Source organism: Microtus pennsylvanicus, chromosome 17 (genome assembly GCF_037038515.1).
Source record: "Microtus pennsylvanicus isolate mMicPen1 chromosome 17, mMicPen1.hap1, whole genome shotgun sequence".
Classification (NCBI taxonomy): domain Eukaryota; kingdom Metazoa; phylum Chordata; class Mammalia; order Rodentia; family Cricetidae; genus Microtus; species Microtus pennsylvanicus.
The window spans coordinates 32,119,608-32,191,508 of record NC_134595.1 but is presented as its reverse complement, the minus strand read 5'-3'; the positions used below and the strand labels follow the sequence as shown (position 1 = coordinate 32,191,508).

At 46.1% G+C, this 71,901-nt stretch overlaps 1 protein-coding gene across 2 annotated transcripts; it reads left to right on the top strand.

Moving 5' to 3' along the window:
• The first annotated feature begins 15,238 nt into the window (after window positions 1-15,238).
• Spp2 (secreted phosphoprotein 2) lies at window positions 15,239-35,569 on the top strand. Of its 2 annotated transcripts, none has more exons than XM_075951615.1 (8): window positions 15,239-15,435; window positions 15,528-15,652; window positions 19,414-19,533; window positions 20,641-20,748; window positions 26,103-26,157; window positions 27,290-27,318; window positions 28,260-28,355; window positions 35,458-35,569. In XM_075951615.1, exons 1-7 carry the CDS (start codon window positions 15,369-15,371, stop codon window positions 28,326-28,328), a joined length of 573 nt encoding a protein of 190 aa, XP_075807730.1. In that variant the 5' UTR covers window positions 15,239-15,368; the 3' UTR covers window positions 28,329-28,355; window positions 35,458-35,569. The 2 variants fall into 2 exon arrangements, with proteins under 2 accessions (XP_075807730.1, XP_075807729.1); XM_075951614.1 differs by having other exon boundaries at window positions 15,243-15,435; window positions 27,268-27,318.
• Window positions 35,570-71,901: the final 36,332 nt, after the last annotated feature.

Sequence of the window (71,901 nt, the reverse complement as noted above, 5' to 3'; positions counted from 1 at the left end):
GGGAAGGAGGAAGGTCCTTGGGGCTAGCCTGTTTTCCAAAGAATGGGCTCCTGGATACATCATTTCCCTTTCTTCTTGAAAAAGAAAGCAAGCTTTTGATGATCCTTTGCATGTCATTTGAAAACTGAATAAATGTTCTAGTTTTCAACTTGCCTAGTCTATATTTTTGGGTTAATGGAGCAAAAGCTAAGCTAATAATGTCCTTATTGGTTCTCTGAGACTTCACCTAGAGGGGATGACTTGGATCTTGCTCAGTGAACCTCACATAGCTCACAGGGTCAAACCCCCAGACAAACACAACTAGTGTCGCAAAGCCAACCTCTTGGTTGTGGTGGCCTGCTCACACCTCTCCCCAGCCCATTTTGAAACGCCTGTGCTGCCAGAGAGTGAAGCCGTGAAACTTATTCTGAGTTCACCATCTTCTTGTTTTCACAGGTGAAATCAGTCATCTGCATTGGGAGGCTCACGGGACACTGATGGACTGTGCTGCTATTGACCTCTGAAGGAGAACTTTTCAGGTTCCTGGGCCGATGACTCATTGTCATCCTCGAGGGCAGACATCAGGGACCAAAGTGTGTGGAGGACTTTGGATGTGAAGAGGCTTGTAAAGGATCATGTGTTCTTCCGTGCGCGTGCCTGCACTTTCTTCACCTTAGAGCCTCGTGCTGGCATTGAGTGTTGACGTGTTTGCTTACCTTCTTTGTCCCTTCAAGTTCCCCATCTTTGTTCCGTGCATCTCCCATGACGGCGATCCTGGCCCTGATGTTACACCTGCACCGCTGTTATTTTCTGCTTTCCTCTTTCCTGCACTGTATGATGAACTCGACATATTGTTAAAAGGTCCTACCCAGACTCCCATCAGGCCATCCTCTAAAATGCCCTAGGGCAACTTCTCCTTTCTCACGCGTCAAAAAGGGCCACCATAGCAGTGACTTCCTCTTGGGTTCACCAGGACTTGGGCTGAAGAGATCATCTATTCTTACCAGTGTGAAAAGTCACCCAAGGGGATCCCCTGAGAGGATTCTTGCTTGTGTTGTTTTCGCTGGGTGTGCCCCTCCTCCACTCTTAGTATTTCCCCATTAAAAATAGCAGGTGGATATTACAGGGAATTAGACGGCGTAGGTGCACATAAGCAATCTCCCATTCCCTCCTGTAACCATTGCCCACACTTCTGTGTGTTTGCTCAAGGCTAGCTTTTTTCTGTGCATGCTATACTTCACTTTTAGAAATCTTAACCATCATCTACATATACAGTTTTATAGAGGCCTTCTCTACAGTGATTTTATCAAAGATGTTTCACAGTCTTCACAAGCAGTATCAGTAAGTCGGTAATATTCAAACCTCTAGCAATTTCTTTAATGTAGGTCATTGATAGCTGCTTCCATTTGGCTATCGAAATGAACATTTTTGAGCATGAGTCTCTCCTTTCTGAATTAAGACCATCAAGAAACCTTGTATCTAGGATACTAGCTTCTTTGGAATATCTGTTGATTATCAAACCACTTACAAGGCTTTTTTTTAAAAATCAGTGTATAGCAAAATAGGAATTATTAACTTACGTATAAGGCATAAAGTATGTGGAGCTCTCTATTAAGACATGGTATTATATTTAACTTCCAGTGGTTATCTCAATGAGCACTCTACTCCTAGCCTTCTTGAACCGTGGTCCCTGTGCTTCACAGAGATGTTCTGGGAGAGCAGAAGGCCCTTTAGTATTTGTAGTTAGCTTTTCAGCTTCTCCTAGACTCACTCAGCAACTGAAGAGCGACCCTCAGCAGGAAGTCATTAAATGAGTATTTAGATAGAAGAATGACAGAAGCATTAATCCAGATAGATGTATTTATTTCTGTTTGGTCTGGCTGGCTATTCACAATGTTAGCAGAGATTGGAGGAATAAAGGATGCTGTTACTTAAACCCACTCCGGCCTTCCAGGGCTCTCACTCACCAGAGTTTCAGAAGCAGGGAGTAGATGGGGCAAATTTACTTGTGAGAATGGCCAATGGATGGAAAGCTGAACATTTCTCTGTTGGTGAGAGCATTTCATATCCATTTCGCCCCGATGAACAAAGTGCTTGCCTTGGCAGAAAACAACACGAGAAAGGGTCCATGCTCTCCATAGGGATTTGCAAAAAATAAAATCTATGACAACACACAGACTGTGTGGACATTAGGTCCCAGGCCCTTACCTGCAACTCAAGCAACAAATTGGAATAAAAGAAGTAAATAAAATTTAAAACGCCCTGTAAGACCAATTAGCCTAACCTATCTGCCATTCCCCACTTAGTGAATGTGTCCGCGTGCTCATAGTTCCATGCCATGTCTCAATTGGCTTAAGAAAGCAGTCTTTGCACACATTATGCTTCTGTTGACCCTAAAAAAGAATTAGACAATGCTTAGAGTCGTCTCTCATTCCGTGTGGAACTATCAAGCCTCCCAAGTGGGGTCTCCAATGGTTACTCTGCACGATGCGTGCTCATGCGACATCATTATCTCTACTGTATCTCATGAAAATATCACGTGTTGGCTATTTGTCAAATCAAAGGTGCTAGCTACATCCTTCGGTCTGGTACTAACTGTCTGTAGACCTGTGCACAACTCCAGAGCATCCTGCAACATGGCTTCGAGCAGTGTGTGGGAGCATTAAACCTTGGAGGAATTGTCCTGATCATGTGTGTGTCTCATTCTGGTGAGAGTGAAAAATAAAAGTCATTCCCCGAGTTACATTCATTCCTAAAGGGCTTGGGTACAGAGTCCCAGGGCTGATAACTGGAGCACTCTGGGTGCCAACAGAAGCAAGTGTGTTGTGGCTGCACTTGCCATCAGGAGATTTAGGTCCTGTGGTCCACAGTTTAGTATGTGTATTAACTGCTTCTCCATCGCTGTGATAAAGCGCAATGATCAAAAGCAACTTGTAGAGGAGTTTATTTGGGCTATGTTTCTAGAAGGATAAGAGTCCATCATGGCTGTGGGCAGCGGGCGTGGAGGCAGGAGCAGAAAGCCGAGAGCTCACATCTTGAACCATACACACAAATCAGAGAGAACAAGCTAAAAGTGGCGAGAGAATTTCAATCTCAGAGCTGGCCTATACCTTCTTCAGCAGCACCACACCTCCTGAACCTCCCCCAAATAACATCACCAGCTGGGGATCAACTGATCAAAACCACCAGTAGGTTTTGCTTAGGCACCCATCTGTAACCTAAGGGTCTCCAGCTTCACTGAACCAGAGGTACTCCATTGTGTTACCGGTGGTTTATGAGGCTATAAGGGTTTAGATGCAGGCTTGCCAGCAAACCGACAGATTACCCTGGGCTAACATGGAGTCTTTCACCCACAAAAGAGCCACCTGTACCCAATATGGGACTAGGGCTGCTTGATAAAATTATGTCGCTGCCAGTGTTTCTGAGTCCTCCTGCTCCAAGGGCACAAGTTTCTCTCCAGGAGGAGTCAGGGAAATGCATCCTACCACCTCCTGCTTCTTGGTGGTCCACAGGAGACTGAGCATGTGGTTGTCATGGAGATGGTTGCTGCCTAAAGCCTCTGTCTTAAAAGCAAGCTGCTCAGAACTCAGGCCCTCGGTCTGTGCTGGAACTGGGCATCCTTCTTCACCCTCTGCTCCAAGCATAAGGACATGGGACTTTATTCTTCCAAAGACAAACGTTTCAGTGTCTGGTGGCCTACCCCAGTTTTCTGAGCAGACACCTCTGAACTTCAGCTAGTTGGGATCCTGCTGGGCTACGTGCAAAATGTCCACATGGACAGCGCCAGTGCATTTGATCAGGTTGTGCTTTCCCCTACAGAAGTCTTGTTTGTCAAGTTCCCCTCGCTCCTCATACATGGATGTGTTTTTAAATGTCTCCTGTGAACATTTCCTTGGAAAGAGAATGACTTAAAATAATTGGGAGGAATTGGCAGGCTCTGCTTTCTACCATTTTATAACCTTAGGTAGGAGAAGTGAATCTCAGACAGAGTCAACACTACCAAAAGGTGGAATACTAACTAAATGCAAAATGGAGGAGAAGTGGACCTGGGAAGAGAGGAAAGGGGGAAACATGGAGGAGTGGGGAGAGGGTAGGCTACAGTCAGAATGTACAGTATAAGAGAAGAATAAAGAGAAAAACATTCTACACGCTCACTTGGCCCATTGTTTTCAAGTAAAATCTACGACTACTAATAGCAACCACAACAATAATACTAATCAATGTTTCCTAATCGCTTGCGCCTCAGTGAGGAGATATTCCTGTCCCTGTTGACTGTGGTCCTCTCCCAGCCTCTGCTTTTATCCTCCCTTCTTTTAACTTCAGTGCTGGCTAATGTTTTTTACATGAGTGGGGAATAGAACAGCAATCATTCTTCTAGATGGATAAAAAGTCTTCAGCCTTACCGCTTTTAGCCCCTGATATGTCTCCTTATAGAGGCAAAACCACTGCCCAGTGCAATATACCTGGGACTTTCTTGATTTTCTTGAGATGACTATTCTTGGTTGCCAGCTTGATTATATCTAGAATGAACTCAGTAATGGCTGGGCACACCCGTGAGGGATCTTGGCTTAATGATTTGAAGTGAGAAGGTCCATTTCTAATACAGATCGTTGAGGTGGGACCACACACATTTAATTCATATCTTTCCAACTGGGAAAATCCCACATGCTACTGAAAGCCTATATAAAGGACATGAAAGAAGGAAGCCTTCTCTTGTTGCTTGCTTCTTCTAAGTCTTGCTGGAAAGTGCATCCCTTCACTGGTATTAGAGCCTACTTCTTCAGGATTCTGGTGTATACTGAAGACTAGTCGAGACATCTAGTCTTATGGCCTGAACAACTGCTGGACTCTTGAAACTTCCATTCATAAGCAACCATTGTTGGATTAGCTGTACCACAGCCTGTAAGTCATTCTAATAAATCTCATATATATGTATGAGACTTGTGTGTGTGTGTGTGTGTGTGTGTATTCATTCTCTAAGTTGTTACTCTAGAGAACCCTGACTAAAACACTCTGAGACTGCAATTCCCCAGCATCCTTTTGGAAATGAAAAATGGACATCCTAGGCAGCCTGCTGTCAGTTTCCAGATGCGTTTGGCAATGCCTACACGTTTTATTCTGAGTGATCACCCTTACTGACCTGGAAATGATGAGACTCTGGAGTTTGTGGAATGGGGACAGGAGAGGAAGGGGACTTCAGTGTCCCAATGGCCTACCCTAAGGGAGAACCCTGGGGCAATAGTACACAACAACAGCCCGTGTTCTCTGCAGAGCCCCTGCCCTTTGTGTCCCCCAGGTCAAAGTCTAGCTGAGCTCCTGGCTCTGACACTTGCTGTCCTTTGGGATCTCAGGAGGTTGCAAAGCTCTCGCTCCAGCTGTGGACTATTTCCAAGTCAGGAAATAATTTCTCTCTGGCTCATGAGAGTCTCTGCCTTCCAGCTCTGAAATCTTGGATTCAATTTTTTTTTTTTTTTTTTGGTTAGGTTTTCTCTTCTGATCCTTCTGTATTAAGTGGCACAGTTCTTCAGCCTACTAGAAGCCAGGAGGCTTTCATTACCAGAGCTGAAGTGCACATGGCTTGAACTTGGAGAGGGAGGTAAGTTCATTTCCATCAGTTTGATTGAGCACCCACTGCGTGCCTTAGATGGGTCCAGATTAATTCCCTGATATTTCCTGGTCTCCAGGATGTAAGGTCCCTTCAGTTGGGTTGGATTGTGATATCTCCTGGGGTTTGAGCTGCCTCATTAGAAAAAGGAGGCCTTGAACAAAATAATCACTCAGGCTGTCCCCTCTCTGGGACACTACAGTCTCATCTCTAAATGGAGGGAAAGGAGGAAGCCTTTGGTGAAAACATCCATACTTTCTTTCTTCCTGGTCATTGAGTCTTTCTGAGTTATTTTTGTAAACGAGGCAGATGTTAGATGAGAGAGACAGGAAATCCTTCTCCTCCCACCCGTCCCCCTTCAGTCTGAGAACAGGCATTCTTGCTCCACTATTCAGCCATCTTTGGGGGTGAGGGTGAAGTCACTGCTGATGGGAAGATGATGGGATGGGTAGATGTTGTCGGCCAGGAGGGCAGAGGGGGAAGGAGGCCAGGCTGGCTGGATCTGGAGTTGAATAGATGGGTTTGAGAGGGGAGTGGGTGGAAGGACTTGACCCCGCTCTCAGTGTGTGCGTGTAATCTCCGATCCTTAGCTCCAGCCTCGATTTCCACGTGAACTCTGGCTGGGCTTACCCAGATGCTTATCTGGACTGTTTAGATTGCAATGCTTTGACCAACTGGCTGGCTCTATGGAGACATCATCACTGTGTTCTCGTTCTCTCTCTCTCTCTCTCTCTCTCTCTCTCTCTCTCTCTCTCTCTCTCTCTCTCTCCCTCCCTCCCTCCCTCCCTCCCTCCCTCCCTCCCTCCCCCCCCTCTCTCTCTGTGCCCTCCAGGGTGTACTTGACGATGCTTTTAAAATCCAAGCACCTCTCTTTTTTCTCTGCTGCAATCACTCTTGCCCACCTTGAACTGTTATCTTAGCTTGAACTGAGCAGCAGCAACTTCATCCCCACCCCCGAAGATGGATAAATACCGGAGTAAGGGTCCCTGCTCTCAGACAGCAGGGGAAAGGCGGGAGGAGAAGGGTTCCCAGGCTCTCTCTTTATAAAAGTAACACCGAGTCTCAGGTAGGAGCCTCTGAAATGCCCCTGGTGCTTATTCCCTTCCCTTCTAACGTCTCTGTAGTCGAGACCAATCAAAATCTGACCAAACAGTGTTCATGTTTAAAACCCTTTAATAATTTCCTGTTGAATGGTCAGGGTTGTCGTCAAGAGTCGGTGGCTTGGCATGTTCCTGCTCACTTTCCCATCCTTATCTGATACAGGGCCCTGCCTCATCCTGAATGACAAGGCTCTCAGTTTCTCACTAGACACTATTGACAGGGCTTGGGATGCTATTGCTGACTACCCTAGAGCAACAGACATACGTCAGAACTCCCTTAGGCAAACGGCGTGACTCTATCTAGGACTCGGGATGTTATTAAAAATTACTCGAGATTGCGGTAGTTTTCAATCTTTTTAATGCTACGACCCTTTAATACAGTCCCTCATGTTGTGGTGACCTCTGGCCACACAATTATTTTCATTGCTACTTCATAACTGTAATTTTGCTACTGCCGAGAATCAAAATGCAAATATCTGTGTTTTCCAATGGCCTTAAGTGACCCCCAGGAATGGGTTGTTTGTCCTTCAAAGAAGATGTGGCCAACAGGTTGAGAACCACTGCTCTAGAACACTAGATATACAGCAGAACTACCTTAGGCAAACTGCAGGACTCTAGGGCTCAGGATGCTATTAGTGATTACTCTTGAACAATAGCGAGGCATTACCTTGGGCAAACTGTGTGACTCTGTCTCTGGGGTGACATACTTGTTTCTGCCCCATAACTCCTACTTCCTCTAGTATGTCTGGGACTCTCTTGCTCTGCTTTTGTTCCCTCTCATTCATTTTGAATCGTCCTTTAGCTCATATATCAACACTTGCTTTTCCAAAGAGACTTTCCTAGCTATCTCAAGTCCACCCATGGTATACCTTTCTAGAATCTTCTAGGAAACATTCCTCTAGTGTGACTGACTGTGCCTTGGAGGGCCTCCATTGCTGCTGTTGTTTTCCCTGCATTTATGAAACCCACTGACTGATAATCACTCCCCTGTATTTCAGGTACTCAGCAGTCAGGAACGAGGGGATGCCTTGCTCACGTGTGTCTCCAGCTCGAAGCTGGTACCGAGTCAGTGAGGACATCAGATAATCATTGGGAGATGGTTATTCGCTGGTTCCTGGTATGAGAGGCTCATTGACTGCAAAGTTTCTGTTTAACTGATCAAAGATGTAAATGGTGGTTTCCCTGTCCTGCTCTATCCCACAGCCGTTTCTAAAGAATCACCCAGCCGGGCGGTGGTGGCGCACGCCTTTAATCCCAGCACTCGGGAGGCAGAGGCAGGCGGATCTCTGTGAGTTCGAGACCAGCCTGGTCTACAAGAGCTAGTTCCAGGACAGGCTCCAAAACCACAGAGAAACCCTGTCTCGAAAAACCAAAAAAAAATAAATAAAGAAAGAAAGAATCACCCAGAGGCTTAATATTAATTACAAAATTTTGGCCTATAGTTCAGGCTTATTACTAACTGGCTCTTACATTCTAACCCATTTCTATTCATCTATGCATTGCCACGTGACTGTGGCGTTAAATGTGTTCTAATATATCTTGGTTCTCCAGCTGCTGACTGCCATCTCTCCCGATTCTGCCTCTCCTCATCTGAGTTCTCAGTTTGATTGTTTCACCTAACCTAATCCTGCCGGGCTATTTGCCAAACAGCTTTTATTGTTATCCAATGAGAAGAATACATATTCACAGAGTGCTTAGAAAGATCTCCCACAGCACAAGAATTCTTGATAATGAATATAGCTTTGGAAGACATAAATGATACCTTGTCAGAAAAATGAATAGCCCACTAGTTTTCCTATTTAATAATGATAACACCTTCTGGAGAAGGAAAGGCCAGTGTGCTGGATAAATGCTTTGGTCTCTGCGAGATCAGTGTTCAGTAAAACAATTGTCTGTATACCTGGGTAAAGTGTGGAGCTTTGCATGTTATTCATGTTTAATGCAAAACCTGCAGAAACTCCAGCTGTGAGGGGACCACCTGTCCTTCATCTTGGAGGGTGTGTCTTCTAGCATCCATGCCACAGGCATGAGAGGCCTCAAACCCATCTCAGGTCTTCACATGAATTAATTGGGTTTAATTATTCTGTATTGTTTGGAGTTCAGTAAGAAGGTGCACAGAAGTGAACCACGTGGGCACTTTGAGGGCAGGCCCCAGATGGTTTTCATGCCAGACAAGAGCCCCATTCCTGGACCACCTCTGTGATAATCTGAAGCAAGCAACAGCCTCTCCACACCTCCCCTCCTTTCCTCCTCCCTCTCTTATCTCATGTAGGTCAGGATGCCCTCACATACACTGTGTAGCTAAATAGGGCTTTGAATTCCCATCCCTTTGCCTCTATCCCCTGAGTCATAGGATCACAGGAGTACACTATCATAATTGGTTAATGTGGGGCTGGGAATTAGACCCAGAGTTTTCTACATGCCTTCTGTGACCATCTTTCTTTATTCTCTGTCTGCCTGCCTGTCTGTCTGTCTATCTGATTCTCTTGCTGTGTGTGTTCTTTTTTCTCCATTTCTGGTTTTATCATTTTTCTTCCTCTGTCTTTACACTCTATTCCTTTTAAGATGTCTACGCTAATTTCTCCCATGATGTTAGCTGACTTTTACAGAGGACGCATTTTCAAACAGAAATACCCCCAAGGTTTAGAAAAGTATAGTAGAAAAAGAGACATAATATTTAGATGTGTACCGGTGCATCTCATGTGACACTGAGCAGGTCAGGAGACCCCAGTGTCATTATCTGAATTCATTTATTCATTCATTCAAAATTCATTTACTTAATTACTGGTAATAAATCATGTCATTGCTGCCTCCAACGGACTCACAGTCTGAGGAGGATGACAATTTCAAGGTTCTCACAGAGGGAACAAATCGTGACAGCAGAGATGGTTGCTGTGGCCATGTCAGGGGCAGGCAGAGGAGCAGGGGAGGGTCAGAGCAGCTGTACATCGGATCTGGAGTCTGAGCTGAACAGAGCAAGAGGCAGATCTGACCTGAAGAAGGCAAGGTGAGAAGTTTTAGTGAATACAAGGAGAAAGCTCTTTGTGGCTCCTGTTGAGGTTTTCCTCATCTTTGCCCACATGACCGGCTCTGCTTCTGTGCTCAGGTCTCCCACATCTGGAATGGTAAACCCAGGGAGCTATGCTTTATCCTCAGGTTCCCCACATCTGGAATGGTGGACCTAGGGAAGAGTCTCTACCATTAATACTCACACCGAGAGCAGACAATGTAAGAGTTGACAAGAGGATCCAAGTACCTGCCTCTCCGAGAATCCTCCTTGTTGGCCCCAAGGAGACCACATAGGACTTCCCTGTAAGGCAACTGGGATGATGGGAGTGCTCAGTACAGCCCTTGACCCATAGGAGCCAGGTGGCTGCATTTAGACTAAGGGAGTAAGACTGGGTTCAGAGATAACACTTGTAAGTTCAGTATTTGGAAAGCTGAGGCAGGAGGATTGTGAGTTTGAGGCCAGCATTGTAGATACAGTATGTTCCAGAATGAGCCCTCTGATTGATTATTTAATAAAAAATAATTAGGTCTGGAACCACATATACACAGCAAAAACTGGACTCAGCAAGTCACACTTACATATTTGTGCACACAGATACATTATGTAACAATAATAATCAAAGAAAAAGGCTATCAGTTTGAGAGTGAAGGAATTATGGGAGGATCTGGAGGGAGAAAGGGAAGCAGAAAGTGATGGAATTATATTTTAATTAAAATGTGTACGAAACAACTGAAACTAAAAAAAATTAGCTTTCTGAAACTTCACTACCCACATTTGATTTCTGATGGTTTCGCTCAACAACCTGAATTTGACAAAAACCTCAAAATAAAATAAGGAGGTAACTTTGAGGCCACCAACTATTGAAGACTGAGTACCATCAGTGTAGAGAGCTGGATTGTTGCGGATCAAGGCCATATTATCTTGGGCTACCTTTAGCCTCTTAATTGTCATAGACTGCCCATCTCCATGTCCCAATGAACACCCTTGTGCCTGTCAGGTAAGTCATTTCAGGATGTTAACAGATGAGCCACTACCACCAATTCAAGAGCTCAGCATCTCTTCAAACAGCATCCGAGGCCCAGAGCAGATTCCTCTGCTTCACTATAACCTTGTCAACCCTATGTCTCCACTAAGGCATTTTTTAAAAATCCTTTGATTTATGTCTTTCTTTTGTTCTGTAACTATAAAAACTTCACGACACGTTTACATGTTGGAATGTGTTACCTGGGCGACTTGAATGGCTGTTTCTGGGAAATGGCCATTCGTATTTGTCCCCAGAAGAAACTGTTTCTTATTCTCTTTGAGATGAGAGTTGGGTTCTGCAACAAGATGTGTGGCCTTTTGATGCACTGAGGCGTTGACCTGGTGCCGGACACGGTTACTGAAAGTGTCTAGGCTGCAGAGTGTCTTCCGATGGAAATCATTCAGTCTCTCACTCCCTCTGCCTGACACAGTGTGCTGGCATGCTTGCTGACAGTGAAGATGGAACCAGACTGCGGACTTATTTTATCCTTCAGTCTGCAGCTACATGAAAGATCATGGAACGGAAGGGTCGGCGAGCCATCTCACCACATCCTTTTCCCTTCTCCCCCAAAGTATTAGCAGCAGATGTAGGGTGGGTAGATTCCGTATTGGAGGCTGGAGTTAGTACGCACACGTTACCAGCTAAGCACCAGGACTGTGAATGGTGTGTTTGTTTTGACTTAACCCTCCTCCATCCCAGATGCCCCTGGAGGAGTACAAATTGATATTAGTGCACATTAACCAGACTCAGCAATTTGGGAAAGTGCCGGAGCCCACACATCCAAACAAAGAATGGGGAGGATTGAGAGGAGTGATAACGAGAGCTAGACATCACAAGTCTCGGAGACATAACTTGATCAGAGGGCTGAGGTTGAGCTCTGGGATGCCTAGCTGCCTCTGTTACTCCAGCCTTCTGACTCTCCTTATATAATCCACCGGCTGATGAGCTGGAAGACAGGATTGTTTTTAGGGTGTTAATCCACTGCCTTCTCAGGTCTGAAACACAGCTGAAAGATTGAATTTCTGTTTCTGCTCATTGGCATTTGTGATGGCAGAGCTATCGGATTCCGTATGCCAGTTGCAGAATGACGCATCATACTATTGGACATTTTAAAGAGAAAGAGATCATCTATAGTGAATATCTGGGGTATTTATCCTGGTCTTGAGACATCCAGCTTGGTTTTTTTTCTTTTTCACAGCTGTATTTGAGGTGATCTCATGAGAATTCAGAGCTCATTTTATACGTGCCTTTCTTATATGTCTCTCTCCCTCTTTCAGTGCTTATACTTAAATTCCATATTTAAGTCAAACGTTTGTTTTTATAAAAGAAATATTTGACCTCTTTTATAAAACTAAGAATACGGGGCTATTTTTGTTTTGTTTTGTTTTTTGTTTTTGTTTTTCGGGAAAGGGTTTCTCTGTGTAGCCCTGGCTGTCCTGGAACTTGTTCTATAGAGCAGACTGGCCTAGAACTCAGAGATCCACCTGCTTCTGCCTCCTGAGCGCTGGTATGAAAGGTGTGTGCCAGCACCGTCTGGCAGATATGGAGCTTATAAAAAGTAGTAATCCTTGCCTACCACATGTTAGCTGAGAGCTGAAGGCATCTCTCATGACTTTTGAAAGTAAACCTTCTGGCTTGTTTTACCCCCCCTGCTCTTTATTTTCATATTTCAAAATGGTAGGCTTCTCCTGCTGTTTCTTGAATCTTCAGATCTTTGGTGTCTGACTGTAAAGAATGGACTCTTGGCTCTTTTCTGACCCAACCCCAACCTTACCTCTGTTCAGCTAAATTCCTCCCACTCTTCATCCTCCCAGGAAAGCTGCATTGCAGTTTTCTCATCACAGCCATAGAGGTGTGGTCTGTGTGATCCTGACCACACTGTACACAGAACAGCACATGCCCTTCCTTGCTTGGTTGTCACCGGTGCTCTGTGACTCACATTTGGTCATCTACTGTCCTAGTCCTCATTCTGCTGCTGTGCAGAGACACCACGACCACAGTCACTCTCAGAAAAGAAAGCAGTCAACTGGTGCTTGCTTACAGTTTCAGACATGGCAAGGACAGCGCACCCAGATCCAGGCAGACATGGTGCTAAGAAGTGCTTGCAAGTTCTACATCTGAATCCACAGGCAGCAGAAAGAGAGAGACTAGAGAAACAACACCACTGGAAAACAGCAAGCGGACAAGCCTCCAGCTAGCCCATCTAAAGGATTCAGAAACGAATGAAAGCCAGATGTGTAGATGATTGATGGGGATGAGCAAGGATGCCCGGCCACCAATCACGAGGAAGATGCAAATTGAAGGCAGAGGGAAGTTTCCCGTCACCTTTGTTAGGATGCCCATTATCCGGAGAAGGGAAAAGAACAAGCATTGGTTAAGATTTGGGGACCCTAGACCCTCCGAACGTGATTCCCAGGGAGGTAAAAATGACGCAACTGCTGTGTAAACAAACAGCAGGAAGTTTTCTCAAATTCTTAATTTTCTTAAGAGCTGAATCGCCCATGGTCCATCAGAACATGGTGGCAGGGACATCATGGAGGCACGAAGTTGTCCCTGTCAAGGGGGCCGGAAGCCAAGAGAGCTAAAGAGAAAGAGGAAGGAAATGTTCCTTGGGGGTTCACCTCCTGTGAGGTACTTCCTTTGTGTAGGCCCCACCGCTTGAACCAATAGCATGGCCAACTGAGGTAGCCTGTAACACAAGAATCCCTCTGTGTGTGTGTGTGTGTGTGTGTGTGTACGTGTGCGTGTGTGTGTGTGTGTGTTGGGGTTCGTATTCAAGCCATACACGCACTCACATGAACAAAGTGCCCTGGCTGAGCATCTCTGCTCTGTATTAGCATTTCTCAGACTTGAGTATAGACCTGAACCACACAGGAGGTCCTATGGGGTGGAGTGTTGGGTCTGTCAAATGAAGGGGGGGCTGGTCCTGTATCTGGAGTCTGCTGGCTGCTTCTGAGTGGGTCTGAAAGATGTACGTTGTCAGCAAACTCCTAGGTGGTTCTAAAGCTCTGGGCTTTGCTGCAGCAGCATGGTGACCCTCCCGACCGCACCGCTGACATTTCCCCAAACACAGAAATACCAAGATGAGGCCAGCCAGCAGAATCTTGGCCGTGGAGCTCAGTTTAGAAACCATGATGCCATAAGAAATTAGAAGGCAGCTGAGAAGTTCGTGGTTTGGGGTTCAGTTGAAGATTCCATTTTTACATTTGTTCTGAATTTAGTGATCCACCCTCTCCTCCCCGTTTTATCCCCCCCCCCCCGTGAAAGTCATATGACAGCAGAGATGAGAAAAAGGAGATGACCTTGTGGAAAAAAACAGAGGGTAATCTTCATTTACGACGCAGCCACCCGCCCACTGGTCCAGGCTCAGTGTGTTTCCAGGTACTCCAGCTAAATGGTCTGTGATCGCTTTATATGATTTCCTAGGGACGGTGTGCAGAACGCTCTGTGGTGCTTCACTGGCTGCCACCTGACTTTGAATCCCTTGGACCAAGTATCTGGGGTTGGAAGAACAGAAAATTGCAGGGATGAATGTGGCCCACATTCCTGCAGATTGGAGGCAGGACAAGAAATCACCGTAGCATGAGCGTGTCTGGATGGCTTACATTTAATCTTCTGGGTTTACAAGACATGATGGAATTCTGCAGGGCATTTTAAAATCATCGCTTTTTCGCTCTCCTCAGAGCCCGTCCTGCACGCCTGGTGCTAACACTTAATTATAGCCAAGAGAATCTGAGAAGCCCAGTGCTCCCTCCTCACCCCAGCAAGCATCAAGCAAAATCAATAGCCCTGTGCTGGCAGCGCGGTGCTCTTGTCTCCTTCATCTCCTTCGCTCATCTGCGATTGCTTTTATTACTGCAGTTCATTTAATGAGACCAGAGTGTTTGGAGCCAGATGGTGACGTTAGTTCAATCTGGAAGACTCTAATGGAATTGAGTTCAAACCAGGTTAAAAGTAATGGAATTACAGATTTCGGCGGTCATTGTCTCATAGCGGCACGCTCTGGGTCCTTGTTAGACGCCAGAAGTCAGTGCCTGCTTCAGATGAAAGACCTGAAAGGCAGTTCAGGGAGACCTGGTGTGTTCATCCGCTTGCTTGTTCAACACGTACTTCTATGCTCTGTGTCACCCGCACGGCTGTTGTGGTTTCTGAATCATGGCCCCTGTCATGTACTGGAGGTGGCAGGCAGACCTAAGCAGTCAGGCAAAATCACCCTGTGTGTACGGTCTCTAGGAAGGGAGGAACCCGACACTGAGGGTGTAAGGTTTTGAGGACCAGTTAAGGAATAAATACACGACAGCTTTAAATTCACCATTTTGTTGAGGCTACAGTTTTACCCCCTCCCCTCAGAGAATGAAACGCAAAGAGAGAAAACAAATATCCCACACAGAGACCTAAGCTTCTCTGGATGTCTCCTGGTGTGGGCTAAAGTCCCTTGGAAAGGTCCAAACTTCAAAAGCAGCCTCAACCTGGAACTTTTCCATAGGAAAAGTCAGCAGTAAATATTGACACCAGAGTCAGTCATCTCTGCTGAAGTTCTGGGCTGCTCCGGCCAGCCGGGGCAGCCAGGTCATAGGTGACAAGGATAAGAACTGTCATCCTGAAGCTGTAGAGCGGCCATCTCCCCGGCTCTGGGTCACAGCTCTCAGGATGGAGCAGGCAATGCTGCAGATGCTTGTTCTGTTGGCGCTGGGAACGCACTACCAGTGTGCCTCAGGTGAAGGACACACTTAGCCACTTGCTTGAGGTGATCGCCGACCTCTCCGAGTTCCACCACCTCTTACTGTGGCCTGTGTTCTTGCTGTCCAGGTTTCCCCGTGTACGACTTCGACCCTTCCTCCCTGCAGGAAGCTCTCAAGGCCTCGGTGGCGAAGGTGAACTCGCAGTCCCTGAGTCCTTACCTGTTTCAGGCGACCCGGAACTCCTTGAAAAGAGTAAGTGAATGGGGACACCTTCCCGGCCTTCTCCACCATTCCTGCCTTGTCTTTGCTTACTTTGTTGAATCAGTTGGGTTTTTATTTTTTATGTTGACAAAGATCACAGCCGGTCCTTTTTCATGCTGACTGCTTCAAAGAAGAGATTTTAATTACAGTTTTTGCCCTGGGGTTCTCAAAGCTTCTTGGGACATCTGATTCTTCCTTCTGTGTTTTCCCCCTGACCTTGGCTTCTCTCTGCCCGTGTCCTGGTTTGGGGTGAAGAGTCCTGAAGCTCCTGGCTCCTAGGAAGCATTCTAGGGATGCTGTTGGCCTCCCGTGTTTATAGAGAAGAAGCACTGGCCCCGGAGACCAAGAAACCCACCCGACTTTGTCAGCTTCATAGTGCTGTTTCCTGGTCACCAGAGAACTGGGTAGAGCGACATTATCTTGGGCTTTATGGGACTCAGTGGAACAAAAAACGAGGGGGAAATGGAGCAGTATCATAGAGAAGCCCCTCTCCTTCCTGGCCCTTGAGGATTTTACTCTTTTTTATCACCTTAATGGGTCTCAGAAGAAGGTAGGGACATAAAGGCACTCCAAGCAATTGATGTTCATGCCAAAGATGAGGAAGAAATAGAGCAGCCAGCCTCATGGAGACAAGAGTGGGCCCACGTGGCCACGTGGTCAGGCAGCTACTACCACCACATAGAGGCCACAATACCATCACAGTCTCTATGGCTTTCTCTCTTCTCCACGCTATTCTAGATCCACGATCTTTGTCATTTAGCTGTTCCGCTGCTGTTCAACAGAAGTACACTTTGCTTTCCCAGCTTGCCTTCATGTAAAAAAAAGTCCCTTTGCCCCCTTCCACCTTCTGACACTGGTTCCTTGTTTTCTTTTCCAAACACAAAGCAAATTCGTTGAGTAGCTTCAGTTGTCTCTTCTAACTGGGTATGGTCATGAAGATGTGGGCTGAGCTATCGTGAGGCACCAACCCCAGGATCTGACTGTCAAGGTTGGCACTGAACACTGTTATGGGGCAGCACTTACTTAGAGTGTAGGCAGCTACCAGGCAAAGGCCAGGCTGCTTCTGGAAGAAAGCTATATCAAAAGGCAGCTGCCTCTGTCTCCGACCCTGCTTTTGCTGGCACCCAGGCCATGTTTCATTGGCACTGGATGTAATTCTCTTAGAGTGTTGTAGAACCCATTCCCTCTTGTCAAACTTGCAGATCAACAATTTAAATTCACTTTATACTTAAATTCAGTTAGGGCTCACTACAGAACAAAGCTATTTATTAGACAGGAGCAGTGGACAGATCCAGAGAGAACTAAGTGGGGACACCATGGGCAGGTAGCCAGTGAGACATGCCCAAGCCAGAATATTACTGACACATGACCATCTTGCTATAGACACGTAAGCTTATGTGGATCCTAACAGATACTTAACACATCTTGTTGTCCCAGGGTGTTGCTCTTCCACCTTGTGCCTGTTGCTGTTCCTTTGTTCTCCCTATCACCTGCGTATATTAGTCAAGCCACACTCTCCATCACCTCTCCTTGAGCTCTGCATTCCACGATGTCACAGGAAATACCCACAGGACCACCGAAGTTTCTGTCAAACGACAGAACAGAGATGGCCTTTACCTTGCCCTCAGCATCATGTTCCTCCTCTGTGAGGGAGACCTCTACGGGCTCCCTGCTAGTCAGATGGCCTTTCCTCTCTGCACCCCCTTACAACTGCATCAGGAAACTAGGGTGTCTGACGGAAGGCACAGCCTACAGCCAAGGGCCAAAGGCTTGCAGTCAAATGGGAGGACAGCTAATTAGTATAAAGACAGGGTTTGTAGTTCGAAGAGAAGCAGAGTACAAGGTCCTGGAAACCCAGCCCCCAAGCCTGGTTGTGGCAAGAATTAAAAACTGTGTTCGAGAGAGAATCCTAAGGGTATGGCCAAGTGGATGTTGGCGACAGAAATCACTGCGGGTGGACGGAGGAGCCCGGGTTGCGTCTTTAGTCTGTAAAGACTTCCCACGGCTGACAGAACTACAATTTGACATTGCCCATTTCTCCAGCATCGCTTGCCTTCATTCTTTAGAATCAATTTCCCGAATTATCTTTCTTCTTCTTCTTCTTCTTCTTCTTCTTCTTCTTCTTCTTCTTCTTCTTCTTCTTCTTCTTCTTCTTCTTCTTCTTCTTCTTCGTCGTCGTCGTCGTCGTCGTCGTCGTCGTCGTCGTCGTCGTCGTCGTCGTCGTCGTAGTAGTAGTACAGATTTCTGGAGTGGTACCCACTCTGGAATCACAGCTGCCTGACATCTTTACTACCTTGCCTCAGGTGCCCAGCGTATGGGGAGGGGTTTAATATATCACAGCATCTTCTGTCCTCAGACGACCCAGGTTCTTCAGGAAGTTTGAAAGGTGCCCTGGTAATCTTGGTGGCAAGATTAGAAAACAATATAGATTTAGTCATAGGTTAGAAGTGCTCATCCAGGAGATAGCCTGGGGCTCATTGACTTATTTTTGGAATTGGCGGACATGCCTGGTGCCTCCATTAAGAAAATGTCACTTTGATCCAAGTGGTGGTGGCGCACACCTTTAATCCCAGCACTAAGGAGGCAGAGGCAGGCAGATCTCTATGAGTTCGAGGCTAGCCTGGTCTACAAGAGCTAGTTATAGGACAGACTCCAAAGCTACAGAGAAACCCTGTCTCAAACCCCCCCCCCCAAAAAGGAAAGAAACAAAAGATAAAAAGGAAAAAAAATCACCTCAAATTTAGTTTTTTGCTGTGTTCTAGACTGAACTAGGAAAGACTAGATCATGGCTCCTAAGGGGGATTAAGAGTGAGGTTCCCAAGAGCTTTGGGGCACAATACTTTCACTGACACATTTAATATGTAACCTTATTTTTGTGAGTGCTTTGAGCTTATTGTTTTCTATTATAACATACACTGTAGATTCATTAACATTGAACCCACTCCCCAGGAACCTGGAATTCCCACCCAAAGAAGTCTTGCTGAACGCATGTGTTTTCTACACAAAGCACACCACAATCTCTTACTCTTGATGCCGTAGTCTCTCACACTAGCTTGGGGACTGAGATGACCCAAAGAAAGCACCAAAATGCCAGTCACAAGTTTCCCAACAGAATGCTAGCACTGTGTTCACAGTGTACAGGCCGGAACAAGAAGGCAGAGGTTGAACAAAAGCTAGGTGAGTAACTTAGGAGTGGCAAAGAATATTTGGTGACTTGGTGAGTTCACAAGCATCGGCTTTTGTAGAGAAGGAATTGCCAATGTAAATCTTTAGAAGCAATGTTGGCCTTGGAGTGAGGGCATACATTCTATATCTTCCCTCCCTCCCTCCCTCCCTCCCTCCCTCCCTCCCTCCCTCCCTCCCTCCCTCTCTCCTTCCCTCCCTCCCTCCCTCCCTCCCTCTCTTCGTCTCTCCCTCGCCTCTATTTACTATTGTTTTAGGACAAGATCTCTCTCTATAGGTTAGGTTGATCTCAAGCTTGAAACCTCCTGCCTCAGCCTTCTGAGTGCTGGGATTTGAGGGGTACCCGCCACACTCAGCTTCGTTGGTTCCACGGTTGTCAATGTTGCGTGGCTTTTCTCTATGGGTTTCAGTGTGAATGCCTGCCATGACACAGATGCTAAGATATCACATAGCTTTTCCAATGAGTACGTGATTCTGTCAATGTTTTCTCACTGGGCCGAAAGAATCATACCAACACCACGAATCTCAGAAACATGCCTATTGCAAATCCATGCTTTGCTTTTGTGAAGGTCAACGTCCTGGATGAAGACACCGTGGTCATGAACTTGGAGTTCAGTGTTCAGGAAACGACATGCCCGAGAGATTCTGGCGATCCCTCCTCCTGTACCTTCCGAAGGGGTTACTATGTGGTAAGTGACCCAGGAAGTAATGTGAGGGAGACCCTCACTACTTCCATGACTAGGAGTGGGTCAGAGGTCACCAAAGGAGCTTGGTCACTGCCTGTCTGGCACTCAGCCACACACTGGGTCGCCACAGCATTTCCTGCCACGGACTGTGTGCTCCGTGCTTTAGGGAGTGTGCTCTTGAGTCTGGAACCTGCAGTCTTCGCGATATTGGTCAGTTCTTTAACCATTACTGCCCCAGTGTCCTATTCTCTAAGGTCCAGATGTAATCTCCAGTATGTATTATATCCTCACACGGTGAGGATGCTTTGTATCAGACGGCATAGTGATGCTAAGAGCAGAGAGAAGTCCCAGCACATCTGAAACTCTGCTGGACATGGATGTGAGACCGTGAGCCTCACTTTGGTGCGCTGTCCATGACTGAGTGTTGCCCACAGTGTGTCTCCCCTTCTCATTCAGCTCACATGACCTATTTATGTCTACGTTCCCTGTAACCAGAATCGTCAGCTGTTGTGTGGTGAAACCCCCTCTGATCAGAATGAAACCATCACTCCAGACCCAAAATATTTCAGTCAAATGAGTGACTTCTTGAGATCTCTTTATAGAGAGGGAATGATTTCATTATTTATCTCATGAAACTTCAATGCGATTCTGTCTTATAGAGGACTGTCACCTGCATGCACTTCTAATTAAATCTTAGGGCCATGTCACTTATCCATATCCACATATATGACATATACATACACACATGTATGTATATGTGTACATATGTACGTATGTGTGTACATATGTATGTATATGCCACATAGTCAAATATATGGCATCTCTACTACTGTTTCTGTTAAAGCAAGAAGAGATTCCAATCAGCCCTTTGTACTCACAAGGAAATGCAGGCTTTTCTCAGAGACTGGTATTAAACTCATGGAGATATTTAAACATTCCTTTTAAGCTGTTTAGTTCTGCAGAGTGTTCTTTGGATAACTGAACCACCTCTGTGAATTTCTCCTTTCTGCCTCATTTTGCAAACCCTGCCAAATTTCCCAGTTTATTGTCCAGAGGCTAAACCCTCGCACAGGGCGCTGAAGAGACCACTCATGACTCTGTCTTTGCCAGCCAACAGCTGCTTGCCGGAGCACCGTGCAGATGTCCAAGGGACAGGTGCAGGATGTGTGGGCTCACTGCCGCTGGGCCTCCGCATCCGAGTCCAACAGCAGTGAAGAGGTATGATGGGGGCCTGTCTCCTTCCAGCTGGGTCAGGGACAGTCTGAAAGCTAGGCTATTTGATGGGATAGCTGGGCCATCATGCAGATGTCAGTAGACAGAATTCTGCTCACACAGCTAGATTCTCTCTTGAACAACAACTGGCCCATTTTCCATAATGCTTACTTCTTCCCACCACACTCCCCCAACACAAAATACAGCAACGCAGCTCTTACCTCAAAGGGAATAAGAAGCAGTTCATTTGGGAGCTTTTATTTATAAGTGACCCTGACCTGGGAGCACAGATTCAGTGGGCCCCAAGTGCTATGTTTCCTGCGTGATGGTTTGCTCCTGATTTCATGGTCTTATAGGAGCAGAACAATTAAAGTACAAAATCAATGGATTTCAAATACGTTTGTGGAAATTTCATGTAGGTGGATTACAGCAAAGACGGGAACTGCTAGAGGCCTCAGATGTATCTAATGTCATTTTTAGCTTTGGGGTTGCTGGGAGCTAGGGCTCTGTACATTCCCAAAAGGATTTGACTTGATGGTCCCAAGGATGTTAGGGCATACGTAGAGGTGAGCGATGAAAGGCTACTGGGGGCAAAGATAGCCCAAGAGAATTTGATCTAAACCTGAAACTTTCCTCCACAATCACCAAAATTTAACCAGAGGAACAAGACTGGTAATATCTCTCTCTCTCTCTCTCTCTCTCTCTCTCTCTCTCTCTCTCTCTCTCTCTCTCTCTCTCTCCCCCCTTCCTCTTTTTTTCTTTTAACCCTCTCATTCTCCCTCTCTTTCACTTTCTCTCCCTGAGATTTGGGACTTGATTTCAGAGCATCAGTTACCAAATTTAAAAGTTTGACCCCCAAGTCTGTAGCTCACTGGAGAGCACAGGGGCATCTTTGTTGGACCGGTGTCCAAAGTATTAGATCTGCAACTGAAGGTCAGGATTCCCGGCCCCCTTTGGTTTTCCAAGACAGGGCTTCTCTGTGTAGCCCTAGCTATCCTGGAACTCACTCTGTAGACCAGGCTGACCTTGAACTCACAGAGATCCACCTGCCTCTGCTTCCCGAGTGCTGGGATTAAAGGCCTGCACCACTACCACCCAGCTAGGTCAGGATTCTTGACCTTTATTTAACCTCCATGGTCTGCAACTTCTTCACCTGTTAAATGCTGAATAGTACAGTCACCAGCTGCTACCAGAGTCTTTAGGGCAAAGGCCTGGGCTGCAGTCCCAGCAGGCAAGGTGAGGCAACCTATTCCAATAAGCCAATGAAAGAAATAGTAAAAAGCAGAGAGAGATTGTTTTTAATGGGGCCAATAGAAAAAAAGGGTCCAGTGACCTTCATGTGCACCTTTGGAGTCTAGATATAAGTCTAGATTTAGAGAAAAATATTGGAGCAGAAAGGTTAGGGGCATATGCATGACTAAATAATTCTCACCACTGAGTCATCATTATCCCAGCCCCAATCTGTCTTCAATCCAGTCAAATAAACGGGTAATCACTGTCTTTGCCCATGGGAACCAGCCTCATTCCTACACGTGATGACTTCGATTCCAGGGTGCAGCCTCTCCTTCATGAGGATAGTCGCTCTGCAGGGTAACCTGCGAAGGTTCTTCAAAGTTTTGATCCCCTGGAATTGAAAATGATCTCAGGTTTAGTATATTGACTTGCCTCCGAGCCTTCAGCCTTGAAGGGGAATGAGCTAGGTTAGATAAACACTTCCAGAGGGATTGGCAAGATAATCTGTAGGGTAAGCAGGTACCAGTCAGGAGAAGCCTTAGTGCATGCCGGTCTTCCTCCTCGCTTTTAGTTACCCTGTGGGTAACTCCAAAGGAGGAGTCAGTGGAGGTGAAAGGTCAGCTCTAGGTCCGATGTATGCTAGATGCTGAGTTAGTGGCAGAAATGGCCTTTTTATCCCTAATTGCCTTGGAGACATGTATTGGTTACCTTACTGGGTGCTGTGGCAAAAGCAACTTAAGACTCACCGTTTGATGGGACATCCCATGCAGCCAAAGCATGGTAGCGAGGACAGCTTTAGCTGTAGCAGCAGGCATGTGAGGTACTGGCCACACTGTGACTGCAGCAGGAAGCAGAGGTGTGTGTGTTGGGGGGATTACTGGTCCTTAACTGGCTTTCTTCTTTTCCCCTTTTTACTCATCCTAAGACCCCAGCCTGTGCTGTTGGCACCACTTGGATTTACTGTAGGTCTTTGCTCTTAAACCTATTCATAGACTCCCCAAGGTGTGTTTCTCCTAGGTAATTCCAAATCCCATCAAGTTACCAACCAATGTTGGCCATGGCAAAGTAGTTTGCACTATTACTATGAAATCAATGACGTACATTTATGACTTGTTCTCACATTACTTCCTTGACAACTTTCCCTACTAGACTGCATCTCCTGAGGCTGAGGGATGTTAATTTTCATCGGCCTCATTTAAACTTGATGCCAGATAGGTGTTCAGTAAATACTTGTTGAAGAATACAAGAAAACTGGGGGGGGGGGGGGAATCACCTTATAGATTCCGAAGGTGTGATTAACATCATAGTTACATCTTTCAGGTAATTTGCTCATTCATGGTGGGGTAATGTTCTTGACTGGTGTTTGAATCTTTCCCGCTATTGTGCAGCTATAGAATAACTTTCTCTACATCTTCTATCTTTGTTCAGTTTTATGAGATAGAGTTCTATTATGAACATTATATTAAAAAGTACATAAAGCTCTAACTTCAAGAATTGAACATGAGCGGTCATGCCTTCTATGGAGTTGACATACCTGCCTCTTGGCTGTTTAGTAATGAAGTGTATTTTATAATTAGGAAGTCATAAAACCAATGACCAGAGACCTCAGAATCATATGGGAACATCTTTCCAGGGCAGAGAAGAAACACATTGTTGGCCGATCTCGGTCACAGTGCCAACTTCTGAGGGTCAACTTCTCAGGTTATTTCTGGGCTTGTCCTGGAGCTGTAGTTTGAGGATTTTCTTTTCTTGATACTAAGTACCGAGGGTCCCCTTTACTTAACTCTCAGAGTTAAACTCTTTGACAAACCTGTGACACATGGTCCAGCTAACTCAAGAATGACAAAGATCAAACATAGTTTCCAGGGGAATTTGATTACTACTGATTTTGTGGTTTGTATGGGGGCGGGTAGAGAGGAAATATATGAGGTTGGGGATAACCACACTGCCCAGTTCTATTTGGCAATGGGGATTGAACTTTGGGTTTCATGCCTACTGGGTAAGCATTCTACTGACTAAGCCCTGACTTCTTCTTCATATCACAAAGCAAAACTACAGCCACAGACTTACATCCTTGGTACTTAGGAGGCAAAGGGAATACTTATTTCTAGCTTGAGTTAGAGAAATCATCTACCATTGCTCTCCTTGGCCTGACTAACGTCATATGCCTCTCCTATAGATCCTATCTTACTATTTATTTTTACATATATATTCTATGTACACTGTGATTATTATTTTTTGTGTGTGGTGCTGGGGGTGAGGTGCAAGGCCTCCTAAATAAAGCATTTGCTCTACCACCAAGCTACATCCTTAGCCCCTAATGTAATGTCTTTTTTCTTTCATTTTTTAAGTAACACCATTAAGCTATAATTCACATGTGGGTACAATCTGCCTTTTAAACAGATTCTGTTTAGTGATTTGGGGTATATTTGGGTACAGTTCAGTGGGTTTGGGTATATTTGCATGATGGTGGTCAAGTTGCCACCACTATCCAAATTCAGAATCCACTCATCATTTGGAAAGGGGTTTCCTGAGAAGAACCCTTCTCTAGTCTACAGTCTCCCACCCTTCCTTCCTTCCTTCCTTCCTTCCTTCCTTCCTTCCTTCCTTCCTTCCTTCCTTCCTTCCTTCCTTCCCTCCCTCCCTCTTCCCTCCCTCCCTCCCTCCCTCCCTCCCTCCCTCCCTCCCTCCCTCCCTCCCTCCCTCCCTCTCTCTCTTTTTCTTCCTTCCTTTCTCCTCCTCCTCTTTCTTTCTTTCTTTCTTTCTTTCTTTCTTTCTTTCTTTCTTTCTTTTTATTGAGATAGGCTCTTACTATGTAATCCAGGATGACCTTAGTATGTAGCCCAGATTGGCCTTGAACTCACAGTGATCCACCTGTCTCAGCCTCCCAAGTGTTAGCATTGAAGGCATGCACCACCCTAGCTGGCTGAGAGCTTCTGTTTCTACACCTTCTTGCCAACATTTGTTACTGCCTGTCTGTATTTTAGCTATGTGAAATGTATAAAGAGGGATTTTGTTACGGTTTAATTTGCATTTTCCTCGTGACTGTCCATTTGCATAGCTTAAGGAAAATGTTAATTCCTGTGTTCTAGTTATCTTTTTATTATGGACTTCTTGGTGAATATTTCCTCTCACTTTTCATGCCCCCTCCCACCGTGATGACCTTTGCTACATCCAATTTCTTTCTCTTTTATTGTTTCTGAAGACTTACAAGCACTTAGATCTTTTATTGATGCTCTGCTCTGATTTAGTTTACATAGTATGGGGAAATGGTTCAGTAGGGCTCTTTTGTATGTGGTTTCTGGTTGTCCTAGTATTTCTTACTGCATTGTGTTGCTAAGTCCTCGCCCTTTGATCTGTCCCCATGATGGGAGCCAGAGCCTCAGGTGGCTGCTGAGGATGGAGAAGTAGCCACCAGGCAGGAAGATGGGAGAGACTTCCTTGACTATTGTATGGATCTGAGCATTTTCTACAAACTACTTGGAGCTCTTTTGATCTCATGAATGTAAATTGGAATTCTCATAGAGACATTTCCTTTAAGCTTGTACATTTTGACCTGAACATGGTCTAATTATAAAGTTCTGTTTCTGTGCTGCAGCGTCCAGAAGCACATACTGGGCTGGTGGAAGCTTTGGCTTCGGCTTAACTTTCATATAACTTACTCTTTTCCATGTGAGTTCCTGCTCCCTCCCTGCTTTTTTTTTTTGCCTTTCTTTCTTTCTTTCTTTCTTTCTTTCTTTCTTTCTTTCTTTCTTTCTTTCTTTCTTTCTTTCTTTCTTCTGTCATTTCCTTTATTTGTGGGGAGGGCAAGGCCTCACCTTACAGCCTAAGTCTGTCTTGAACTTACGATCTCCCAGTCTCTGCCACTTGACTGCTTGGATTCAGGCATGCATCATCCCACCTATTTTTCCCAAGTTGTCTTACTTTAAACTTGTTTTAATTAATTAACTAACTTGTTTAATTAGTTAGCCATTGAGCCATCTTTCCAGCCTCTTGCTGTGCTCTCTTGAATATACACATTAGATTCCATGGAGAGCTAGCCTCTTTCCACTGAACACATTATATATCTGAGTCCTCTATGCAGCATTTGCGTTTTCTCTTTCATACTGATATTTAAACTTTTTTAGATGATTTTTGGGGACATGCCAAGATCCTATAGACGGAGGAATGATTATCTGCTGGGTAAGTTGAGACCTATGACCTTTAGTATTATTTGTTTTTCCTTCCTAAACTTCCAATCACAGTTCTCTGTGAATCATTTAACGCTGGACATGTCTAGTTTTTCTACAGACAACCTTTGAACAATTGAAGTCATTACAAAAAGCAAACACCTGGCTTTACTTTTGCTCCTTCCTTATCTCGCTGGGTAATGATGCAACCGTTGGCTTAAGTATTGCTACAGAGTTCCCCATATAGGATGGCATGCAGTGGTCTGACACCTCTGCAGACCGGTAGGGCCAGTGCCAGTTTTTCTTGTTATAGTCCTGTTTCTGTTGCTGGGATAAAATGCCACAACCAAAAGAAGCTTGGGAGAGGAAAGAGCTTATTTTTGGCTTACACATCTCAATCATGGTCCATCATGGAGGGAACTCGAGGCAGGAACCCGAAGGCAGGAACTGAAGCAGAGGCCATGGAGAAGCGTTATGTACTGGCTTGCTCTCTATAGCTTGCTCAGCCTGCTTCCTAATACAACCCGGAACCACCTTCCCAGGGGTAGCACTCCCCACAGAGGGCTGAGCCCTCCCACATCAGTCATCAGTTGAGAAAATACCCCCTAACGCAGACCTGCCCACTGGCCAATCTGGTAGGGGCATTTCCTCAGTCAAGGTTTTCTCTTTTCAGATAACTTAGTTTATTGACAAAAACCCTAACCAGTATACACATTAAGAGGGTCACACTCGGTCATGCTTGTTCCCCCTTCACACAGCATCCACACGGTAGGGTCTAATATGCACTATGTTCCTAATCAGGGTAGACTCAGGCATTTCCAGTCATGTGACTGACATCCCTGCCACTGTCTCTCAAGGTGTCTTGGTTGGGTGACAGAAGGGTCTTCATTTCCCCGCCCTATGCAATATTTTATTGTAAATGGCATCAGGTTCTGCTCTACCGCTCAGAAGCCATTTTTCACATTTCTGATGAGTTTTCCTATTGGCGCCAATGTCAGCAAAACTTTCTGCTGCCTGCGCTGCTCCTGTTTATGGAGCGTATTCGCAGGCTCAGCTCTGCAGTTCTATCACTCTCTGCAACTGGGTGGGGAGGTTTGGCCTGAAGGCTGTCAATGTCTTACAGGTTTTCTTACGGATGAATTCAGGAATGAACGATTCCAGGACCGGTCACTTGGTAAGTGGTCTGTTTCCTTCTGTAAGATCTCCCTAGAAACTTTGCTCATCAAGAGGGCCACGCTGAAGCCATTGCACAAAGAATGGACAGACCCTGAAATAGGAAATGATTTCCACAAACGAGAACACTAATGTATGAACTTGCTTGGTAAACCATGAGAAGGTAACTTTGAGGCCCTAGCTCCCATAGAAGACACCAGAAATGAAATGTTAAGTCAACTTGGGAAGTCACCACTGGCCTTTCTTCTTTTCCCACCCGTAACATTTTCTGGGTCGCCTTCCCTATGACTATCTCCCTCCTTTCCCAGACCTGACCAGACTTCTTGGTAAATGGGAAAGACTACAACTTATCAATGTATTCCCAAATTCAGCATCTCTGACAGCAAACCGTGATTCTCTTGTAGTTTCTGGGGTTAGGAACACACACACACACACACACACATGCACACACACACACACGAAAGGAGTGGTGTAGAGCGAGAACAAAGGATGAAAATATAGTACAGACGTAAACTCACGTGACCCGTCCTCTTGTGTGTGTCAGAAGGCATCTCCAAGCCAACACTTAAGCACATTTGGGCCTTGGAGCATCACTAATGCAGATGTACAGCTGTCTCAGAGATGCCTTTGAACAGAACGGTTTAATGGAATTCCGCAAATGTGTGTGACAAGCATGGGGTAGTTTCCACGGAGGGCTGAAAGAGAAATGTGACAGTTCCTGCCCTTGAGGGCTTGCAGCTAAGGCCGAGGGTGTCACGTGGGCTGATGAGTGAGAAGTCAGCTCTGGGTGCCGCTGTGACATGAGAGGGCCCGAGGCTTGTTGAGGAAGGCGAGAGATGGGTGCCTTGGGTGTTCTGTGGGCAGTGATGGCTTCGGTTCTGCTTGGCTTGTTCTCAGTAATTCATGCCTGACAGAGTCTTTGTTTCTCTCTTCCATCTTTAGAGTATGAGAGAAGGGGACGTCTTCCTGCACATAGAAGGTTCCAAAACCTCCGTCAGAGAGCAAGAGTAAACTCTGGCTTTGAGTGACATCCTGGAGGTAAGGAACAACACTCACACTATGATCATTTAGAAGCAGAAGGAACTTGGAGTAAACGCCACGGCTTTGGAGGGCTCCAGCTCTCCTCCCCGTGCTCCTTAGTGTGACTTTCTCTTACCTTCTGCCTCCTCCATCCATTGTACTTCCATCTTGTGGGCCCCGTCTTTCCTGTGTGGCACCTGTTGTTACTGACATGATCAAGTTTCTCCACTTTACAAACCACAAAGAGAATAGCCCCTGCTTTACCCAGCCTCTCTTCCGTTATTTCCTTCCCGTCATTCTTCCTTCCCAGGAGGCTCCATAACATTTTTCATGGAATCCTCTTTGGCTTCTCTTTCTCTGTCATTTCAGCACTGCTGGCCACATTTACTCTCTCAGCCCAGTTCTTTCTCTCTTCCGTAGATGACTCTGTCATCTCATCCTCTTACTTGGCCATCATTGCCATTGATGTGGAGGCTACCCCCAAAAGTGTCACACTCTCCCAAGATCTGGGTCCTATGTCCATGCCTGCTGGAGGCATTGCCCAGGTACTGTGAGATCCAGAAGATCTGCTAGCCTCATTTCTTTTTTTTAAAATTTATTTATTTATTAAAGATTTCTGTCTCTTCCCCGCCACCGCCTCCCATTTCCCTCCCCCAATTAAGTCCCCCTCCCTCCTCAGCCGGAAGAGCAATCAGGGTTCCCTGCCCTGTGGAAAGTCCAAGGAGCCCCCACCTCCATCCAGGTCTAGTAAGGTGAGCATCCAAACTGCCTAGGCTCCTACAAAGCCAGTACGTGCAGTAGGATCAGAAACCCATTGCCATTGTTCTTGAGTTCTCAGTACTCCTCATTGTCCGCTATGTTCAGTGAGTCTGGTTTTATCCCATGCTTTTTCAGGCCCAGGCCAGCTGGCCTTGGTGAGTTCCCAATAGAACATCCCCGTTGTCTCAGTGTGTGGGTACACCCCTAGCGGTCCTGAGTTCCTTGCTCATGCTCTCTCTCCTTCTGCTCCTGATTTGGACCTTGAGATTTCTGTCCAGTGCTCCAATGTGGGTCTTTGTCTCTGTCTCCTTTCATCGCCTGATGAAGGTTAATATTCAGGAGGATGCCTATATGTTTTTCTTTGGGTTCTCCTTATTTAGCTTCTCTACAATCACTAACTATAGGCTCAATGTCCTTTGTTTATGGCTAGAAACCAAATAAGCCTCATTTCTTTTTAATGCCCTTTTACCCACCAAATTTTCCTAACTTAAAGATGTGGGAGCATCACTGAACATTCTTCTCTGTCCTTCCTCATCTCCTGGTGTCTGTGGGATGTTGGTTGTCTAGACACATTTATCTGACTTCAGCCTGCCCTCTCTTTCCCTCACTACTTACTGAACAGGCTGCATTCTGGCTCCAGGGTCTCAACCCACACTGCCTGCCTTGCCTGCTGGCCTTGGGTTTATCCGGAAAGATCTTCCACTGTTGCCCTCTGATGTTGACTTCACTTGTGTGTTAAAGCAGAGACTTGGAGAAAAACAGAACAATGGCTTTTACATTCTCCCTAGTGCTTTGGGGGATCTGTTGACGAATCCTGGTCTACTAAACTGCCACCCAGCATGGTGGAGTCTCACAATTACACATATTCTCAATCACCAGTCATGAGAGCAAGCAGAATAAGGATTCTGAAAACTCACAAGTATCAAAGGGACCCCATGAAGGATGCAGTTAAAAGGAATCTTCAGATAACAATTTCAGAGGCTGGACAGATGGCTCAGTGGTTAAAAGTGCTTGTTGCTCTTGCAGAGGACTTGGATTTGATTTCCAGAACCTACATGGTGGTTCGCAATCATGTGTAACTCCAGTTCCAGGGAATCCAGCCCCCTCTACTGACCTCTGTGGATACTGCACACATGTGTGGTATATACACATGCATACAGGCATTCATATACATAACATTAATAAATCCTAATAATTAAAATTAAATAAAAGGTTGGAATTACAAGTGTGGATTTGAGGGCAGCCATGTTTACAGGCACACACACACACACAAATTACTAAGAAAGCCTTAGAATTGATGCACTTGACATTTTTAAAGAAAGCATTTACTTATTTTATGTGGATGAATGCTTGCCTGCACGTATGCATATGCACTGTGTGTCTGCCTGGTACCCTTGGGTGCCGGGAACTGAACCTGGATTCCCTTCAAGAGCAGCAAGTGCTCTTAACTGCTGGGCCATCTCTGCAGCTCTCTGCTCACTTCATATTGTGGACAACACCACACACTTCCAGACGTGACCTGAATTCCTTGATGGCTCACAGCGGCCTTACTGCTTCAGCCCCGCACTTCTGGCTTTGTCCTTCCCACACCCACCACACCCCTGAGCTCCCATGATGCCCAGGTTCAGTTCACAGCCCTGGAAGGTAGTTCACAACCATCTGTAACTCCAGTTCCAGGGGATCCAATACCCTCTTTTGGTCTCTGAGGGCACAAGACACACGTGTTACGGTACACATACCTTCATACAGGGAGTTTCCTAAGCATTCATCCCGGGTCCCTGTAATCAGTCCATGACACCCGACATGTCGACGCTTAGTCGGTGTCTTTGGAGTGGGTGCTGGGGTCTTTCCTATCATGTTCTTGAGAGGCTTCTGCCTGAAAGGCAGCTAAGCATGGCATAATTAATCCTAATGACTTACAATTTGAAAGAAGTCAACTGACATTTTACTAAAATAGAGAGAAATTTCACTATGGATGAGAGATGCAAGTGGCAGATTTTCATCTAAAAATAAAAAAAAAACGGCTTCTTCTTGAGATCAAGAAACTATTCATCACGAAGAAAGAGACTCATCGAATTCTTTACATGCTTGCAAAAACTGCCCCAGTATATACCATCTGGAGCAAGGGCAGGGGTGTGAGGGTAGAATTGTCAGTGGGTCGGCTGTGCTTTATTAATGATATGATTACCTCTGGTGTGTATGCATGCGTGTGTCGCAATATAGTTGCATCATCTAGCATCTGCAGAGCCATGAATCACCAAAACACATGTCATTAAATGCAGACTGAAGACCAAATGCAGCAGCCTTGGCCTGTGCATCGATTTCCGCTAGTGTCCCAGTTACGTCTCTGGCCTCATGTGACCTTATTTAGCACGGCAGGTTTTGAAACAGTCCACCACTTTGCCCAGAGTCATAAAATAAAGCTAGTAGCAGTCACACAGTGGGTCTACTGAGGAGACAGCCCCAGTGGGCTCTGGGCTCCGCTGGTCTCTTCCTAAACCTGCACCATGGCATCTGACAGGCATCCAGTCCTGAGAGGAGGGCTCAGCACCTCCAAGGCTGTTTCTTTTTCTTTGCATTAGATGAACTCTTTGCTGGTGCCTTACCCAGCCATTCTTATTAGTTTAGTTCGATGGCTACTGAAGATATTCCTTAATGTCTATATAAAATTATTTATAAAAATGTCCTTTATTCATTTCATTAGATACCCAGGATAGAATGAGTGGATGATTGACTATTAATGAGATTGCTATTTTAAAATTGTGAATCGCATTTCCCCCACTTTATCACGAGTCTGCCCCAGTCCCTGGATTAAAATAGAAAGTGAGAAAATGTGTCTATAATTTAGTAAATACAGTTCTAGACTTCTTTAAGGTTGCCAGGAACGATTTAATACGTGAGTATAGAGTGAGATGTACTATTTAATAAAAGAACCATGACATTGTTTGTTAGCAGGACTCTAAAATAGGGAGTTTGGAAAACCAGGGACCAATGCTCATGTTGAAAAGGGTCTACTTGAAAGTCCTACATTTTCTTAACCTTTGTAGCTGGGATGGTTCTGTCTTGTCAACTGTGGGGTGACCAGAAGGACATTTTCCTTTATGTTGTCCTATGGCTGTCTGTAGGATTGTTGACGTGTACCCGAGAACAGCGGCAGAGGCAGGTCTGATGGTTTCTCTCCATAAGCCAATAGATCTGTCCCATGATTTTTCCACTCATTCCTTCAGTCACTGTTGCTCAAATGTCCTCTTTGCACCCAGTCACTGCATCCAGGAAGACCAGCACTCACAAGTATGCTTATTCCCTCTGCACCCATTGGCTATGTCAGTTATATAGCGATAGATCGTCTGTTTCTTAGAAGAGGGGGCAAGGTGCTCGGAGAGGTCCCACTCGCACACATGGTTGGAGTTTATCTCCTCATGTCTGCTTCCTACACCTATGTTTTTTTTTCCTTTGTGATACATCTCTTCATGAAACTTCAATGGCTGAGATCCATTTATCACATGCTCAGAGGCCCTGGATGTGTTCTTACCAACTGGCCATAACTTTCCAAGTGTGAGCAGGGTACCTACCACCAAAAGCCAGGTGGGGGCACTGTTCCCCAACACCTGAGGAACCTTGGCCTCTTGGGGAGGGATTTCAACGTTTAGGTTTCAGACTCACTAGTGAGAATGTCTTGTTATGATCTCCAGGACATACTGACCCACCAAAGGGAGTCACTCACAGAAGTGTGGGGGATGCCACTAAGGCCCAAAAGGCAAGAATCTGATTCCTCTCCACTCTCCACTGCCTCCTGGCTCTCATTCTTGCACACTGCATCTCTTAACTATGGCTTTACAAGGTATTGTGAGCTCCCGTGATCTGCATGAATTAATGGTCTATACATGTGAGAACATGGAATTACTAAACAATTGTATCTATGAGAAACATAAGGTTAGGTGTCTCGGAGCTGTGTTCCTGACATGTAACATTGTCCATGCGTGTTTCTGATTAGATGCCTTATTGAATGTATTTCTCTCATTCTCCTTTTTTTAAAAAAACATTAAATGCATACCCAATGTGTTATAACCCAGGCTACAGAAGAGCACATCCAAGCAGAGGCTGGTGGTTCAGGGCAGCAATCCCAGCTACACAAGAGACTGAGGCAGGAGGATCACAAGTTCAAGACATTCCGGGGTTACAGAGAGAGTTCAGAGCCAGTCTGAGCAACTTTAGTGGGACTTTTCTCAGAATAAAAAATAACTATCAGAAAGGCTATGGCTGTGGCTCAGAAGCGGAATGCTTGCATAGCATCTGAGAGACCAGGATTCAGTCACCCATACACAACACATCACACACACACATCACACACACACACATACACACACATACACATACATACACACACCATATAACATATAGGTTTGCCTATAAAGTCTACCTCAGCCTTCTTGGACTTAGGATACTACACAGCTCTGCACTGGCAAGAAATTTTAAAGAGTAACTCATCAACACAAAGCTAAAACATGGGAAAAATCCACAATATCAAATAAACTTCAAGAAGGACGCTTGAATAGAACATGTGAATTGAGACCAAAAAGACTGGATGTTTCCTCTTTGGACCTCAGAGGGCAACACACGAGACAGGATGTCTCAAGGTTTGGGCCACTCTTAGCTTGTACATGAGTGATCATGAGAATTGAATTGGGGGTACAAGCAAATATTAGTGAGCAAGTGAACCCACAAGCAAAATCTGAGCCTGAGGACTGATTATGTAATGGTACCTGTAGCTAGTGGCTCCTCTTGGCTCCTCTTGAACGTCTCTTGCTATCTCTCCCTACCCTCTTAATACTGCAGCCCATATCATCATCCATGAACTTCAGACATTCTCTCCTCACCCTGACATCTCCCTCCTCCCTTGAGGCATCTACCTCCTTCCTCATTGAACCCCATGACTGGTTTGGATAGTGGTGACCATTCCTCTCCTGTAACCCCTTGCTGCTGAGACTTTCTGCCTTCCCTGCCTCCCCTCGCTGGCCAGAACTCCCTGTTCTTCATGGAACATTCTTCTTCTTGATCCTTAAATAATCACACTCCCTACGGTCTGGACCTCAGTCATTCCTCCACTTGCTGCCTACCCTTCTGGTGGTTCCAGGCATCCTTGGTGCTTTGATGTGCTTGTCTGGGATTGATCCATCCTTCTATGTTGAACTCTGGGCTTAGGAAGCAACAACATGCCACTCACTTCCTGCAAATTCCATCCACTTACTCCACTGCAAATTCAAACCAAAATTCTTCCTTAGAGACCTGCTCTTCTCCCTCATCGCCTTGGCTAGCATGCCAGAGACATGAAGTTCAGGGGTCTTCCCTTCCTCACCCAAGGTGTGATGACTTTGGCCAGCCCTTCCTCTGCAATGCTTCCTGGCTCTGCCTCTCTCCCTGTTCTTTGCTCCTCTTTCTTTGTAGCTGAATGTGTACTAAATCTTCCTGGCAGCTTCTTCCTGTTTCCCTCAAAGGCTCAGTCACTGAGGCCCCCTACCTAACACAAGTTCTGAAGGGCCCTACTAGGCCGATTACTGTGGCATATGGACACAGCCCCCAGTAGTGTGGTCATTGTCTGCAATCCCTTCTTGGCATCCTGGTTTCCTCTGCTTCCTGCCTCACACAGAAGTCTCACACAGTGGGCAGTTCTCACTGGGCCCTGGGTTTCACCTCCATCCCCAGGCCCTGTCCATCCCACCAGAGGATGCTTTGCTCCTTGCCCTCTCCAGGAGCTGATTGCCTTGGGTCTCTACAGTCAGGCATCTGAACCCTCAGTGACATCCACCTTCTCCTCTAGTTTATGACTTTACATGTTTTAAGATGTCAATACTGTGTCTTTTTTTATCTTTATAGCCCTCAAAACATGTTTCATGCATTCTTGCTTACTGAGCAGGTTAACTGACAGATGAATGAGTGGCTGGGTTTGGAAAAATTTGGTCTCCATTTCCTCTGATTACCACCAACTCGGGCCAGCTACAGCTTTGCCTGACTCCTCCATCTCCCATTGACAAGCCAGTGCCTGGCTGGAGCCTCTGCAAGGAGTCTCTCTGGTCCTTTCTGCTGAGAAATGAACTCCCTTTCTGAGGCTGTGCCCCGTCCCCTGACCAGGCTACATCATCTTTCTGTGGTGTCTCTCACTCTGTCTTTGGCCAAAGCAGGATGTTTTGTGTGGCTGTTCAGGTCTTCTGGGTCATTTGGATCACTTTAAAGCAATTTCCAAGAATCCCAGGCCAGGCCTCCAATGTAGAGATGCTGATGGTGGTCCAGCCTGCCCCTCCTTCTCAGGGATGCTGATGCATACTATCGTGGTCTAACCTGCCCCTCCTTCTCTCTTGAATAGGCTCTGTGAAAGGAAGAGAAGCCGAAGCAGTAATGAAGAAAGACGTGGCAAATTGTGTCACTTTCCCTTTGATAAGCTCCACTATACAATAAACATCTTTTCCTTCCCATAAGACTCTCGCATTGTCTGGTTTGGAAACGAGAACATATCATTAACTATCCAATTTTAGATGCAAAACTAATATCAAAAGGATGCTAGGGATGGAGACTCATAAAGTAGCTGTGTTTCACGTGTTTTCAGCCAACGTACAACAGTGGTAAATGCCTTGTTACTCAAAGCAAGGAGGCTCAAGCAGCCTGTTGTCTTCCCTTTTAAGTCACTGTGGTGACTTTTAGGGCAGTAAAATTCTTCCATATGATACTGCCAAGGTGGCACATGGTACCACTTGCTCTTGAAGTCCCAGAGAATTAATGAGGCAGCAAATGCCCATGCAGTGGGATGGAGTGGACACAGCAGCCTGGGTCAGCAAGGGAGCAAACGCCAACAGTACTACAAGCTGCTGGTAACAGAGAACAGCCTTTGGTGTGACAGCAGGTCACTTTGTGTCCCGTGTTTCTGCAGGCCCCAAACAGCTCGAAGAATGAAGTTTAGTAGGCTGTAGAGATGGCTCAGTGGGTAAGATTGCCCAGCGCCTAAGCATGGGAACCTGAGTTTGAGATGTTGTCTCAAGGAAAGGAAGAAGAGAGTCAGAAGTCCTCTGGCTTCTGCGCACACATGTTTTTACAAATAAAAAAATCCACCCAGGGGCTAAGGCATAACAAGTATTGTGGTCAACCACTGTCCCTACTGGAGCCCCCCCCCCACACACACACTGTTGCTTTTCCTTTGGATTCCTTATCTAATAAATCAGCTGCAGAATGAAGCATCTTTAAAGCAGGCATCCCAAGAACCCCACCGCCAAGGAGCCACCTAGGGAATGGGGCTATAACAAAGCTACCTGTTCCGGATACCATTCACAATTTGGTGTAGGTTTGTGTGTGTGTTACATATATGTATATATGTGTGTTACATATATGTATATACGTGTGTGTTACATATATGTATGTGTGTGTGTGTGTAATCAAGAAAGGGCATCCATTCCACCATTCAGAGGTTAGTATGTTAAACACAGTCATTTTTGCCCATGATGCTTTAGAAACAGAAACAAGAGAAGCATAAGTTTGAAACCAGCTTAGGCTTCACAGTGAGAGCTTGTCTCAAACAGAGATGGAGCTGTTTGTGCCTTCCAACAACTGAAAGTCAAGACGTTATAAAGAAGTGGTTGTTACGCACAGCTGCCTGTCACAAACAGAATGTGCGTTAACCTTGGCCCCTACATGTATTCTGTTCATGGCATTTGCTCAGATACGGACATACTATACTTCTAGACTGAAGAACTCAAACCAGGTCCTGGGGAATGGCACTGGTCCAGCAGGGATGAAGGTTTTCTAAAGCTGTGAAACAAGGAACTCCAAGGAATTAGAGCTTCTTCTAGGAATCTCACACTGGGAAAGGGAAAAGGCTGAATCCAGAAACCAGCCCAAAAGAAGTTACTTTCCGGAAAGAGATTTCACACCTTTGTGGTGTGGGAAGTCCTTCTGTGTATGTGTTGCTTTTATTGGTTAATAAATAAAGCTACTTTGCCTGCAATAGGGCAGAAGAGAGCAAGGCGGGAATTCCAATCACATAGAAGAGAAAAGAAGGCGAAGTCAGAGAGATGCCACGTAGCTGCTGAAGGAGAAAGACTTCTACTGGTAGGCCACAGCCTTGTAGTGATATGTATATACATACTAATAGGAATGGATTAATTTGAGATGTAAGAGTTAGCCAGGAATATGTCTAAGTCACTGGCTGAGCAGTGTTGTAATTAATATAGTTTCTGTGTGTTTATTTCGGGCCTGGGCAGCTGGGAAACAAATGAGCAGTCTCCTCCTCCACCTTTGCATTCTTGGAACACCTCCATGAATTGATCATATTTCTGTGTTGTTTTGCTGTTCATTTAGTTTCATCATCTCCCCAATGAGGAAAATTGGGCTTACCCCCTTTTTAGATAAGACAGTTTTTTTTTCTTTTTTGGGAAATGTCCTGCATTCATATTGTATTCACATCTTTGCCTCCTTCCTCTCCTCTCTTCAACTCTTCCCACATCCTCCCTACTCCCTCTCAAGTTCACGCCCTCTTCCTCTTTATTTGTTATTGCTATATAAGCCATTTAGTGCCACTCCTTTGTGTCTGTGTTTAGGGCTGACCAGTTGGTATTGAATAACCTATCAGGGGGCTAATTCTTTTTTTTTAAAAAATCTTTTTTTTTATTGAGAAAATGAGAGAAAAAAGAAACAAGTTTCCACCTCCTCCCAGCTTCCCATTTCCCTCCCCCTCCTCCCACCCTTCTCCCCCTCCTCCCACCCTTCTCCCCCTCCCCCCACTCCTTTCCTCCTCCCTCTCCAGTCCAAAGAGCAGTCAGGGTTCCCTGCCCTGTGGTAAGTCCTAGGTCCTCCCCCCTCCATCCATATCTAGGAAGGTGAACATCCAAACTGGCTAGGCTCCCACAAAGCCAGCACATTTCGTAGGATCAAAACCCCTTGCCATTGTTCTTGGCGTCTCATCAGCTCTCATTGTTCACCATGTTCAAAGAGTCCAGTTTTATCCCATGCTTTTTCAGTCACAGTCCAGCTGGCCTTGGTGAGCTCCCAATAGATCAGCTCCACTGTCTCAGTGGGTGGGTGCACCCCTCGTGGTCCCGGCTTCTTTGCTCATGTTCTCCCTCCTTCTGCTCCTCATTGGGACCTTGGGAGCTCAATCCCGTGCTCCAGTGTGGGTCCCTGTCTCTATCTCCATCCATCACCAGATGAAGGTTCTATGATGATATGCAAGATATTCGTCAGTATTGCTATAGGCTAGGATCATTTCAGGTTCCCTATCCCCAGCTGCCCAAGGAATTAACTGGGGACCTCGGCTTGGGCACCTGGGAGCCACTCTAGGTTCAAGTCTCTTGCCAACCCTAAGGTGGCTCCCTTAACTAAGAATTGTGCTTCCGTGCTCCCCTATCCAACCTTCTGCTTGTCTCTCTCTGCAACCATTAATTGTCTATGGCTCTTCACCTGGGTGGGGTCCCCTGTCCACAGCAACTGATATTGTCATTGTGCAGCTCTTGTTTAGGTGACCATATCATTATGATTTCCTGGGTGCAGCTTCTTTGTCCCATATAGAAGACACCATCTCATAGCAACCATCCTGGTCCGCTGGCTCTTATGATTGGCCCATTCCTCTTCAGCTGTGCTTCCTGAGCCTTCGATGCAGGGGTCGGGTTGTAGATGTATCAGTTAGGGTTGGGCACTCCACAGCCTGCTGTTCTTGGCATTTTGATTACTTATGGCTTTCTATAATACTTTCCATCTGGCTACAAAAGGAAGCTTCTTTGATGAAGGGGGGAGCTACACTTGTCTGTGTGTATGAGGATGGTTTTAGAATGGAATCAGAGATTATACTACACTCCTGCTTCACTTACAATGATGATAAATAATAAACTCTCTCCTGCCTCTAAAGTCGAACCTAGTCACTCCCTCGGCGTCAGTAAGCTGCTACACTCTGGGCCAACCAAACGTCTTATCCGTACACACCTATGCAGGGCATGAGCAATTCCATCCATGGTCCAGTAGGAGAAAAGCTGCACACAATTTAGTTATTCATTTACCTATTTTTGTAATTTGCTAATCTTTATATTCCCCACACGTTTCTTCCACATCCCTCTGGAGAGGACAGCCATAAAGACACCTAGTTGTGAAATGGCTGGTCCTTGCTCAGCCATTGTCATTGGTCCTGGAGAAAGCTGGGGACGGGGCCGTGAGGAGCATCTGTAGGCAGAACTGTTTGACCCCCGGGAGCAGGTGCCTTGGGAGAGTGAGAGCCAACAACCCCATTGAGCGCACCTTAATACATAGCCGAGTATTTCAGGCCTTCTTAAAGGATAGCTGGCATCCATTTAAATGGGAAGCAATCCAATTAAACACACCAGCCTTTTAGCTGCTCTCATGGGAGGGGCTGAGGAATGTGGTCAGTGCTGGATTCTCTCTTGGCTCCGACCTCAGTCGAAACCACAGTGCAAGACAGCGACAACCGTCTCCCCCCAAATGTCATTGTTCCACCATAAGGCTTGCAGCAGAGAAACTCTGGCTTTTCTTTAGAGGCAAGGGTGATGGAAGTCACCTGACAAAAGTGACTTTTTTTTTTTTTGGATTACAGAATCCACAGTTGCATCAGGTGTGACACTCTGGCATTCTTTGGAGGTCCTGGGGAAACACACCCAACTTTGTAGACAGGGTTTACAGTCTTGTCAGTTCACATCTGGGAATTACCAGCTGCCCAGAGTTCAAATGTTTAGTGCTTTCCTTGTGTTCCCCGCCTGGAATGTCTCAGTATGACCTGTTGACGACATGTCATGTGTCATAGCATCCCTCTGTCACCTGAGTTCCTCCTGTGGGGAGAGCTGGCTATCGGCCCCCAGCCTTTTGAAGGGTCCTCGGCCTGGATATCAGTCAAGGTCTTGCGTTTGGAGGGACCTTCTTTGACTTTCTGTTGTAGGTTGCTTTTTTTTTCCCAGATTTGCAGTAAGCGATGGAATTCTGATCATGTGAATAATGCGTGCGTGTCTTATAATAAGGGGTCTCATTTCTTCAGTAGTTATGGGCTGTTGGGAGCCGTAGAGAATGTATATAAGGGAAATGGAATGTCTTAAGGTAAGAATTATTCTGTGGGGTGCTGCCTTCTGCAGATGGGGTCCAGGTCTAGTCTAGCCCTTCAAAGTGAAGCTAGGCTTAAATCTGAATAAAGTGACTGATTCTGAGTTTTCAAGACTACATCTAGCTTCCCCTCCCCTCTCCTCCCTCTCCCTCCCCTTCCTTTCCTCCCCTGTTTTTCCCAGCATGCCTGCCACATTCGATGCTTTAGAAGACAGAAGAATCTGAGTGAGGGTGTGGTGTTTGAGCAGAGCCCACTGACCTTTGAAGTCTAAGCACAGCCTGCAAGAGGTTGCTGTGTGGTCAAGGGCCCAGCCATGGTTGCTATGGTAACAGCTGCAGCCACCAATCCAAGTAGCACATGATCTCTTGTTGGAGTGCATCCCAGGGGCTTACAGAATGACTCAGGGATAGGGGAGAACCAGAAATATCTTTGTCTGTCTGGGCGGCTATAACCAGATACCACAGACTGAGTGGCTTAAGTAATAGAAATTTATTTTTGTGGGTCTAGGTCTGGGAAGTCCAAGATCATGATGCCAACAGTTCCTGGTGAATGCTCTCTTCAGGGCTTGCAGATGGCTCCATGCAGTGGAGAGCAAACCCTGCTTCCACCTCTCCTTCTTAGAAGGACACCAGTCTGGCCCTCATGACATCATTTAAGACTGCTCACCTCCCAAATATCATACGGAGAATTAGCATCACATGGGAGGAACACAGGCATTCATTTCAAAACAGACAATCATGGGGCTAGAGGGATGGCCCAATGGCTAAGAGCACTGACTACTCTTTAAGAAGACTCGGGTTCAATTCCCAGCACCTGCTGGTTGCTCACAACCTTCTGGAACTGGAGTTCCAAGGGATCTAAGGCCCTCTTCTGGCCTCTGTGGTACACGGCACACTGTGGTGTACAACTAAACATGTGTACAAAACACCCAAACACACAATATGAAACAATAAGACAAAACTGAAAAGCAAAACCAAAAACCAAAACAAAGCAACCAATAAAACAACAGAAACAGGCCCTCATGCGACATTAGACTAATCAGACGCTAGGAGCTCTGAGAGCAGTCACCACCTACTCCACCCCAGTCCCTGCCCTTTGCTATCTCATCTCCACAACAGGGGACACACCCCAGCTACATTTCTGGCTTCACAGTGGCTACCGTCTTGACTCCACTTTTTAGCTCTGCAAACTAATGGGTCCCTCCTATCCTCCCGAAGATGTTACCACATAAAAGAAGCAAAGCCGTTCAAACCAGCTCATTCTGGTGACTTGCCTATTTCCTGCACAGAATAATGGGACAGTGGAAGGTGTCGTCATTCTGGGACCCCAGGCTTCTCAAATGAACGTACTTGGGTTGCATATTCACCCAAACCCCACGTCTGTCCTCGTCCCTTCTACCTCTGCTCTCAGCTCCTCCCTCCACATCCGGCATCTCCACGCCACCCCTGAATGTGCCCCTGACAGCTTGACTTCCCCTTGCCTGGCTGAGGTTTGTTTTTCTCTGTCTTGTTCTCGTGTCCTCCCAGCATTTTGTGGTGTGGGTCCTGACGTCTGTTTGGGTTTCCAGGCTTTACTTCCTTGATGGCATTGTCCTCTAGTGAGTCAACACCTCCAAGCCCCAGAAAGCCACTTCTGCTCTCTGGAGTCAGTGTTAGCACACCAGGCTTTCTCCTTGCTGTTGTTCTGTTTGTTATGCTGGCCTCTCTCATGGTCCCACTCCTTTCTAAAATAATATTTAAGCATGGCCTCTCATCACCGATAGTAGACAGCTATCCAGTCAACGTGTGGTTGCTGATGGGTCTACACTGGCCAGGAGGAAATGCCTTTTTTTTTTTAAGAGCCTTTCTTTTTCTGGTCTAGCATGTAAGGGTCTTAGAAAACCCTCTGCTGTCCTTAAAAAACAATCAAAATCTAAACAGACCCCCAAATCAACAACTCTCCTTAGATTTGTGTCAGAAGAGCACACAGGAACAAATGGATGTCTCCGAAGTTGAGGAGACAGACAGATACAGAGAGTCCCAACTTCACCAGATAGAAAACCAGGATGAAACCATTTCAAGGTAGAAAATTCTGAACTATAATCAGCAAATTTCTAGAGGAAGTACTCAAGTCTGAGAATCCAAAACTCCATTGTTGTAGGGAGCTGCGGGTTGCATTCTGCCACCCAGCTCCCGCCACCGGCTAGCTTTACCCGAAATAACAACACACAAATTGTATTCTTTTAAACACTGCTTGGCCCATTATATCTAGCCTCTTCTTGGCTAACTCTCTCACCTGGACTAGCCCATTTCTAATAAGGTGTGTAGCACCAAGGTGTGCTTACCAGGAAGATTCTAGCCTACATCCGTCCTGGGCCGGAGCTTGATTGCGTCTGCCTCAGAGAGCAGAGCTATGGCGTCTGCCTGGGAGAGGGGAGCGTGGTGTCTCTGAGTTCACTTCCTCTTCCTCCCAGCATTCTGTTCTGTTTACTCCACCCTATGTTCTAACCAATAAAATGGGCCAAGGCAGTTTCTTTATTTTTTTAACCATGACCTTCCTCCATCACTCCATGAGGACCCATCATAGGCACAGGCATATTTTAAAAACCTCCCCTGCAGACCTTCTATAAGGTCCACACCATGAACACATCTCCACCAATACTCTCATGTCTATCTCACAACACAATTTATAAAGTATGAAAGAGATCACACAGAGAGAGGGAGACAGAGACAGAGACAGACACAGAGAGAGACCGAGACAGAGATACACAGACACAGACACCCACCCCCTCCCCCGCCACACACAAGCAGTTTGGTTGTGAGCCTAGCCTTTTAACGGCTGAGCCATCTCTCCAGCCCCACACACAAGCAGTTTGAAGAGACCAAACAAGCATCTAAGCCACAGTCAAATATAGCAGGGATGTATGAATTGTCACATTCGTGTCTGAGTGTCTTAGTTTTATGTATCCTTAACAGAACATCCCAGACTGGATGAAGCACAAGGGTTTGAATTTGTGTTGTCTCGTGTTTCTGGAAGCCTAGCAGTCTAAGATTACAAGGCTGCCTGTGGTGAGGGCCCTCTCTCTGCGTTATGACGACAGTAGGCCTCCCATGGCAAGGATGCACATGAGAGAGAGGGAAAGAGCTCACACCAACTAACTCCCAAGCTAAGGGATTCCGTCCCACAACTGTGGTCTGATTCCACTCATGAGCAATGTGTCTCTATGACCTGCTCATGGACACCGTCAAAATGACAATTAAGTTTTGACCTGGGTTTGGATGGGGGCATTCAAACTACAGCAACCATGGATTTCAAAGCTGGACATATTATTAATATATCAAAGTAGATAAATTAGGACCCAAGAGACCAGAGAGATGGAAACTCTAAGGAGAGAAAAAGGAAAATATTAAGAACCAAAAACATCAAAACTGAAATAAAGAATGTATCTGAGAGCCTCCACGTTCCTGTAGACAGACTCCCTGAGGCTGAAGATGAATGTACAGATTTTTCCCCCCTTTCTTTCTCCACCTTGGAGACAGAGCTTCTCTGTGTAGCCGTGGCTGTCCTGGAACTCCATCAAGCTGGCCTTGAACTTCGAGATTCGCCTGCCTCTGCCCCCTGAGTGCTGGGATTAATAGTGTGCGCTACTATCTCCGGGCTCTGAACAGGGGTTTCTAAAGCAAGGAGCAAACACAAGAGAGAGCAGAAAATCTGAGAATTTTAGGCCAACTATAAAAGGGGGCAACCTGTGTGTGAAGAGAAATCTAGAAGGAAAGAAAAAGAGTGAGAGAGTAAACTGAGCATCCCAAGATAACAGCAGACACCAAGCCACAGGGCCAGGAAGGAAGAATACAAAACCAAACACAGGGATGCATGGCATAGCCAAATTCAGGAGGTGGATAGCTCTAGAGGTCAGATCTGAAATGCCCTGCTCCCAAACCCCATGTTGACATCTTTGTTCCCAGCCTGAGCCATTATTGGAAGTGGGGGGGATGGGGCTTGAAAAGCAGAACCTTGCGGGGGAAGCTTTGCTTATTGGAAGGAAGTCAAGTGCCAAGTGGGACCCCAGACACTTCCTCTTCCTCTTGGGCCTCCCAGCCAGGAAGCCAACGGCTTAGCTCTGCCATGAGTTCCAGCCACAATGTGCTACCTCACAGAGGCCCTGAGCGGTGGGATCAGCACACCGTGGATGGGAACCTCCACTTGACAGAACCTAGGATGGGGGGTGTCGCTTTACTCAAAGAAGAACAGAGGTCGGAGCTATGCTTAACTTCTTCCCTCAGCAAACATGCAGGGAATTAGAGGAGAAAATCTACACCAACCTAAACTCCATATCCTATGAAGTTATTCTTCAAAATTCGAACAGAAATAAAGGCTTTCTTTCACAAAAATCGATGGAGTCTTCTTCCAGCAGACCCACCTTGCTAGAATGGTAAAAGGCCTTCTTTAGAGAGAAGAAAATGACACCAGCCCACAACTTGGCTCTTCCTAAGGAAAAGGATATCACTGGAGATGGAAACATATGAATAAGAAGTTAAACTTACATTTTTTTCTCATTCTCTGTTGTTTTAATGCATAACAGTGTGCTAATAATAGTAATAAAGATGTATGCTTTTAAAAGGCTTCCTTTTGGTTTTATTTATAGCTGTGTCTGTCACATGTGTGCAGGTGCACATAGAGGCCAGCAGAGGGCAGTAGATCCCCTCCAACTGAAGGTAGAGGGCAGTGGCGCATGCACAGCGGGTCAGAGACTTAAGAGTCCTCCTCTCCCCTGATCATGTGGCTCCAGGGATCAAACTCAGTTGGTCAAGCTTGGTGGCAAGCACCCTCAATTTATTTTTAATTATTTTTAGGAAGGTCCTAAACCAGTGTGGGAGATGGCATGACTGAACCAGAGGATTTGTGGGATGCATGATTGCATTGGTTTTCTGTTGCTGCTAAATGCAGACAATGTATTGCCATGACACAGACTTATCCCTCTTACATTTCTGGATTATAGATGTCTGACATAGGACTTGCTGTGTGAAAAACTCAGTGCTGGCAGGGCAGTTTCTACATCGAATGTTCCAGGGGAGACTCCACGCCATGGCCTTCCTCCACCTATACAACGCCAACTCCAGCCTCTGCCTCTGTCCCCTGCAACCTTTCTCTCACTCGCCATCTCCTATCCCTCTTATGAGAGCCTCAGTATCCCATCAGGCCACCTGAATCATCCAGAGAAATTCTGCCTCGAGATCTTTAACGTCCCTGAAAATCCCGTTTATCATATGAGGTGACTGTCACAGACTGGATTGTATTCTGGCTAAAACTCCTACGTGAAAATCTTAGTTTCTCAGAATAGGGCTGGACTTGCTATGGTCTTTGAAGGAGCAATGATGTCAAAATGATACCATACAGGTAGGTCCTTAATATAGAAGGATCAGTGTCTTTATAAGAGAAGGAGGTTAAGATACAGACACACAAGGAAGACCTTGTGAAGACACAAGGAGAGGGCAGCTGCCTGCATGCCAAGAGGTTCTAGCAAGACCACTACCTGCTAACCCGCGGCCCTGGACTTCTAGTCTTCGGCTCTATGATAAAATGGGTTGCTATGGTTTGAGCCACAGTCTGTGGCGTTCTGTTATGGCAGCCCTTATTTGCAGTATCAGGGCTGAGCACACGGACATCTTGGAAAGGTGGGGAACAGTCATTTAGCTACCATAAGAACTGCAGTGAACCCACCCAGACAGCTCAGTTTATTAAAAGCTGCATGCCAGAGGAACACTTCCTAGCCAGCCACTCTTCATTCTTCTTCCTTTGTGAGAGACAAGGTTTCATGTATCTTAGGCTGGCCTCTGATGCTGGACATGGGTTTGGGTTCCTGATCCTCCTGAGTGTTGAAATTTTGAGCATGTACCACCAGGCACGGTTTAGGCAGTGCTAGGGAGTCGCATATGCATGGTGTCTTAGAGACATCATGAACAAGACAGTTTAACAGAAAACATTTAACTGGGGACTTGCTTACAGTTTCAGAGGGTTACTATATGGCCACTATGGCAGGGAGCAGCAGGCATGGTACTGGTGCAGTAGCTAAGAACTTACATCTTGACCAACAAGCTGGAGGCAAAGAGAGGGAGATTGGGCCTGGCATTGTAATGCAAAGTGCACCCTCAGTGGCACACCTCCTCCAACAAGGCCACACCTCCTCCAACATGGCCACACCTCTTCTAGCAAGGCCTCACCTCCTCCAACAAGGCCACACCTTCTCCAATGTGACCACACCTCCTCCAGCAAGACCACACCGCCTCCAACAAGGCCACACCTTCTCCAACATGGCCACACCTCTTCTAGCAAGGCCACACCTCCTCCAACACGGCCACACCTTCTCCAATGTGACCACACCTCTTCCAACAAGGCCGCACCTCCTTCAATGTGACCACACCTCCTCCAGCAAGGCCACACCTCCTCCAACATGACCACACCTCTTCCAATAAGGCCACACCTCTTCCAATAATACCACACCTCCAACAAGGCCACACCTCCTTCAATGTGACCACACCTCCTCCAGCAAGGCCACACCTCCTCCAACATGACCACACCTCTTCCAATAAGGCCACACCTCTTCCAACAATACCACACCTCCAATAAGGCCACACCTCCTCCAACAAGGCCACACCTTTTCTAGCATGGCCACACCTCCTAATCCTTCCCAAAGAGTCCACAGCTGGGCACCAAAAAGTCAAACATATGAGCTTTGGGTACCATTCTCATTCAAACCACCACTCTGGGCAAGCACTCTACCCACTGATCTATATCCTCAGCCATATCACTTTTTTATTAAAATAACTATACAGAACAGCAAACATCACCAGTGGGGTAGCCTTAGAAAAGCACTTGTCTCTATAGTAAGAGGAGAAACAGGGACAATGCCTTAGGTATCTATATTGTGTCTTCCTTTATCTCAAAAAAGAAAGGGGGAGGGCAGGTAGGCTCCATAGTTTAGTGGTTAAGGACACACATTGCTCAGGCAGAGTCTGGTTCTCAAGATCCATGTTAGGTGGTTCACAGATGCCTGTAACCCCAGCTCTAGGGGATCTGTCACCCTTTTTTGGCTTCTGCAAGTACTGTACTCCAGTGTATACATTCCCACAGACACACAGATATGTATACAGAATTAAAAACAAAAATAAGTACTTCACAATGATAGTGACAGTGGGATTGAGACAAGAGCCTCTCTGAGGACTGGATGGGCCTCTCTGGCCATCAAGTCTTTCTGTGTCCGCTTCTTCAAAGCCTGCAGGCCCATCTGGCATCCTGCATGCCCCCCCACCTCAGTGGATGTTCACTGAGAGCCTTCCTCAGCCAACCCAGTCACCCCTACAATCACCATAGCAGCACCCTGCAGGAGGGGTGGGGACTTATGCCCCAAAGGACCCTGTTAAACCTCACCACTTTGTGTGTTTTCATTTAATGGGAAGGCCTGTGGTTTTCCGTCTCTAACATTAGACACAGAGTCGGGAGACCTCCAGGTTTTCCTCTGCCCATGACCCTGGCATTCTTCTGCTATCCAAACAGACACTCCCTTGGCTCCCACTCAACAAAGAACTGGCACCCCAGAGCCAAATAGTCTCGTCTCCGAAGAGCAAACAAAACCTAAAGCCAAGACAGGTAGGAAACCTGAGTCTTGTCTGTCTCTGAACAGGGTGCATTGGGGGTAGTGGCCCTGTGAGTCACCTGGAAAAGGGGACACCAAGCTGGTGCCTATGAACTGCTCCCTGGCCACCCTGGAGCTTGCTCAGTCTACGACTCTGTGTGGCAGTGGCGAGTAGGGCTTGATGTTTATAGTGGATTCTGTTAACTAGGCCATGGTTAAACTGGGAAGTGTGTGCGGTTCTACGAGCAAAAGTGGCGGGGTCGACCGTACCTCTAAACAGCTCTTCCAGCGAGTCCCACCCCCAGATCCATCCTGACTGGTCTACGCCATGCGGGTCGGGTTGATTTGTTACAACAGGAAGCTAATAACTCTAATTATGTCATAACCATTTTTCCTCACAGCAGCCTATCACTTTGTGGTAGAAAGAAGCTGGCAACCTTCTCTCATAAACCATTTAATGTTTGCAAATGGAGCTACAATAAATAGGAATTAAGTACACTTAAGTACACATTTGGAGAGTCTGTTCTGAGAGTGGAATTCCTGGAACAAAGGCCACACCCTTCCCTTCAGCACGGTGTATGCCTCTTTTGCGTGAAGCCAAGCACTCAAAAGACTGTAATTTCTGTAAATATTATTTTATACGGGTTGGTGCAAGACGTAATAACTCTGACTCATTCATGGAACAGCGATGACAAGAGCCTTCCTTGTGAGTGTAAAAATGGGCCCTCCCTCAGCCAGGCACAACCCGGTACTTTGGTTGTCTGGGGTGCCCTCCCTATGGATGTCAGTCATCATGAGCTCACATCTGTCACATCTGGTTTGGGGTCCAGGCGTTTTTTTTTTATTGATCTGACCTCTCAAAGCAAATACTGAGACACAGAAACTAACTCCTAAACACTTGGGACAGGTGCTGTGGTGACCTCACCCTCAGATTTTAACAAATTGGTAAAGCAGTGGTTCTCAACCTTGGGTCATGACCCCTAAGGTCAAATGACCCCTTTGCATGAAGCACATATCAGATATCCTGTATATCTGATGTTTACACTGCAATTCACCACAATGGCAACACTACAGTTATGAAGTAGCAACAAAAATGCTTTTATGATTGGGGGGTCACCACAACATGAGGAACTGTATCAAAGGGTCCCAGTGTTAGGAAGGTTGAGAGCAACTGTGGTAAGGTAAAAAGGTCTCTGATGGCCATTCTGAAAGCTTAGGTGGGCTTCCAGCATCTCCATCCTGAAGAAATCAGCGAGAAAGACCAGGAGACTCTCTGTCCTGGCTGGTTTTGTGTGTCAACTTGCCACAAGCTAGAGACATCAGAAAGGAGCCTCAGTTGAGGAAATGCCTCCATGAGATGCAGCTGCTGCGAGGCTTTATCTTAATTAGTGATCAGTGGGGGAGGGCTCATAGTGGGTGGTGCCATCCCTAGGCTGGCGGTCCTGGGTTCTATAAAAAAGCAGGCTGAGCAAGCCATGGGGAGCAAGCCAGTAAGTAGCACCCCTCCATGGCCTCTGCACCAGCTCCTGCCTCCAGGATCCTGCCCTGTTTGAGTTCCTGTCCTGATTTCCTTTGGTGGTGAACAGCAATGCTGAAGTTTAAGCCAGATAAACCTTCTCTTCCCCAACTTGCTTTGTGGTCATGGTGTTTCATCACAGCAATAGAAACCCTAACTAAGACACTGTCCATCTGGTGTCTGGGCATCTGGGCTTTGATGTGCACTTGGCTGACATATAATTATATTTTCCTTGTGAATATTTGTGTCACTTAAGCTTGCTGACATATTGTCGGCAAAGATAGAGCACACTAAACAGAGTCTAAGCATGTCTCAGTCCGCTGCTCATGCTGATGGTCAAAGCGCCCCCTTTGGAGACATTTGTATGTTTCTTTCCAGAACCTAGGCAATGTGCCCATCTGCATCACTGGGCAAGTCTTTCTAACCACTGTATTCCAAGGTGGTCTCTGGAGTCAAGGTTTTTCCAAAGAACAACCCCAAGTCCATGATTATGGTAAAACACATGCAATTGTTCCAGAGACACTTTCTTTTTGAGTTTTCCCATTTGTATCAAAGTTTTGAGAGACAGGTTAGAAAGGCATTTCAATGTGTGACGTGCTTGCCACCCAAGTGTGAGGAGCTGAGCTCAGATCCTAGCACCTATGGGTAATAAAAGGCCAGGTGTGACATGGTGATACTCACCTCTGTAATTCCAGCAAGGGGCAGATCCCGATAACTAATTGACTAGCCAGCCTAGCCAATCAGTGAGTTCCATTTTCCTCAAGAGACCTTGTCTCAAAAGCTAAGGTGAGCTGGGGAGACCTCTGATCTCCTCATGTACACGTATGCACATATACATACATACACACACCCTCACACAAATCATTTTTGGTTGTTACATGAACTATTATCTTCATACACAAGATATAATTAGACACGGTAAATAAAATCATGGAATTCATACTGAACTTGATAGTGTACAGAAGTGTAATCTCTGAATGCACAGCCTATAAGACCTCCGTGGCCACTGGTAACTTATAATACAAGTTTGCGATTTTGATATGAAGTCTGACAATGACTTTAAACGCTTAGTCTAGGAAGAAGTGATTACTATTATGACAGAGGAGGTTTGCTGTTACTTTGACCAACAGCTATGGAACAATGCCCTGGCTGCATAAGAGAAACGTAAACATGCATGCACAAAACATATGTGTACATACACACATGTGTACATACAGGGCACACGCATGCACAGACATGCACATGAACACACAGATACATGCACACGCACACACATGCATGCACACATATGCACACACATGCACACATACGCGCACACACATACACACGCTGACAAGCATGAGACAGATGCAGATGAGCACCCCACCTTCTCTCTACATCTCCATACGCTCGTGCCTCTTCTTTGCGAAGAGGCAATAATTTTTTTTTTCTAGAGCAAGTCTTGTCAGAGAAAAATAGCATAGGCCTGGATGACCATTCAATCATAACATCCTTTAAACAAAATTGTTCAAGAATACTTTAACTGAATTATTTTTATTTTTTAAATGCCTTTAGTTTAGTATCCTTAACTTTCTGAGTTTCAATTTTTTGCATAAAGTCTGTTTACTCATCGGAGTTAGATAAAGCTTTAGAGAACCCTTGCAGTGGAGCATGAGTCTCTTTAGCCTCCTTGCACCTCTCTTACAGTTGAATCCATGGTAGAAAGATCAGCTCCTTCCACAAGCTTAGAAATAGATCCCTGGACCACACCCCACCCCATGGTCAGAGTCAGCAAGGAGGAGCTGCTTGAGGCCACACCCCATGGCTTTTGTGATAGCTCCTTCCTTGCAAGGTTGAAAATGGAGTTGGTTTGTGGCAGGAGGCAGAGCTAAGAGAATTGGACCTGGGATCTGGGTCCTGGCCTCCATTTACCCTGGAGTTTATCTGACATCTGTACTTCCAGGGCCATTGTGGTCTTTATCCTTTCCTTCATTTGGGGATGGTTGCTGCTCATGTCATGGGTGTTACCTCATGTCTAACACATCTCTTTTTATACAAAACAAAACAGCAGCAACAAAAAACAGAGTCTATCGAGCCAAAACGAAGTAGAAATTACTTGCCTAAGACCCTGGGGTGTGTGGGACAAGATCAGGAGTCAGTACTCTGACTCCTGGTGACCAGGGTGGCGTTCTTTCTACCTCACAATCCTCATGAGCATGGGTAGATGCTTCCCAGTGACTTCTAAAATTTGCTGTGCTTTGGTGTCTTCTGAGCATCTTTAGTGTTCAGAGAAAGTGAGGAAATCAACAAAGCAGTATTTGAGTGACTATATCTTATGATCTCTCGTACCAAGCTCTCTTTTGATGCTTAAAGAGCCCCAAGATGGTAGCCTGGTCAGTAACATTTAAGAAGGTTGATATTGACAGTTGGGGTGAGCCATGGTTCCTGTTCTCAAATTTGTTAACTTTTGAGCTAAATGTTTTTGCTCATTGCTGTGGCATGCTTAGAAAGAACTTTCAGTTCATGGGGTGCCCTTACACTCACTCATTCCTTCCTGCTCTAGCTGGAGGAATCAGGGAGACGGGGAAGCTCTAGACCTCCCCTGTAGAACAAAACCTTCTTTTCATTCCATTTCTTCTCTTTGTGGCTTATATTATCCTTCCTCTGACCCCCCCCTCTACATTCTAATTTCATCTCCTTTATACTAATAAAATACTCTCTGATCAAAAGTAACCTTGGTGAGGAAAGGAATTATATGGCTTCTAGGTCATAGTCCATCAGGATAAGAACGCAAGCAGAAACCATGAAGAAGCATCCCTCACTGGCTGATCCACAGGCTCACTCATACTCAGCTAGCTTCCTTATGCAGCCCAAGACCACTTGCCCAGGGGATGGTGCCTCCCACAGTGGGCTGGTTCCTCCTATATTATTTAACAATCATGGCAATCCCCTACAGACACACCCACAGGCATCTGATCTGGGCAATATGTCAACTGAGACTCTCTCCTAAGGTGACTCCAGGCTATGCCAAAATCACAGTTAAAGCTGATTAGGACCGTCCATTAACACAATTTGATGGTTGCTTTTTCTGGGTAGTATCTAAAGGCACATGGTACTAGGTCACAAACCAGAGGACGCATTTAGCACCTAGAATTGGCCTTGAGCAGAATAATGGGATCTGCCCAGGATCTTGCCAATTACATGAATCTGAAGCTCAAACCCCCTCATTCCCCAGCAATAGATTCCTTACTGGAGCTGTTTTGCTCCCCAAATTGTTCTGCAGTCAGACCCCTAGCACAGATTAGGTGACTTCTAATGTAAAAGGCATGTTATCAGGGAGGAAATCTAAGTGTAAGGTCCCATTAGCATCATTAAAATACTCAACTGAAAACCACAGAAGTGTTAGATTTCTTCCCAGACTTCTTGACAGCGTTCACACCCATAAAATCCCCATATCTTCTATTATCCTTTAGCGATAGAGAAAAATGTCACCTCTCTCAGGCTCTGCCACTCCCCTCCCTCTGCTACTGAGCAATAACCATGCCAACCAGGAACATTACTAGGTCGTCCGGCGGCAGCCTTTTCTCTACAGTTGTGCACCGTCGGGTTGGAAAGGTGCCAGCTAGATGGGACAGCCACAGACATCTCTGCCACTTCTCAGTTCTCATTTTCTAGTTAATCCGTCACACACAGAGCAGAGAGAACACAACACCGGGAAACTTCCACCAAAAACGTTGTGATCAAAAACATAATGAGGCTTGGACTGTTGAGATGCCTGAGCGGTTAAGATTGAGTACGGCTCCTGTAGAGGATGGGGATTCAGCTCCCAAGGTTGATGTCAGGCAGCTTATAACCAACTCTATCTCCACACCAGGGGATCTGACACCCCTTCTGGCCTCCTTGGGCACCGATACACATTCATCACATGCTCACATGAACATACACACATATACATGGTGAAAACACCTGTAATTTATGTTATGGGTTGAGTTTATTTATTTATTTATTTATTTTATCACTCCCTCACAAAAGATGTGGATGTTGCTAACCCCAAGTTCTTCAGAAGGTAGTTTTGTTTCAAAGTAGGGTCACTGTTACCATGCTTGGTTAATTGACAATACCTCACCCTGTACAGAATAGGTCCTCAGTTCTATAGGACTGTTGTCATATAAGGTGATCTGTGAGGACAGACACACAGGATGACCCAGTGTGACAGCAGACATAGAGATGAGAGGCACACAGCTGGTAGCCTCGCTTATCGAGGGCCAAGGCTATGAACACGAAAGTCAAAAGAAGGAAGGCGGGGTCCTTGTAAGGTTTCAGAGCAAGTATGACCTGTCTAAGTGACTTCGGGTTTTCAGTTGTGAGATAGTGTCTTTCTAAACCCCTGTGAGCCCCACAGTGCGACCCTGATGATGCTGTGATCCCAATGAGTATTTCCACCCACAGCAGCAGCAGAGGGTGTCATCTCTGTGGTCTGTGGCTAGGGCCTGGAGACTGGGTGGTAAGAGATGGAGAGTCAGAGGGAAGCAGTCAGGCAAAAAAGGGAAAGAGAGATAGGGTGAAGTTTGGCCTGAGATATTTCCCATTTACCTTCTAGGGATCCAGGAGCTCAGAGAAAACAAGTGACTCTTGTAGCCTTCCCTGTCTTGGTTCATCTATAGGGACGTATCTTAACCTACTCTTGGCCAAAGTCTGGGAGACCCTGAGTTAAACACAACTGCTATCTAAGAACCTCGTTTCAGATATGAAATGCCCCCCACCATGTTTCATGTGTTTGAATATTTGGTCCCAGTGGTAGCACTGTTTGGGGAGGTAGAGGCTGGAGGAAGTGTATCACAGGAGGCACATGTGTGAACACACATGTGTGGAGCAGAGATCATCCTTGGATGTTGTTCCTCAGGCTGGTGCCAGCTTGCTTTTATTATTATTTTTAATTTAAATTTTCTATTAGATGTTTTTATGGGTGTATACATGTGTGTGTGCATAAGCATGTCACAGTGTGTATAGTTCAAGGAGTTCATAAGTATGTCACAGTATGTGTAGTTCAGAGTTCATAAGCATGTCACAGTGTGTGTAGTTCAGAGTTCATAAGTATGTCACAGTGTGTGTGCAGTTCAGAGTTCATAAGCATGTCACATGTGTGTGTGCAGTTCAGAGTTCATAAGCATGTCACAGTGTGTGTGCAGTTCAGAGGACAACCTGTGGTAGTCTGTTCTCTCCTTTTCTTTTCTTTACTGTGTGGGTCCTGGATATTAAACATAGGTTGTAAGACTTAGACACAAGTGACTTTACCAATCGAGCCATCTTGCTTGTTCCATTTTGTTTTTAGAGACAAGGTCTTTAACTTGAACCTGGGGTTCATAGATTCAACTAGATTGACTAGGCTGTGAGCCCCAGGAATCTATTTTTCTAGCCTCCCCAGAGTTGGGATTGCAGGTGTATGCCACCATGTCCAACTTTTTAATATGGGTACTGGGAATCAAACTCAGGTCCTCATGATTGCACAGTAAGCAAAATGCTGGCTGAGCCGTGTCCCCAGGCCCACACACTGCTTTTGCATGGCTTCTGTATTGTTTCTTTCTTGCTTAATACTTCTTTGTTAAAGCATCATTCTCTTGGGAAAACTACATAAAGAGGCTTGGTGGTCCGTGGCCTGAGAATGTGTCTGGAAGTTTTCTTCAGTGCCTTGTGGGGCTCCTGGTGGCTCCTGGTGACACAACTTGACACAGGAGGCCTTTGCTAGGTTTGCGTCTCACGTTGCCGGTGTCCACGGCTGGCGGCAGGCAGCAGTTAAAGGGTTGGCTTCAGTCTTCAAGCCCTCCTTGTCCTCTTACAGGCCAAATTCTACACACATGCTTGTCCATGGGAACTCATCCAATGCCTAGCCAGTAGACTGAGTTTAAAGGTCAGCTTGCCACTCTGCATATCCGTGTTCACAGTTCTAAACAGGTGTGGAGAGTAAGCCTAAGCCCTCAGTGGGGAAAGAGTGGAAGAAGGAAGGTTAACACACACACATGAGTACATACACAACACACACACACACACACACACAATATGTAAACAAAGAAAATAGATAATGCAAATGAAGGTGTCCTATGCATAATATTATTATCAAACTCACAACATTGTGATCCAACCTATCATAAAAAATCTTCATGAAGGAATGGAGGGCTTTATAAAACATTAAGGTATTTATAAAGGCAGAACTGGCTGGTAAGTGCCCGGGGTTGACAAGGGAGGATAAAAGAACGAGACAAAGAGTGAGCTGGGAGATGTCTTGAAAGGCATGGGTGAGAAACAAGCCGCTACAGACGGGAAGATGGAGCCAGGAGCACACAGGGCAAAGCTGCTGTGACAGGATTGCCAATACTGCAGGCAGCAGCGCAAAGAACGATGGGCAAAAATGAACCGAGCAGGGCAAAAAGACAGAGAGAAACTGAGAAGCAAGCAAGGCAGACAGCAGGATCAGATGCAAAGACTGATTCCACTGAAGAGGTCAAAGAATAAAAGAAACCATCATTAACAGCAAAGATGATGAGGCGGCTGGGGGCAAGGAATGAAGAGGGGCGAGTAAGCTCAGAGATCTTATATTACTTGGCAGGGGGGTGGGGGTTAGCAATGCGTTATGTTCTTGGGAAATGCTGGGAGTCTATGTAAGGCTTCTTACCACAAATGTCTTAACCCTATAATGTAATGCGTGTTAAATGCTCATCCTGTGATATATATTAAATACATATTTAAGATGGCATATTGGGCATAGGCAATTCATGCAATGTTGTCGGTTCTAAAAACCCAACACTTCAGGCTATAGAGGTAGTTCAGTTGGTAAAGTGTTTGCCCCACGAGCAAGAAGACCTGGGTGCAACCCCCAGAACCCACGTTAAAGGCACGGGCACTGCAATACTCCTTTGTACCCCAGTGACGGGAAGGCAGAGACACGTGAATACCTGGGGCTCACTGGCCAGCTAAGCCAACCTGTGTGGTCAGTGCCACGCTAGCGAGAGACTCTGCCTCAAAGAAGAAGGTCAGTGGCTCCTGAGGATCAATACCCGAGGGTGACCTCAGAAGCCCACGTGCATAAACACCCCCTCTCACACACATTATCTCTCTCTCAAATCTGCACTTTCTCATGCAAATGCAGACACACTCTCACACACACACTTACACAGACAATCTTTCCTGCACACGCTCAAACACGTAACTCTGATGCGCACTTTGACACACCCTTTCTTACACAGACATACTTACACTCTCTCACACATATTCATACACTCTTACACGCTTCTCACACTCTGGGTCACAAACACTCTCTCATACACCAGCTCACACTCTTGTACACAGATATACACCTCTCTCTCACACACTCTCACACTTTAGAACTATCAGAGCAGTTCCTCATTCAGTGTCATTTTTATGTTGTTATTAGGAGCAACTACAAATACATTTTTTTTATATTGTTTGAAGCCACATTTCTTAAATTGATTTCTAGAACAAAACTTTTCTATTAGAGAATGGTCTTAAACAATTTCTTTCAGAAATAAATATTTTGAAATTGTTTTGGTGGAAATATTGAAATAAAGGTAGTTTCTGCCTATGGATGTTGACATCTCCTAAGTTTTACCATCTGTCACACACATACAGAGAGAGAGAGAGAGAGAGAGAGAGAGAGAGAGAGAGAGAGAGAGAGAGAGGGAGGGAGGGAGGGAGGGAGGGAGGGAGAGAGAGAGAGAGAGAGAGAGAGAGAGAGAGAGAGAGAGAGAGAAGTCTTACAAAGCATAAACAGAGTGTAAAGCTATTCTCAAATTCTGTGTCCGAGAAGTAAACATCACGGGTGTGCCTTCAATGTCACATCTGGGTGACACTGTTTGGCAGCAGGCACGCTGAGTCCAAGCTCACACTCTCTCAGGACCAGACTAGACCTGCCCCTTCTAAGACCCATGTAGGAGACAAATGTGATCAAAATACATTGTATGAAGCGCTCAAAGAAAACGTCAGAAATTATTTGAAATGAAGAAAAGAAGTCCCACTTGGGAACTTCCCAGCATCCTGCTGTGGGGCACCTGAGTGCCACAGAAATCACAGCCTGCCTTCAAGGAGCTGAAGTCGGGGGCTGCAGTCCTTCAAGGGACTCCAAGTAGAGTGTGTTATACAATGGTCCAGCTTGCTCTGGGCTGGCCTGCAACAGGGGAGTACTTGACAGACTGCCTTCCACAAAGTCTCAGCCCCTACAAACTTACAACTTCAATTGGGGCTCTTGTTTTCCTGTTTTGAGACCAGGTCTCTTGTTGCCTACACTGACTTCAAACTCCCTAGTGGCCGAGAATGACCTTTAACTCCTGATCCTCTTGGCTTCTGTTTCTGAAGTCCAGGCATGGCAGGTGTAGATCACCAATTCCTATCAATGGTCAAGGGCTTTCAATAGATCTTCTGTGGATAAAAAGATTCCATAGTCAAATATCTTTGGGAAACACTGGATTTTTTTTTTTTTTGAGACAGGGTTTCTCTGTATAGCTTTAGAGCCTGTCCTGGAACTTGCTCTGTAGACTAGGCTGGCCTTGAACTCACAGAGATCCTCCTGCCTCTGCCTCCTGAGTGCTGGGATGAAAGGCGTGCGCCACCAAAGTCCGATTTCTCCCTCTTTTCCATAACCATTGATGGCCTGTAACTATTCTAGAAGTAGCACCTTGTGGAATTTACCCCGTCCACACTAGCATGTCACCTGGTAATACTGTTAAGAAGGTCTCTTTCAGGCAACCATACTGTAGAGAGAGAGTTCAGGGACACATTTTCCCTGTCATGCCTAGAAGGTTCCCTCTAGCAGCAGACATCTGATCCTCTGGCTCTTAAAATCCTTCTGCACCCTTTCTGAGATTTCACGTACACATTAAATGGACTCAGTAGGTTGTATGTGTTATGCATATATATAATAAAGAACAGATCACGAATGTGGGAAGTGGAGGTTTGAAGAAGAAGGAAGAAATGGGAGGATGTAGATGCAGTGTTCATGTATGACATTTTAAAAATCATATGAATGAACTGGGTGGTGTTGGCGCAAGCTGGGCGGTGGTGGCGCACGCCTCTAATCCCAGCACTCGGGAGGCAGAGGCAGGCAGATCTCTGTGAGTTCGAGGCTGGGCTGGTCTACAAGAGCTAGTTCCAGGACAGGAACCAAAATCTCCAGAGAAACCCTGTCTCAAAAATCCAAAAAAAGAAAAAAAATCATATGAATGAAGAAATAAGCCTAGCATCGCCTCTACTGTAGAGTTTCTACGAGAAACAATAAAGCAATAGGAACTGGAAATTACAAAGGCAGAGAGAGTTTGCAGTGGCTCCTATTTTAACTCAATCAGAGACTTCCTTAGACCCCTTTTGTGACAAGCTTTCTGGGGGTGACTTGGGACACGCTTACCTACACTTTGCCTTTAGAAAGTAAACTATAGGATCACTCCAGGTGCCCGATCTGACTTTCAGACTCAGGGATGACGTGTTCTTGGCACCTCACCTCGAAATTCAGGATGCATCCTCTGCAGAACAAGGCAGACAGATGTACTGAAACTGTGATCATTAGAGCCGCCATTTGCACACATGAGGGTTAAACAAGATGTTGTGGGCCAGTCTGGGAACCAAACGACAAGAAATAAAGTTGGCACTCTTAATGGCAAGCTGCTCTCGTGAGGAGCTCAGTCTGGGCTTAGCTGATGATCTGACTTGGTTAGAACTCTTGCAGCAAAGATCTCTTTCCTCTGGCTGGGGATCTGTGTCTACTTTCTGAATGAGTGAAGTAGTGTGAATGTTTTTTACCTGTTACCAATTTTTATGCCTTGAGACTCTGAGACAGCTTCCGTGTTGAACTTTCCTTCAGGATTTTTTTTTTAAAAAAAGCCCCAAATAAATGTCTTAAATTATAATCGGCATCAATTATGTGTTGCTATGGCGCTTTGCTTGGTTACAAATTCCTCATGTGTTGCTTCTAATCCTGCTCAAGTTTCGGCCACTCCAGGGCTGCTCTGACTCTAATGAGAGATAATACATCAATTTTTAAATAGTTTTTGCCTTTCCACCAGCAACAGTGCTTCAAGGAGTGCCAGGAAAACACAACAAAACAGGAGGGAGAGATAACTCGCAAGCATGCCAACACACGCCTTAAAGAGGGAAGAGTTGCGTGTTTTCCCTTTCCAGGATGGAAGTTTTGTCGTAACAGCTTGAGGCAAGAAACTCACTTATTTCTTTTTATTTTTTTATTTTTGTCAAAAGATTTCTCTTAGAGCTCAAGCTGTTCCCTGGGAAGCAGGCTCCTTGTGACAAATTTTATGCTTGTTGATTTTTTTTTCCTCCCCGAAGGGGAAGGCAAAGACAGTTTAGCATTTGTCAGAACGCCTCTGATGACCTCAGTCTACACTTGAGGGAGGAAAACAGAAACCCGCGTCAGGTCAAGTCAGGTGGACTGAACAAAATATTTTAAGAAGGTAGGTAATGTATGAAGTGAGGGCAAATTGAGGCATGACGGTGTGTGCTTTTGTTCTTTAAGCTTACCGCCACACGCATATGAAGACTGCGCCCCTGTTTCCCTAAGCTTCTCAGCGGATAGTTCTCTTGTTCAGAAAGGACCTGTGGGATTATATCAGTTAGGGTTTTGGTGGCTTTGTTGTTGACATCATTGTTTTTGTCAATTTTGACGGAAGTTAGAGTTGTCTGGGAAGAGGAACCTCGATTGAGAAAATGCCCCCACTGGATTGGCCTGTAAAATTGCAAGTCTATATTGCGTTTTCATAATTGGTGATTGATGTGAGAAGGTCCAGCTCACTGTGGGCAGCACCAACCTTGGGCTGGTGTTCTTCGTTTATAAGGAAACAGGCTGATCAAGCCATGGAGAGCAAGCAGTACTCCTTTGTGGCCTCAGTTCCTGCCTCTGGGTTCCTGTCTGGAGTTCCTGCCCTGACTTCCCTTTATGGGGGGACTGTAAACTGTAGATAAAATAGGCCCTTTTCTTTTCTCCAGTCAAGGTGTTTCTTAGAGCAATAGACATTAAATGAAGGGGAGGGAACTTTTAGAGGTAAAGTGGCAACAAAGTCTGTGTTTTTGAAAATTTCTTTACTGGTATATATTAGTAAATCTATGGTATATGATATACTGGGTTTTGTAAAGAAAATGTCTTTTAAATGTATCTTATCTTTTGATCATATTTACCTATTCTATCCTCCTCTGCCTCCTCCTCTTCTCTCTCCAAATAGTTATCTTTTTTCCAGAGTCCTCCTTCTATACATGTAAATGCTTTTGTGTATCTGTGAAAATAATCTAGGCTTCATGAATTAGACAGAGAGTGTGGTCCTTCTGAGTTTGGCTTGTTTCTCTTAATATGATGGTCTCCAGTTGTGTTTTCTAGCAAATGGCAGCGTTCCATTCTTCTATAGTGACAGAACAGAGTGTCATGATATACAGATACCACGTTTTCTTTAACCAGTTGTCCACTGATGGATACTTAGACTGGTCCTACGGACTTAGCCGTGGTAAATGATGGTACTGTGTTTATGGCACAATGACTTAGTTTCTTGAATAGTGACTATGTCAATGTTTATTTTATTATCCTTTCAATTTTCTCTCTGTTTTATCATCTCCAAATAAACACTAGGTCTTTGATCAGAGTTTAGGGGTGTGTGTGTGTGTGTGTATAAATTTGTATGTTTGTATACGTGCATGCATGGACTCTTCCCATGTAGATTAGATGACTTGCTGTTTTCCCATGGCCATTAGTACTCTGACTACACCCCTGTCTTTTTCTGTTTCAGTTTGTCTTACATCTGTCTGTAGCCACTGACCCCTTCTGCATGTCTAAGGTGCTGTCAGCCTCACCCAATGCTTTTTTTTAAATATTTGTTTATTATGTATACAATATTCTGTCTGTGTGTATGCCTGCAGACCAGAAGAGGGCACCAGACCCCATTACAGATGGCTATGAGTCACCATGTGGTTGCTGGGAACTGAACTCAGGACCTTTGGAAGAGCAGGCAATGCTCTTAACCTCTGAGCCATCCAGCCCCTCATCCAATGTTTTACATTTCCTGTTTTGTCTTCACTCTGATGTCCCCCTTGGACCATTGCACGTGCTACACTTTACACCTCATCACAATCGTGTTCCCTACACCTACGCGGACGTGTGGAGACTGATTATAATAATTATTCTCATCATTTCCTGCTGGTTCAATCTTCTGTACCATGTGAGCAATTCTTCTCCCACCTCCTTGACTGGTGAGCCCTATTGGATACTGTGGCCCTCATTCTCAAGAATGCTATGGTTTTTCAGATTGTCTGAATTTTATTTATCACTTACTGAGGTTACATGGAATCTAGTCAATATTTTGGAGGCTCCTGTTTCAGGTTTTCTGGGGCTGGCCCAGTCTAGCTCTGAGTGTAGGGAAATGGCTAGACAGCTACTCCCTTTCCTCCGTAGAACCATTCCTTTTCTGAGTGGTTGCCCTGTTAGGACCTTTCGGCTCTGGGTAGTGGGAAGAGTCCTCTGTGAGTTCAGAGTATTGCTCTGGATTCCCCCTTCTAGAGAGTCTGTCCCTGAACTCAGTCCCCTCTCACACACTCAGACCAACACAAACCAAAGCATTTGGAAGCTTCTCTCTGGCATTCACTAGAACCATCCTTCTTGGCAGCTCTTCCCTCTTCAGACTTTGCCCTGAATTCTTGCTGTATTGGCCTTCCTGAACTTTGGTGTCTTTTTCCTCGGGAGCTGGGACTCTGCTGGACCTTCTTCCTACAGTGCAGCGTGGTCACTGCTTTCAGACTTTGTTCGTTCATTTATTTTATCTTTTGAGACAGGATTTCTCTGTGTGGCTGTCCTGGAACTAGCTCTGTAGACCAAGCTGGCCTCAAACTCACAGAGATCAGCCTGCCTCCACCTCCTGAGTGCTGCTGGGGTTAAAGGTTCACACTGTGCTTCCAGGTTTTAAACTGAGGTGATGCTGAGCATCCTGTCTCTAGGTGAGCCTCTGCTTTGGACCAACCATGTCTAGGAAACAGCATCTCATATTCTCAACATCCTTTTCCTATTCACAGCATGAAGGGTGCTGGGGCTTTACCATGGCCGGCAACACAGGTGCATTATTGTTTGACGTGGGAAGAACAGAACCCTGTCACCAAATCGTCTTCTAGTATCGGGAATTTAATGTCACAGAAAGAAGAGGTGTAATTGAAATGGAAACAACCTTAGAGCTATACCTTCCTAGTCCACCTTTAACACACAGCAGTGGAGGTGTAAAATTCTCTTGGGGTAATTACGTTAACAAGCCATTAGTCTTTCACGGTTTGGGCGGCCACATTTTATGCACAGCAGTGAGTTGTCAGGTCCCGTGAGCTCGGTTGCAATTTCTGCTTCAGAGGAACCTGTGTCAGGATGTTGGTCCCAGGTCCCTTTTCCCCATGGGCTGCATGAGAATATTTTTGGGGCAAATTGGAATAGAAAATAATCCCCCTGCCCTCGTGGTAGCGAGTGTCCAAGTCAAGCAAAAATCTAAGAGCGCCGGTCACCCAGTAACTTTCCTTTGAAGACTATATAATGAGCAGTCAAAATTACCCAGTCACGTAGTGACAGGGAAGTAATTGCAAGTACATTGAATACCTGAAATTGAATTTTGCAATAAATCTTTAAAATTGTCACTTATATTTGATTTCTTTATACTGCATATAATGGCTTCTCAACTGAAATACAGGCGCTTTCGATTTTTCATTTTTTTCTGTAATAGCTCCTTTAAAAATTAAAATCGTGCTTTGTGGTGCCCACAGGTGGACGCAGCGGACTGATGTCATACACAGCTGCAGCACAGCCTGGGACGGCTCTCCTGCAGCCAGCCGTTCACTGCTGTCCCTCACCGTGAGCCCGGCCAGCTCTTCCGGGGGCATTTCTGACCCGTTTCACCCTTTTGTCTTGGCTGTAGACTGGACAAAGGCTTGGGCCTGACACATTCACATTTTCTGTTTACACTTTAAAAAAATGATGATCTATAGTCGACTACTTTAGGAGAGATTTTTATTTCTAGAAAATCAGGACTCATGGCAGTTTCTTTTTTTTAGCTTTTTTGGGGTGGGGGGGTATATGTATGGTGTGTGTGTGTGTGTGTGGTATTCATGTGGTGCATGCATACATACGTGTGGACAGGTAGAGACAGGGCCTCACACTGAACCTGGAGTTCACGGACTTGACAAAGCTGCTGGACTAGTAAGATCCAAGGACCCTATTGTCTCTGTCTCTGGAGAGCTGGGATTATAGGAGCAGGCTGCTGCAGAAGGCTTTTAAATGTGAGTCCTGGGGGTCCTAGCTCACATTCCATGGGACACTGACAGCCTGGACCCTCTGCTCAGCATTTGACCCAGCATACCCTAAAGCAGAGACTAGACACACGCGTTTACAGATAAAGACATGCATTCAGGGAAAATGTACCTTGTCCCGAGTAACTTGATTGGTTTCATCTTCTCTTTGTAGTACTCTGATTTCCCCCGCTGGGCCTGTTCTGTGTGGTAACCCTGACCTAGCATCTCAGGCTGAGAGTCAGAGGGAAGCAGGGTGTGCATTGAGAATGGAATGTGTAGACTAAGGCAGGGCCTGTCGAATGGGCTGAGTGGCAGGGGGTGGGCAGGCTTACAGGATGGAAGCAGGCTCAGTGCCGGCCACTAGGGACTCCAGGATGGACACGCTAGACCCTTCAGGAGAGAGCTGCTGAGTGCTCGCACAGCAAAAGAGACATTTACAAATCAGCAAGGGAGGCAGAACAGTTCTTGGTGGCTGGGGAAGCTGGGAGAGATATGCTAATGAGGGCACAGGGAGTGACAAGGAAGTCTTTGTCTTCATCACAGAAAGTCATCACCGGGTAGCAATCAGTGGTTTGCTGGATATGGTGTGTGGCATAAAGAAATAGATAAATTCCCCAGCCAGAAATGAGATGCTGATAGACTAGGTAGGAAGTAATTCGCGAACACATTTTTTTTTCTTCTGCTGCTGCTCAGAATGGAAATAGCAATTCCAGGAGAGGGCCTGGGTGTCTCCCTCACGTTTCCAATTACTAATGCTAATTATCCACTTCATTTGCATCCCATCCCTAGCTGGGAGCTGGTGGGGGCCCCGGCTGTGGAGTGTCTGTGGTTTGGGGAATGGGGGTTTTTGTTCGTTTAAAACTGAAGGGCATGAAGAGCCTGCTGAGGAGGTTAAACATTTGCAGACACACCTGAGAATACTGGGGCAGAGTCTGCCCCTTGCCGTGTCCCTTGTGGGCTGGCAGCTTCCAGATCTTTGTTCTAGGCAGGCAGTCTACAGGACAGGCTGGAAAATAGATGGATCCGTAGACACATAGGTGGATGGCAGATGGGTGAAGAGTAGGTAGGTGATCCATAGATCAAGATAGGCGGCAGATAATGATAGACACGGGACGGCAGACAGATAACAGACAAATGAAGGACAGATAACAGATACTTAAGACATGGATAGATGGTGCATAGATAGATTAATAATAATAGCTAATACATTTTGGTCAGTTCGCAGAGGTTTTTCAGACAAGTTCTGACAAGTCACACGGCCCGGGAGTGAACAGACCGGCCCTGGACTTAACCCCTGACTGCACAGAGGGAGCCACCCTGGAATGTTCCTTCCAAGTATGCATTGAAGAACAGCACTGCCATAGGCCTGTGTAAACACCAGTGACATGAATTATCAACACTGAAGGACCAGCTTGGCTCCTGTCCTGTTCCCTCAATCATTTGATTTTCCCTAAGTTGTTAGCAGATCAAAGTGTGGCTTTTTGGCTAGTGCAGGGTCTTCCTCTACAGGCAGGACCACTAACTAGCCTTCTATTCCTTCTGCATTTGGGAGGGGAGACCCCAGACAACAACAGCCTCTGTGCCCCACCCACCTCTCTGCCTACCTATAACCCACAGAGAGCAATGGTCCACGGTTGTAAGTATTCAGAGAGCAGCCTGGGGGGGGGAGGGATTGCAGACCTTGGACCCAACTTCAGGAGACCTGTGTGCACAGCAGTGGCCACGTGGCCCTTTGTTTTTTCCTTAGTTTGTTTTTCCAGGGAGAGGGATGGAGAACAACAAACTGGAAGGAAGGAACAGTAAAGAATCAAAATTATTGTTTAATTTGTTTTTACAACTTTAAATGACACAGTGTATTTGTCTCAGCCCCTCACACAGTTAAGACCATGCTAGGAATTTTATCTTCAAGATGACCTCAGGCTTGTGCTATGCACATCTGATTATCTTTATAGGTGTGTGTGTGTGTGTGTGTGTGTGTGTGTGTGTGTTTATTGCCGGGGTTTGAACCTAGGTCCTGTGCATGCCAGACCAGCACTCCACCACTGACCTGTGTCTCTGGTGTTATTTTTATGAATTGTTAAAGTATGAAGTGAGTAAGGTTTTTTTCAAATGCAGCCAGCCTACCTCTGTTCTTCTAACTGGGAGCTTGCCCTCCTTTTAACGACAGACAGTTTTCAAGTTTCCGTATGTGGTGATGATGCTCTGACGTTTGCCTGGGAGGCAGTGTCCCTGCCGGGGCTTGTCTGTTCTTAAAGATGACACAGAGCACAGCTTTACGTACCTGGCCCATCCAGAGTCACCTTCCCTGTCTGCCTATATGACCTGGGGACAATATTCCTCTGTCTGACCCAGCCCAGTGCCAGGGGGCAGCTGGGGACAACTCCTCCAGTCCAAGGCTGATCCAGTGGTCAAACCAGCCAGTCCTACACTCTCCTGCTTGCCTTGCCTTCCTTATCCAGGGAAGTCAGAATACAGTCTGTGTCCATGCCTTCTTCCTACCCCATCCTCCTGGGGTAGCTTTGCCACGTGAGTCTGGGTGGGGGTGGATATTCCCTCCTGTCTCTAGAGACCTGTGAGCAGCAAGACTTCAGTTTCCCTCAGGCCCCCATAGCCTTCTCCTCAACTCCACCTGACCAATTATGTCATCAAAGGGCACACAACACCAATCTAAAGGAAGTGCCATGGGCCATTTCCTACCACTAAAACACAGGGCCAGGATAATTATGTCATAAATCAGTAGTGCAGTCATTTGAGATGCGAAATGGATGATTTTATTAACAAATTAGAGGGCCAGACTGTGGTTGCAGCTTGCTCTGATCTGAGTGCTGGTGTCCACATCTGGTGGAAATGGCGTGTGGGAAGCCTTGTAAAGAATCCCAGAATGAACTGGGCTGCAGTTTAATTACATGTTACAAGGCAGACTCATTGTGCCACGCTAGACAATAGTTTTCTAATTCCTTCTCCTACAGGTATAATAATAGCCCTTGGGTTTCTGGGATGTATTTAAGTGTACATAAATGTTCATTAGCCCACGATTCACAGATCTGGCCCAGTGTTCTCCACTCTGTGTTAATTTTCCCTTGTGCCTAACAAACTTAACAGGCTCAGTATATTAAAGCGACATAGCCATCATCTGACGCTTTCTAAGGATGGACAGACAGGGTTTCACTGGACTGTGATTACGGGTTGTCTGGGGAAAATTTCTGCCTCCAAACTGTGTCTCCTCCATCCTGGCTATACTGACATCTATGACTGTAGACTGAGGTTTCTGCTTTACCGCTTACTGCCAGAAGAGGGCGCGCTCCAAGCGCGTGCTACTTCTCGTCACAGGGCACCCTATCCAGGGACCCTTTGCAACCAGGCTGGCTAGCTGTTGCTTCCAGGCCAGCAGAAGAATCACTTCTTTCCAGCTCACTGTGATAGTCTCAAATGATATTAGCCAATCAAGAAAGCCACTTTCCATATTCATCTCCCAGTCACGTTCTTTCTTTTAGAAACCCATCTCAAGCCTACAGATGATCTCCAAAAGGTACTCCATTACGTGAGCCAGGATTCCTGAGTCAAACTTTTGTAGTAATATGGAGCGGTGGGGCTGTGTCCCCAACACCCCAGCCGCCTGCTCAGCTAGCTTATGCCCGAAATAACAACACACAAACTGTATTCATTTAATCACTGCTTGGCCCATTTCTATCTAGCTAATTCTGACATATTAATTTGGCCCATTTCTAATCATCTGTGTAGCACAGCTAGGTGCGCTTACCGGGAAGATTCTAGCCTAGGTCCATCCTGGGTTGGAGCTTCATTGCGTGTGTCTGCCCAGGAGCCAGGAGCATGGCGTCTCTTCTGAGGCGTCTGCTCCCGCGAGGAGAGATGTTGAGTCTGAGCTCACTTCCTCTTCCTCCCAGCGTTCTGTTCTGTTTACTCCACCTACCTATGTCCTAACCAATAAAATGGGCCAAGGCAGTTCCTTTATTAGCCAATGACCTTCCTTCATCAAACTTTTCTCCGTGAAATCCTGCCTGAGACACCTGCTTCATTTCATTTCTTTCTTTTATTAGGTTTAGTGTGTGTGTGTGTGTGTGTGTGTGTGTGTGTGTGTGTTTGCCTGCATGTACATCTGTGTGTCCCATGTGTGCAGTACCCACAGAGACCAGAAAAGAACATTGGATCTCCCTGGAACTGAGGTTGCAGACAGTTGTGAACTGCCATGTGGGTCCTGGAAACCTAACCCGGGTCTTCTGGAAAAGCAGCTAGTGCTCTTAAGGACAAAGGAGCTTCCTCTCTAAAGAGTTGTAGCTATTCAGTGCTGACCTGCCCAGGTTTAGTACCAGGCAAACCCAAGATTGTTTCCTGCCTTGGCCATTAACTTGTGGTGTGTGCTTCTTATCTAAGCTCCCTCAGCCTCAGTTTCTCTACTAATGAAATATACTAAGGATTGGTAGGTTAAGAAGAGAGAGTATATCTAAAATGCATGTTATTTTCCGAAGGAAAGGGTGACTATATAGACATAAGAACTATATTCATGAATACTTTGGATCCATATGGGTGCCTTCCCTTACGTCTGAAGTTATTAATTATAAGACCTTCTCAGGCAGTGGCTTTGATTTTTGTCTTTGGTACCTGCGGACGCCTATCGGAGCGACGCTCTGTGTAGGCATGGCTCCTAGGCCATGGTCCCAATGTGACAGCAGTGTCTGCATTTACTGGGCAGCTAAAGCCAGAGGCCAGGTTGCACAGCCTTTTAGGGACCCAGAGCTGGGTCTCTAAATTCCTCAGCAACTTGTTAAGTCAGATATTCTTAGATTCCACTTCCAGGGCCCTCACAGCCCTGAGCAGCCACAGGGATTAGGGACTGACCTCCTTTAGAATGCACACGGGTCTGTCGAGGGCAGCTGGTCAGCTCACAGGGGAGAAGCAGTGTACACACCTGGAAAATTCTGGTTCATCCGTGTGTTCCATTATGAATGACTTTATAATCCAGGATAAAGAATCGGAATGCCTCTTTGGGCAGCGAGGAGCCATTAAAATAGTTTAAGCCTGGAAACGACATTTTCAGATTTGCATATCAGAAATCCTTGGCTCCGGTGTGGAGACTGGATTGTGGGAAGAGGGGGCTGCGGGGGTTGCAGCGGGAGCAGTCACCAAGCTGCTACAGTTATGTGGAAGGAAGGTGGCAGAACCCTGGCTGAGAGCAGTGACTGAGGAGACAGACAAAGGGCCCGGTGTTCTCATTGCTCTTGTCCCTGTGGCCACAGACACGACGAAAGTGACTCAAAGGAGGAAGAATTCATTTTTGGCTCGTGATTTCTGATGAGCTTCGATCTAGCATGGTGGTAGGGTTATGACGAAAACTCATTGCCTGGTGTAGACCAGAGATCACTGAGAAGCCTGCAGCCAGAAAAGGTATGCCCTTTGGAAGTTAGCCCTCCGTGAGCTACTTCTCCGTGCTAGGCTCCACAGCACCAGGGCTCCACAAACTCCCAAGCCAGCACTGCCAGCTGGGGATGCCATGTGTTCAGGTGTGTGTTCAGGTGTGTTCAGGTGTGTGTTCAGGGTCAAACCACACTGCCTGGGGAGGAGAAATGCAGGAGTCGATGGCTGATGAGTGGCAACAAGGATGGGGTGGTACCTCATCTTCTGAGTTGGGGAGCATGTGACAGAAGCAGGTTTGAGAGAAAGCATGTAATCAAGGCGCATGAGGAGCTGAGATGCTCGTAGAGCATTCAAGTGCGTATGTCTGGTGGGCAGTGCCATGAGGAGAGATCTCTATATGTAACAGTGTGAAGAGGGGGGAGAGAAAGAGAGAGGTGTGACCAGACCCTACTAGGAGACTTGAACACCACCTTAGGTAGAATGAGCCTTTATAATACTTAACTGACTGTTGACAGGTCCAGAGGCTATCCAACAGATTAGGTCTTTTTGTTTGTTTTGTTTGTTTTGAGATAGAGTTTCATCTGTCTAACAGCCCTGGCTGTCCTGGAACTCACTTTGTAGACCAGGCTGGCCTTGAACTCCTAGAAATTTGCCTGCCGCTTTCTCCTAAATCCTGGGATTAATTAAAGGCACACATCACCCCATCCAGCTTAGACCAGGTCTTACTTAATTCCTTTCAAATATGGGTCTGACTTTGCAATGAGCACTCTTTTCCTATCTTTGAGTATTGCCTGGGGCCAGGTAGGAGAGCAGAAGCTCAGGCAGCACTGTGGCCTGGCCAGATTAACAATTTCTTAGAAGTTTGTGGTTTGTTTCTCAGGCTCTGCAAGTGTGATCTTGGAGGATTTTTGCTCTAAAGAATTCCTGTCTGAAGTTATTGATCCTGTAGTATGTCTGAATTACAAGTGCCCCATCCTGCCCCCAATCCCATAGATCCCTCACACTAGAGGGCTGGGACGACAAGGAAGCCAACATGACTTTGCTGTGCTGGGGAGTGGGGGGTTGCCAGTGTTTGTGAGGTCATGTCTATTGCTGCAGTTACTAATAACATCTGTTAAAGCATGGGCAGACTAGATTGAGAACCACTGTGAGGGGACAAGAGACACACAATAGGGTTAGTCGTGGGAGAGAGCTGGGACTAGAATAAAAGACAGTGTGGGCATGAGGAAGGTGTAGCTAAAAATAATTGGAGGTTAGGGAAAAAAAAGAAAGCTGGGCAGTGAGGGTGCTTGCTATTAATCCCCAGTGTGAGTTCCAGGACAGGCTCCAAAGCTACACAGAGAAAGCCTGTCTTGACAAACCGAGAGAGAGAGAGAGAGAGAGAGAGAGAGAGAGAGAGAGAGAGAGAGAGAGAGAGAGAGAGAAGGGGTGAGGAAAGAGGGGCAGGGGATGAATGATTGCTTATAGACCACACTGGGGTTCATGGCCATTCTGACTGATCAACATAACAGGATCCCTGATGGAGCCTGGTAGTCCTCACACTTTTTGGTGGATGCTAGAGGCTAAGGGATCTGACAGAGAGTGTGGTCAACTATTGCTCACCTGACACCCCAGGGATCCCGATGAAACTGGATTTGACGAGGCGTCTCACAAATGGACCTTGGAGAAAGTTCTGAGGGCTGACTGAAGTTGGGGGCAAGCAAGTCTTCATCATCCCTGCCACTTTGAAACACGGTAAGATCTGAGATCTGAGGGCACAGCCTGCCTGGTTGGAGGTGTTGGTTCAGAATGGGCAAGGGTCTCTTCTGGGTCACCCAGAGAAGAAGGGCTGCTAATGTCCAGACAAGATGACCAAGTAAGTACAGCGGGAGCCCTGATGCCTCCCTTTACAAGCTGTACTGGAAAATGTTTAGGTTCCCTTCGGAGAAAGGGAGACTGGCTAGCCTGTGCCACCTACCAGGGGTTACCTGTGGGTGAACACCTGTGTGGTGGCAGTGAGCCCAACCGTGTTGACACAAAGGCATTTCTTCTTCCAAAGGGAATAATAGCCAGTTGGTGCTGAGCCAAATGCTAGTGACGATAGCATGGGAACACAGACTCAGGTTGCTTTGAGTGACATGTTCCATTGTGGAAGAGGTTACATGAACTTCTATACTCACAAGGGGGAAAAGAATGTCCTAAATGCCTGCATTTGCCAAATACATTGGCAAAGACATCAAAGAGGTGGGCTCCAGCAGAGCAGAGAAATCTCTGCCTTGGCTTCAGATATTACGTGATGATGTTCTTAGCTTTGGACTGGAGGAAGCTAGTGTCCACAGAGTTGAAAATATTATTTAAGATAATTTGCCTCTTACAAAGGTGTTAGGTTCGATGTGGGGGTTTCTGGGCAGTGTCTACAGTGGATCTGAAAGTAGCTCCGAACAGTTTTGATACCAGAACTGCAATGCCCCCATCTCCCAACAATCACCAGGTTTTACTCAGTAAACTGTCTGCAGAGCTTCCAACACAGAGGGGCCTTTTAAAGACAATGGCAATTCATAACAGTCTCAACAGCTAATTTCTTGTTCTGAGGAGGGCCCCACCTTCCAGAGCTGTTCAAGTAGCGCCTCCCATACCCTGAAGGTAACAGAACTGGGACTCCAGCATCTGTGGCTTCCGATGGGAGTCTGGTTCCAGGCATCTCCAGGCCTCTGACGGTGACACTCTGACTGTGACACATTTAGTTTCATGGGTGCCTCTGACACCTGTAGGCTTTTCAACTAGAAGTGAAGATGGACAGCCCCTCCCCCCTTCTTCACATCCTGTGTGAAGGTCAAACAATGTGGCCAATGGATTCCCTTTGTGACCTGGAAATGGGCTTACAGATGGATTGATGGCTGGTTTCTCGAAGAGCTCAGATAAGGACTTCTCGGATCGATGTGCAGATAGC

Bases quoted from the DNA above. Each gene is read 5' to 3' on its own strand.
- Spp2 (XM_075951614.1), top strand. From the start codon at position 15,369: ATGGAGCAGGCAATGCTGCAGATGCTTGTTCTGTTGGCGCTGGGAACG. The intron at 15,436-15,527 runs GTGAAGGACACA...CTTGCTGTCCAG, and splicing joins GCACTACCAGTGTGCCTCAG to GTTTCCCCGTGTACGACTTC. The intron at 19,534-20,640 runs GTAAGTGACCCA...TGTCTTTGCCAG, and splicing joins TCCGAAGGGGTTACTATGTG to CCAACAGCTGCTTGCCGGAG.